Source organism: Pinus tabuliformis, chromosome 4_2 (assembly GCF_031772625.1).
Source record: "Pinus tabuliformis cultivar Carrire ecotype Pingquan chromosome 4_2, CPIR1, whole genome shotgun sequence".
NCBI classification, from domain to species: Eukaryota; Viridiplantae; Streptophyta; class Pinopsida; order Pinales; family Pinaceae; genus Pinus; species Pinus tabuliformis.
The window spans coordinates 603,826,497-603,898,585 of record NC_142304.1 but is presented as its reverse complement, the minus strand read 5'-3'; positions in this window follow the sequence as shown (position 1 = coordinate 603,898,585).

Here is a 72,089-nt window from a genome sequence, read left to right as displayed (position 1 = left end):
AAAAGACCTTACATTTGACAAGCCCTTGACAGATATTAAAAAGATTCTTTGGGCCAACATCACTCAGTCAATAAATGATGTTTGGCCATCAATCCAAATAATTTTTGAACAAATTGATTTAGTAAAGGCAGCCCAAGAAGAGATTCAAAGGACAAGAGCAGAGTTAGGAAAGATGCCTGAGGAAGCCACCAGGCTCATAAATTTTTTGAATACCAAGAATAAGTACCAGCTTGAAGAACTGGGCATTGAAGACAGAACAGGGACAATTCTAGAAGTCAAAAGAGTTTTAACTAAAAGGACTTTGATGCAAAATTTAGAAAGAAGATGCCATGACATGCAGGAAGAAATTAATGCTTTTATGAAGAAATTTGATATTTTGCAGAGTAAAGGGTTGCCTAGTCCTTTAGTTATTAATGACAAATTAATGAGGCATATAGATTATGTGGAGAAATTGAATCAATATGCAGGCAACCAGGCAAGTTCATCAACAAGTGCATCAGCATCAAAATCATTGCCTACAAGAAGAGTTCTCTATGACAGTCTAGAGAACCTATTCTATGTCGAGCATGAAATAAAGCACTTGTTTCCAATTCAGCCTACCTTTTTTAGGTACACCGAAACTGATGAGACCCTAAGGAAACTTCAAAAAACCAGAATACCACAACCAAAATGGTGGGAAGAAATGTTAGAAATTTTGTAAATTATCCTTAGTAAAAGGTAAATTATGGTTATTTACTACCGCCAGTAATGGTAAAGAGGATGAACAGAGATCAAACAGGTTAAAGAGTATCAGAGCAGGTAAAGAGAATCAGTGAAAATAGGGCAGCCAGCATAGAATTTCAAAGAAGGCAGTAACATGCCAAATCATAGGGCCTGCCTCCATCACATTCATAAGAATAGGAACAGCACAACATCATTTTGCCTTTTCTTCTATCTACGATACCATCTATCTCTATTTTTCTTGTAACTTGTTGATAGTCATCCTAGAATATATCTCACTTTGTTATGAGATATTTGTTGTAAGTTTTTTGTATAAATACTCCCTCAATTGGAGTATTGTGTGTGGATTCTTAGACATTGCTGTAAAACTGATTACTTTGGAATAAAGTGTTATTGGACAAATTTTGTATGGCTAGTTGGATGAAGAATTAATGCAAAGGACTTTTCACAGGATTCATGAGTCAAACACCGGATCAATAAGTATTCTATATCTCATGTGTTAATGTTTTCTAGTTTATTATTATCAACTGTGTTCCATATCTGAATAGTAAATGAAGAAGAATAATTCAGAAAGTGCTTAAGTGCAATCTGTTTTCAATCATTTTTATTCTTAATGTTTTCCTCTAAACTAGCATAAGCAGTGAATTCTTAATTGCTCTTGTTTCCTAGTTTACTCATTTTTTATTATTTAGTAAAGAATTCTTAATTGCTCTTTATTGATAATCATCCAATTTCCCTCTCTTAAAATATGTTGAAGGATCCTTAATTTCCCTTCATCCCTTTTGAGTTCATTCCATCTTCTTTAAGTCTCTATTTGTGATTTGAATTTGAAACTACTTGTAAATGGTTTGCAAGGTATTCAATTCAGATATATACATGTTTAAAAGATGTCCATGTCTTGCAGAAAGAAAACAAATGAAATTTTCCACTGTTCATGACCCATTTAAGTATAGCAGATTTATTTCCTTTTATTGTTTAACACACTAAAATGAATTTTTTTTGCAGAATAAATCAACCACAGTTGCAAAAGAAGTTGATAAAGCAATTCACCCCTCCTGGGCTACGTCTGCTATGTCCAAGGCTCCCAAATGGGCCTGTCCTTGTTTTAATTAAATGCTCAAATTGAATATACAGCTGAATAGAAGCATCTACAGGTGGAATAGATGGTAAAAACTGATTTAGCACACTTGAATCCTTCAGGATTGACTACTGGTTCACCTCCAATGGATACCTACAACCCTATACAGTTCTCCCAATACTGGGCCCTAGTGGCTCCTAGAACTTCCACGGCTCCAAAACCTCTACAAATGACCTCAGATGGCTGTAATACCTGCACCAATGGCTTCAGAAGGTCGAAAATACCCAAAATCAAAAAAAAAAATCGTCCAAAACCGCCTTTCCTAGCCAAAGTTATGGCCATTTACTCCCCATTGCTAGTTTCCCTTCAAAAACTCCAGTTAACTTTAGTTGGAGCCAGTTAGGCCCGCCAAATATGGCGGGTCCACCCAAATTTGGCACTCCTGCCAAATTTCTGCCAACTTAACTGCAGTTATAATAAATACATGTGAACGGTTGGCGGTTTTACCTTGGATTTTGTGCCGACGGTTAAGGGTTAAGCCCACGGTTCAAGGGCGGAGGTCACATGGAATGGCGGCTGGCCATTAGGGGCTGGCCGTTAGGGGCTGGCCCCCTTAGGGCCCCGCCCAAACCAAATTTAAACTTTATAAAACATTTCTACCACCCATATAACACATGTAACCCCGGTGACGCGTTGGTAAAGCGTTTGGCTGGTGCGGAGGAGGTTGCGTGTTCAAAACTTGCCAATGCCAAAAAAATTTACAATGTGCCCATAGGATATGATGACGTCATCCTAAGCCACATGGCCGCCTCCAGGCTTGCCACGTGGAAACCTATGATTGGCTGCCCAAAAGGAATATTCCCTGAAATATTTCAAAGAATATTCTGTGGAATATTCTTTTTTTAATTTAATTTTTTTTTTAAAAATTCAAAATTTCAATGTTACTGAGAAATTCTTCTTTTTTCCATAACTTTCTCATACGGCGACCGTTTTTCGAACCATTTGTAGCGCCGAAATCAGGAGGACGAGCACTTTCCAGTCGTTCAACTTTGAACTAGTTCTGAGCATTTTAAATTTTGAGCATTTTACGACACTTAGGACATGAGCACCTGATCACGCCTCCCCATTGGGAAGATTTTGGACCCAAAAAGCCTTCAACTACCTGTTAAAGTGGTGAGGGTACAGCTCCCTCACTCTGTACACTTCCATCCACTTTGCCTTGTTCGGTTTGTTGCCTTTGAAACCAACCCGAACATAATCTACACTGCCCCTCCTTGAAGTGCGTGTCCTTCTGTCAAGGATTGTATCTTCTTTCAGCCCATCTAAGAATTTTGGCGAGAAATCTTCTATAGATGGCAGCTGAACAACACTTTCATGATTAGCAATCAAAGGAGGTTCATACAAACGTAAGTTCTCCACATTGATAATAGAATACATTTGCATGTAGGAAGGCAAATCTAATTGAAAAGCATTATTTCCAACCTTCTTGAGGATTTTGAATGGACCATAATGAATAGGCTTCAACTTTTTACCTTCTCCTTGTATCCTTTCCTTACTAATGTACAACCATACCTCATCCCCTTCTTGAAACTTGTGATCGAATCTATGCTTGTCGTGTCTTTCCCTGTACTTGCCTTGACTCTTCTCAAGCTGTTCTTGAATTTGCTGATGTATTTGCTGAATTATTTCAATGAATGAACAAGCTTTGTCAATATCACTATGTCCCTCAATGGCAACATCTTTCTCAAGAATGAAATCAAGAGGTGATTTTGGCAAGTAACCAAAACAAGCTTCAAACGGTGAGGTGTTTGCGGAAGAGTGCTTGGCACGATTGTAAGCATGTTGTATGTAGTGCAAATGTTCATCCCAAAGCTTGGGATACTTGCTGCAATATCCTCTCAAGAGGTGCACAATGGTTCTGTTCACAACTTCTGTTTGTCCATCTGTTTGCGGATGGAAAGCAGTACTTTTCTTCAACTTTGTGTCCATCATCTCCCATAGGTTGGACCAAAAATTCCCCACAAATCTGGAATCCCTGTCACTAATAATGGAAGTAGGCAAACCAAAGTGAATCCATACATGATGAAAAAATATTTCAGCAATTTGTTCAGCAGTTATAGTTTTCTTACAAGGCATAAGTATACACATTTTGCTGAAACGATCAACTACTACATATAAATAATCATGCTGCGTTCTAGATTTTAACAAACCTCCTACAAAATCCATAGAGATGCTTCCCATGGTCTAGAAGGTACCGGCAAAGGAGTATACAAGCCAAGCTTCCTATTACTAGGCTTGCTTGTAGCACATAATGAACAACCTCTTATGAACCTTGAAACAAAATCTACCATGCGAGGCCAATAACAATACCTTTGTAGATGTGCAATTGTTTTGCTTACACCAAAATGGCCAGCAATAAGAGAAGAATGAGCTTCTCTTATGACATTTATTCTCTCCCCCTGTGGTGTACACAACTTTCCCAAATGAAACAGCAAATTGTTATGCATGTGATAGTCATTTTCCTCTACATGATTCCCTTTGCTCAAGTTAGCATACACATCTTTAAAGTCATCATCAGATGCATATTGTTCTATGTAACTATCATGTACAATGGAATCATTCTTAAGTAAAGTAACAGCACCAATAATAGGCCTTGAAAGCATATCAGCAACCTTATTCAAAGTACCTTTCTTGTACCTTATTACCAAATGGAACTGTTGCAAGAAGCCCATCCATCTGAAGTGTCATGATTGTTGTAACTTGCTTTGTGATTGCAAGTACTGTAAGGGCTGATGGTCGGTATGTATAATAGTTTCTTTGCCCATCAAATAGTGTTTCCACTTTTTGACACTTTGCACCAATGCATACAACTCCTTATCATATGTAGGATAATTTACAACAGCACCATTAAAAGTTTCAGAATGAAAAGCAATAGGCTTACCATGCTGTAGAAGAACTGCACCCATGGCATAATCACTAGCATCGGTTTGTATCTCAAATGGTTGTCTCAAATCTAGTAATGCAAGGACTGGAGCTGAACTAATCTTCTCTTTCAAAGATTCGAAAGCTTTTTTCTACTTGCCTCCCCATTGGAAAGCATGCTTCACACTTGTCACTGCATGCATAGGAGCTGCTATAGAAGAGAAGTTAGAGATGAACTTCCTCCAATATTGAGCTGCACCCAAAAAACTTCTTACCTCTGTTATGGATTTGGGAGTAGGCCACTTTACAATAGCCTCAATCTTAGTAGGATCAATTCTCAAAGCACCTCCTCCTACTATGTGTCCCAAATAAACCAAAGAAGTCTTTCCAAATTCACACTTTGACATTTTAAGAAATAACTGATTCTTCTTCAAAACATCAAGTACTTTGCTAACATGCATGACATGATCTTCTCTAGACTTGCTGAAAATTAAGATGTCATCTAAGTAGACAATGACGAAATCATCAAGAAAAGGACGCAAGACATCATCCATTACCCGCATGAAAGTTGCAGGTGCATTGCACAAACCAAACGGCATCACAAGCCACTCAAAGAGTCCTTGTTTGGTTTTAAAGGTTGTCTTCCAAATGTCACTTTCTGCAATTCTTACTTGATGATATCCACTGTGCAAGACTAGCTTAGTGAAATATCGAGCATCTTTCAGCTGGTCTAGCAAATCATCTATCATTGGGAGTGGGTAACGATTCTTTACCGTTATCTTGTTCAAGGCCCTAAAATCAACACACATACGCCAAGTGCCATCTTTCTTTGGAATCAATACAATCGGTGACCCACATGGCGAAGTACTTGGCCTTATGGAACCCTTGTCCAACAAGTCCTTGATTTGCTTCTTTATTTCAGCATTCTCCATAATAGACATGCGGTACATGCCTATGTTTGGAAGAGGACAATCTGGATGCAAATGGATTTCATGTTGAATCTCCCTCTTAGGAGGCAAACTTGTTGGCTCCTGAAACATCTCATGATATGCATCAACTACATCATACAGTTCTGACTTAAGTTTTGGATCACAATTGTCAAATGACTCATGATTCACATCAACCTTGGGCTTAATCATAAGAAAAACAAAATTCTTACTTGAATTGACCAGCCTTTTTACCTGTCCTGCATTCACCATCGGTATATTTGTCTTCTTGCGATGAGCTCTAACAAAGAACTCCTTGCCATATTTGAAAAGATGATATTTGTTTTCATGGCGATGAAAGATAGCTTTCCTGTCAAACAAGTAAGGAATTCCCAAAACAATTCCCGCTATATCAAAAGGTACCACATCAAGTTCAACTGTGTCAATAAAATGTGCAGTAATTGCAAAGCGCAATGTGCACTTTCTTGAAACTTGTAAATTTGCATCCTTTCAAATCCATCCAAGTGGATATGGCTTTAGATGTGGAACGGTCTCAAGTTTAAGCTACTTAACCAAGTCCTTTGATATAAGGTTTGCTTGTGACCCACTATCAAAAAGTGTGTCAATTTTAGTATGTTTTGAAATCACCCTCACATGAAACAGTTCAATTCTTTCTTCCTCATTAGGAGCTTGTACATGGCAGTTTGAGGTACTAGTGCTGGCTTGAGTTTCAATTTCTTTTCCCTTCAAGTTTTTCAAACCCATGGCTGCAATTTTGGTTTCATCACCTGAATCATCCCCTAAATCCTGTGGTGTAGATATAGTAGCAGTAGTTTTCTGTTTCCCTTTGGATTTGTTAAATTGAGGTCTTTTTTCAGGATGTAATTTCCAACAGTTTTTCTCCTCATGGCCTGGTTTAGAACAGTGTTTACAGATCACTTTCTCACTCTCCTATTTGACAGATGCATTCTTTTTGCCCTTTCCCTTGGAGGTTTTCACTTTGTTCTTCCCCTTGGGGGGCTTGTTTCTACCCTCTTCAAATGTGTTTTTTCCCCTTGCCTCTAAATGTGTAGCTTGGACACAAACCTCGTCCAGGCTAGTAGGGTTAAAAATCAAGATGGTGTGTCTAAGGTAGCTATGCAAGCCACCAATGTATTTCAGCAAGGTTTCCTGGGTCTGTAAATCTACCCCTAACAAGAGAGCTCTTCTCCTAAATTCTTGGGTGTAGTCTTGGACACTCTGACCCTTAAGTTGTCTAAAATTTTGCCAGTTCATAATGGCTTTCTGCATGTGAGCAAGAGGATAAAACTGTTTTTTAATGGCTAACAGAAATTCAGGCCATGTTAAGGTAACCTTACCAAATTTCTTGATCTCCTCTTTAGTCTTGGCCTCCCACCAGACCAATGCTGCTCCATCCATTCTCAAAGAAGCCAACTGAATCTTTGTGGCATCATCATGCATATTCTGGATCCTCAAGTAAACTTCCAACTTCCTAATCCAGTTGTCAAGCTTTTCTGCATTCACTTCACCATTAAACATAGGTAATTCGAATTTTACATCAAGTTTCAAAAAAGGACTTTTTCCGGAGGATCTATGCTTATGCACAGAAGAAGAAGACGAGGATGAAGAGGAAGAAGGTGACGATGGGGGTGGTGGATCACCATTACCTCCATGTCCTTTCTTGGAATGATCATCATCCTTCTTACCTCCTAAAGAGCCCTCTCCTTCATGTGGATGTTTGGACCCTTCTCCAGCCAATTTCTCATTTCTTTCTTGGTACAATATCCTCACCATTTCAGTGAGGTCCAAGAAAGCCTTTCTGAAGACTCTTTCTTCTTCTTTTGGATCCATGTCTGCAGGAATTTCTCCTTCATGTGCAGACATTCTTGAAGCTTCTTCTGAGACTCTTGAGGGTGAAATTGAAGGTGGAGGTGATGGCTCTCTGGCCTTCCTTGACTGAGGATTCTCTTGTTCTCTAGTCAACTGTCCTTCCCCTCTTTTAAGTTTCAACCTAGTAAGCATCAATACTTGCAAGACAGTTAGAAGATCTTTGCACAAAAACAATCAAAAGACAACTACACCATAGATTGACTGAAAGAGCATTTATCTACTTTGCAATTGTATAACAAGAGCATTTCGAAGGCTTCCTGGCTTGTTTCAGGCTCTGTCTATAGTTTATTTGACTGCTTTTGATACAAAGAAACAACAACATAGATCTGATACCAACTTGATCTGAATTTGAAACTACTTGTAAATGGTTTGCAAGGTATTCAATTCAGATATATACATGTTTAAAAGATGTCCATGTCTTGCAGAAAGAAAACAAATGAAATTTTCAACTGTTCATGACCCATTTAAGTATAGCAGATTTATTTCCTTTTACTGTTTAACACACTAAAACAAATTTGTTCTGCAAAATAAATCAACCACAGATGCAAAAGAAGTTGATAAAGTAGTTCACCCCTCCTGGGCTATGTCTGCTGGGTCCAAGGCTCCCAAATGGGCTTGTCCTTGTTTTAATTAAATGCTCAAATTGACTATACAGCTGAATAGAAGCATCTACAGGTGGAATAGATGGTAAAAATGGATTCAGCACACTTGAATCCTTTAGGATTGACTACTGGTTCACCTCCAATGGATACCTGCAACCCTATACAGTTCTCCCAATACTGGGCCCTGGTGGCTCCTAGAACTTCCACGGCTCCAAAACCTCTACAAATGACCTCAAATGGCTATAAGACCTGCACCAATGGCTTCAGAAGGTCGAAAATACCCAAAATCAAAAAAAAAATCGTCCAAAACCGCCTTTCCTAGCCAAAGTTATGGCCATTTACTCCCCACTGCCAGTTGCCCTTGAAAAACTCCAGTTAACTTTAGTTGGAGCCAGTTAGGCCCGCCAAATATGGCGGGTCCGCCCAAATTTGGCGCTCCTGCCAAATTTCCGCCAACTTAACTGCAGTTATAATAAATACATGTGAACGGTTGGCGGTTTTACCTCGGATTTTGTGCCGACGGTTAAGGGTTAAGCCCACGGTTCAAGGGCGGAGGTCACATGGAATGGGGGCTGGCCGTTAGGGGTTGGCCCCCTTAGGGCCCCGCCCAAACCAAATTTAAACTTTATAAAATGTTTCTGCCACCCATATAACACATGTAACCCCGGTGGCGCGTTGGTAAAGCGTTTGGCTGGTGCAGAGGAGGTCGTGTGTTCAAAACTTGCCAATGCCAAAAAATTTTACAATGCGCCCATAGGATATGATGACGTCATCCTAAGCCACGTGGCGGCCTCCAGGCTTGCCACGTGGCAACCTGTGATTGGCTGCCCAAAAGGAATATTCCCTAGAATATTCCAAGGAATATTCTGTGGAATATTCTTTTTTTAATTTAATTTTTTTTTGAAAAATTCAAAATTTCAATGTTACTGAGAAATTCTTCTTTTTGCCATAACTTTCTCATACGGTGACCGTTCTTTGAACCATTTGCGGCACCAGAATCAGGAGGACGAGCACTTTCCAGTCGTTCAACTTTGAACCAGTTCTGAGCATTTTAAATTTTGAGCATTTTACGACACTTAAGACATGAGCACCTGATCAATTTGCTCCCTATTTAGCTATCTTGCCCTGTGAAACCATCCCTTGTTGAGAAACCAAATCCAGTTGAGCTATCCTCTTTGACTCCATTAGCCCAAAGGCCTAAATTATTCAGTCCTACCCCTCTGCTATTGAATTTCACCACCAAACACAACCAAAACCCCTAAACTCTCATAACTAGCCTAATATCTTTCAAAACAAAGCTAAAACTTAAAGAGAGAGCCCTCTCTGGGTACAGATTGGCTAGATTCTGTACCTAAAAGTTGGTTTGTGGTTACCTTGGACCCCTTTCCTCTTCCCAACAACTTCTAGGAAAATCTGAGCGTTAACATAGTGGCGATTCCACTGGGGATCGAATAGTTTGTTTGCTACTATTGTTTATTTTATAAACTACAAATGAAGCCTGAAGTTAGCCAGGTAGCCTTTGAACTGCTCTTGCTTTGCAATTGCATATTAGATGAATGTTGCTTTAGTCTATCTCCGGTCTAGTTTATGGATTGAACATCTGGTTTCTAAACATTCAACCAGTTCCTCTTGTCCAATAAGTCTTTAAGAAAGTTGAAATCCCATATCTAAAAAACTCTTAAAGAAGCTATTGAAGTTCTGTTGTTAATCCCATTTAAAGAAAAAACCAAAAATACCCCTGGAAACCTGGCTTCAGAAAGGACTCGTTACACCAGAGCTAATCCTGATCCAAATCCACCACCTATGTTTGAGAATCCTAATCTGATCCCCAGAATTCTTAGGAGACAAGATAGCCAAGAAAGTTTTGTTAGTTCCAGACCCCCTTTCAGATCAATATCATGTCCTGTTAGGTGGATCTACCTTGAGGATGAACCATTTTATGAGCAATTTGAGACCTCTTTGTTTGTAACATTTTTTGACTCTGAGTTGGTCCACTTGGTTCCAAACCCAGTATTTATTGAAGACTTACAACTTGAAATTGTTAATTCACATCTTGACAGACATTTGCAGAACTCCATACAATTTGATCTTACCTCTGAAGGAACACCCAACCTTTCTATGATCACTACTGCTTCTCCGAGTTCATCACCATTTCCTCACACATCTCAACCTCAAACCACCCCTTCTACTCGTCAATCTATCACTCCAACACCCATCGTTATCCCAACTCCAGCTGTTGTTTCATCACTACTTGCTACAATGGCAAACAGATATACTCCCTTGGTATTACCAGCCAATCTAGGGGCTATGCCCCAAGACTACCAAAGTAAAATCACTCCATTTGATGGTTCTGGTACCTACACTACACAACAACATACCAAAAGAATGACTGATTACTTTGAAATATATGAAATAGATGTTGATGATGTAAGAATGAGAATATTTGTTCAAAGTCTAACTGGAGAAGTTAGAACCTGGTTTAGAGCCCTACCTGCAAACAGTATCAATGACCTAGAAGCTCTCTATAGACAATTCTTAAACAGATGGGAAAAGAAGAAAGATCCTCTCCAAATCTTATCAGAATATGAAAACCTGAAGAGAGGAACACAAGAAACTATGCAAGACTACTGTACTAGATTCAATAATATTTACAATGCTATTCCTCAAAACCTCAGACCTCCTCCCGATTTACCATTAATCAAATTCTCTGATGGATTTGATTCTAACATGGCCTACCAGCTTAGGGAAAGAGCTCCTCGAACTTTAGAAGATATGCAAAGTATAGCTGTCAGTGTTGAAGCCAACCTGATATCTAAACGAGCCAAGGCCAGAAGTGAAAGGAGAATACCATTGAAAGAAGAACCCTCAGCCTTTGAACAGAAACTGGATGCCATTATTAAAGGGATGGATAGGCTAGGAGATAGAGTAGAAACAATTGAAAGGAAAGCCCCTTGGGATGGTCAGCCAACCAATACTGGAAGAAATCCAAATTTCAGGAAAAATCAAAACCAGAACACTGGAAAGACTGGTCTTGACCAAAACATTAGGCCCCCATTCCAGGAAAATTATGTTGAAGCCTCAAATTCTGATGAACCAATAGAAGATACTCAAATAAATTTAATGGGACTCAATAATGAACAACAAGTTTTCTTGACCCAAGAGGATCAGGAGGCTCACATTCTCAAACAATTCCAAACTCAGTCAGGTGAATCATTTGACTTCAGGGAGGGATATGATATGGTCATTTATGAAGTCCACAAGAAATATAATCTAAGGAGCAGAAGAATTGATGTCTGTGAAACCAACAAACAGAAAGCTACAAAACAACCCATCAACGGTAAGACGAATACTACACCTGTACATATTCTTTCTAGATTAGATCCTAATCCTACTAATCCAAATATTGAAGATGTATCCGATAATCAACCTAATAACAGACAACCCTCCACTCCTCCTTCTCCCAAAGGAAATGTGGAAGAACCTCCAGAAGTTGATTTGGAAGCAACTTCAGCTCATAACCCTACTCCTGAGAAGGAGAAAAACAAAAAAAATACAAAAGATAGAGAGAATCCAACTGTCTGAAATAGAAGAGCTCAAACTGAAAAACCTTTTAATCTGGAGACTGAAGTAGGAAAACTAAAAATAGTTGTTCCATTGTCCGAGTTAGCCAAACATAATGTCTACCGAAGCCAAATCAATAGATCACTCAAAATCACTAGAAATGAAGACTCGGTAAATGTTTTTGATGACCAACCTGAATTGATCTTTGGCCCTGAAGTAAATGGAAAACCCTTAGATGGAGGAATCCCTCCTTTCTATGTAAGTTTAAACATACATGACAAAATACTTCATAATGCCATGTTTGATTCTGGGGCATCTCACAACCTAATGCCCAAATCTGTAATGGAAAAATTAGACCTAGATATCACCAGGCCATACAAAGACCTCTTTTCTTTCGATTCAAGTCAGGTGAGATGTTTAGGATTAATAAAAGACTTGTGTGTTTCACTGGTTCAATACCCTGCAAAGACAATCTTAATGGACATAGTAGTAGCAGATATTCCACCAAAGTATGGCATGTTATTGTCCAAATCCTGGGGTGCAAAGCTTCAGGGATCTCTTCAATTGGACATGTCATATGCTACTATCTCAGTTTTCAGCCAACCTAAGAAACTATACAGAGAAACTTTAATGAAATATATGGTAAGCAGTTAGGAGAAACCCCAAAATTTCCCCATCTACTCAGTACACTCTGATATGGATTCATTCATTCTTTACAATGCTGAAATTGATCCCTCCAATGAATTAGAAGTTTTAGCAGCAGAACCAAAAGAAATTAAAAAAGAAAAATCTAGTGTTCAAATCTAGGAAATCTCTAAGAACAATGAAATATCAGACACCCAAGGGAAACCAGAAGAAAGTAAAAAACCAAATCTCACAGTTAAACAAATTCCTAATACTCCTAATACCAACTATGAACATGAAATTCTTTGGCACTTAGAATTTGATGGTTCAATTAACAAATTAGGAGCAGGAGCAGGAGTTTGGGTGTACAATCTTGAAAATGACCATGCTGAAGGCCATGCCTACAGGTTAGACTTTAAGTGCACCAATAATATGGCAGAGTATGAAGCTCTCTTGCTAGGTCTTAAACTTGTCAAAAGATTAGGAGCAATTAGAGTATCTGTCATAGGAGATTTTGATTTAATTATTCAAAAGATCAAAGGGAAGTATCTAACTAACAATCCTAGATTGAGACATTACAGAGGAACAGTTATAGAGATTTTTAATACTTTTTTGGAAACTCAGTGTGCTAAAATCCCAATAAAACACAACTTGCAAGCTCACAGTCTGGCGATGTTTTCCAGCACCTTCAAATTACCATTCGAACCTAATCATCAGTTTATAGCTGAGATTAGACACAGACCAGCTATACCTGACAATTTAAAGAATTGGAAAGTTTTTGATAGTGATGAGCAGATTAATAATTTCTTGACTTTAGATGAAGAATTTTCTAACAGTCACATAGATGTAGATACAATTATTGAATTTGATCAAACAAATGAGGTAGAGACAGACATTTCAGAAGAAAGTACGATTCAAATGCTTCATCCCACAAAGTTCACCAACAAAGAAATGCAAGACCTTAAACAAATGGATATTGATGAGATTATTGAAGGAGAATTAGAAGTCATTGATTTAAAAGATAATCACTTGCCTAAAGGACTAACTCCTCTAGAAGATCTCTTTGATTCTAATGATATTCCAAAGAAACCTAAGATGGAACCACTAAAAGCAGACATTGAAGAATATAACTTAGGAACAGAAGAAAATCCAAAAATGATAAAGTTATCCAAATCTTTGCCTCCTGACCAAAAATTAAAATATGTTGAACTAATGAGAGAATTCCAGGATGTCTTTGCCTGGAGCTATGAAGACTTGAAATCATATGACACCTCTATAATTCAGCATACAATACCTTTGAAAGAAAATCAAAAACCATTCAAACAAAAACTCAGAAGAATTAACCCTGTACTGCTACCATTGATTGAAAAAGAAATTAAACATATGTATGAAGCAGGGATAATTGCCCCTATTAGGTTTTCAGAGTGGGTGTCTAATTTAGTACCTACTAGGAAGAAAACTGGGGAAATTTGTTATGCTCTTAACCTGCAAAGCAATACCCAAGCGAAGAAAAGATACCGAGAACACAAAATATGCGAAGAAAATATACCCAGAACACAGAATAGCAATGATTTTATTATTCAAAGAGAAATGTTCACAGGCCTCTTCGAGGGGGCAACCTCCAATAGAGCAGAGCTCGATTACAAAACAAGACACCATGCTCCTCGCAGGGAGTCTCTATCCTTTATATATGACTCATACATGCAATACCACGAGCCAATATCTTGGGTTTTATTAATACCATCTTTCTAATACTACCGCCTACTTACCATCTATCTAATACTTCCGCCCATTTGCAACTAACTGTGGTCCCGTCATTAATTGCGGGTTAACCACTTACAAATATTAATATGGGCTTTATTGACTCTTGACTATGACATGATCCCAAGACATAAATAAGGGGGTTAGGGTGGGACCCTAACATGCCCTCCCCCTTAAGACTAGCCTTGTCCTCAAGGCTGAAGCTGCGGAAACTGCTGAAGAATAGTGGTTGGTTCCCAAGTTGCATCTTCCGGAGAGGTGTCTTTCCATTTGACGAGGACCTCCTTAATCATGCGGCCGCGCAGGTGCTTATCTCGTGTGTCTAGAACCTATTCAGGTTGAAGCCAGATTGACCCTTCTTCGTCCAATTCAGGTAGACTGGTTTGAACTCGGCAATTGTTCCCAATCACTTTCTTGAGGCACGATACATGGAAAACTGGGTGGATTTTTGCTGTAGGTGGCAAAGCCAACTTGTAAGCCACTTCTCCAATGCGCTGAAGTACTTGGTATGGTCCATAGAATTTTGGGGAGAGCTTTTGACAACCCTTGTCTTTGAGTGATGTTTGCTTATATGGTTGCAGCCTCAAAAAGACCTGATCCCCTTCTTGAAATTGGCGCTCTGAGCGATGTTGGTCAGCCTGTTGCTTCATACGAAACTGAGCTTGATGAAGATTCTCGCGCAGATGGGCAAGCATGGTTGCGCGGTGTTGTAGGAGTTGATCCACGGCTTGTACTTTGGAGCACCCCGTGAGATAAGAAGTAGGGGAAGGCAGAAGTTGTCCATTGACTGCTTCATAGGGAGTCATTTTGGTGGTGGCATGATAGTTGGTGTTATACCACCACTCCGCCAGAGGTAACCACTGTGCCCAAAGGTGTTGCTTTTCTGAAGTGAAACACCTAAGGTAGGTTTCTAGACATTTGTTCACGGCTTCGGTTTGACCATCTGTTTGCGGATGATATGAAGTACTAAGTTTGAGTTGAGTGCCTTGTATTCTGAAGAGCTCTTGCCAAAAATTACTGGTGAAGATTGGGTCACAGTCGGATACAATAGAAGTGGGCATGCCATGCAATTTGAAGATCTGATCCATGAAAGTTTGAGCAACCAAGGTTGGTGTAAATGGGTGGAGTAGGGCACAGAAATGAGCATACTTCGATAGTCGGTCCACAACCACCATGATGAATGACTTGTTCCCAGACTTTGGAAGACCTGTAATGAAATCCATGGAAACCTCTGTCCAAATTGACGCCGGAATGGGCAATGGTTGTAATGTGCCTGGTGTGTTGACGGTTTCCCCTTTGTGGCGTTGACAGACGTCACATTCTGCTACGAAAGTAAGGATGTCCTGTTTCATGCCTGTCCAAAAAAATGATCTTCTGGTGCGAGCATATGTCTTCTGAAAGCCCGAATGTCCTGCAATGGGAGATGAGTGCAATTCTGCCAAAATGCGACTTTTGAGGGTGGATGTTGGCGATATTACGACTCTGTCCTTGTAGCGAAGAATATCATTCTGCCACGAGTAGCCCTTGCTGGAATAAGGATCTACCTGCAATTGAGAAATGAGTTGGGAGAGCCCTGGATGTGAAAACCATTCCCTGTGAGCCTCTTCAATCCAGTCTGGAATGGGGAGGGAAATTGCGAGCAGAGTACTTTCCTCCTCAAATTGGCGTGACAATGCATCTGCTACCCTGTTGTCTTTCCCTTTCTTGTAAATGATCTCATAATCATATCCCAGCATTTTGGCTAACCATTTATTTTGTTGAGGGGAAGATAGGCGTTGCTCTAAAAAATATTTAAGACTGTGATGATCTGTGCGGATTTGGAAACGTCGCCCCAACAAGTAAGGTCTCCAGGTCTTGACTGCATGTAAGATGGCCATCATTTCCTTCTCGTAGGTAGATTGGCCCAGATTCTTCCCACTTAGTTGTTGGCTGGTGAAGGCCAATGGTCGCCCTTCCTGCATTAAGACTGCTCCAATACCTGTTCCCGAAGCATCACATTCAATGACAAATGATTTAGTGAAGTCCGGTAGTGCTAAGACAGGAGTGGAACACATGGCGGTTTTTAGAGCGGTAAATGCCTATTGTGCTTCCTCATTCCAGAAGAAGGAATTTTTCTTTAGGAGTTGCGTTAGGGGCTTCGTTATGCGGCCATAGTTGCGGACAAATTTACGATAATAGCCTGTGAGACCCAAAAATCCTCTCAAGCTTTTCAAGGTCTTAGGTTGAGGCCATTCTTGCATTGCCTGGATCTTTTTGGGGTCCACCTTGACACCTTCGCGCCCCACAATGTGGCCCAAATACTCAACTTCTTCCATGCCAAACGAACACTTAGACATCTTGACAAATAATTTATGTGTTCGGAGCAGTTGCAAGAGTAGATCTACATGCTGAAGATGTGCCGCCCAAGTGCCACTATAGATGAGGATGTCATCGAAGAAGACAAGGACAGATTTTCTGAGATATGGTTTGAGGAGGTGATTCATAAGGCTCTGAAAAGTAGAGGGGGCATTACAAAGACCAAATGGCATGACGAGGAACTCATAATGGCCTTCATGAGTTCTGAAAGCTGTCTTGGGAATGTCGACTTCCTTCATGCGAATTTGGTGATAGCCTGAACGAAGATCCAACTTAGTGAAGAATTGAGCCCCATTGAGTTCGTCCAGCAAATCGTCAACCACTGGGATGGGAAATTTATCTTTGACTGTTAACTTATTGAGGGCCTTGAAGTCGGGACACATCCGCCACTCCACATCTTTCTTGAGGACCATGACCACTGGGGATGAATAAGGACTAATGCTTGGACGAATGACACCTGCTTCCAACAATTCCTTGATGATTTTTTCTATCTCATTCTTTTGCGTGAACGGATATCTGTATGGCCGCACATTTGGGGGTTGGGCCCCTGGAACCAATGTGATGCTATGATCATGTTCCCCTCGCGAGGGTGGAAGCTCATGAGGCTTGTCAAAGACCGTCCGATGTTTATTTAAAATTTGTTGCATCTCAGGATGAACCGGCGGAGACATGGTGTCTACTACCTGGATGGCATTAAATTGAGCTACCACTCCATGATGGCCCTTTTTTAACAATTTTTCCATCCTATGCGAGCTGATGATAGAGGGGGCTCCTGCCTGAAGTCCACGGAGGGTATGTGTGGAGTTGTTCTGCTTAAAACTCATATATAACTCCTAGAAATCCATTGTGATTGGCCCAAGGGTGCGGAGCCATTCAGCACCTAGGACAATGTCGCATCCCCCCATGTGTATGGAAAACATGTGGGTTTTCAACTGATAATCCCCCATTTGAAGTTTGACATTTTCACAGCAGCCTTCACATTTCATTGTGCCCCCATCTGCAATTTGGACCTGGAAGTGAGAGACTGCCCGTACATAACAATGCGCTGCTTCGGCGATTTTTTGATGGATGAAATTATGGGTACTTCCACTATCAATCAAGACTATTACTGGGCGATGTTTAAGAAAACCCCTGATTTTGAGAGTTTGAGGGGAAGAGATTCCTGCCAACGCATTGAGCGAAATAACTGGGTCATCAGATACAATCTCCTTTTGGTTGTCTTCTTCGATCGCCTCCGGTTCCTCAAGAGGTGGATCTTCCTCGGTGGAGCTGTAGTCAGTGGCATCTATTTGAAAAATCTTGGGCTCCTTGCATTTATGCCCAGGGGAATATTTTTCATCACAGTAGTAACATAGTCCTTGCTTCCTTCTCTCGGCCATTTCCTAAGGTGACACCTTTTGGACCTTAAGTGTCTGAGTCGTGGTCTGAGCTTGTGGGGGACGACCTTTAGTGGGGAAATTGGGGCGGCTGTATTGGGCTGTTATGGCACGCTCCACCTTACGGGCTACCTGGCAAGCCTCTGTCCATGTGGGAGGGTGGTGGAGTAGAACTTGAGCTTTGATGGCTTCTTTAAGACCACTGATAAAACATTCCGTGTAGAACTCATCTGAGAGATGGTCAGTGCGGAAGGCCAAGGCTTCAAAAGCGGTGATATATTCATCCACTGTACCCGTCTGTCGAAGCTTAGTGAGACGGCCCAAAAAGGAGTCTCCCTGTTCAAAGCGATCTCGAAGAGCTTTGGCAAATTGGGCCCAACTCGAAAAAGGTGCATTGCGACGTTGATGCCATTCTGCCCATTGCCATCGTTCATTGTCCAAGTACATGGTCCCCACTCCAATCTTTGTCCAGTCATCTTGGAGATGATTCAATTTGAAATACTGTTCCATTTGTGCTAGCCATGCGGACGGGTTAGAACCATCAAATTTCTGTATATCCAACTTGGGAGGTCGTTGACTATCCAACTTAGGAGGTGGTGGATGGGTGTGCCAGACGTGAGGAGAGTGGCTAGACTCACCCTCATGGTGTATATGGTCATTATAGGGTACCTCCAGAGCTGGCTCCTTGCCCTTAGCGAGTGCTTGCCGTACCATGCTCGATAGGTCATCAAGCGAATTTTTGAGCTCGTTCATATCTGTTTCAAGTTTGTCTAGTCTTTCATTGGCCATTGCTTGAGCTCTAGTTTCTACCATACACCAACTTGATGAAAAATTGGGACCGCCCAAAAAAAAATTTCTAAGAAATTGAATGGTACCACCGTGCTCAGCTCGTTGTCCTGATGCTGATGGGTTAGGTCACAAATAAGCACTTCGAAAGATCTCAGACTCGTTTTTTTTTTTTTTTTTTTTTTTTTTTTTTGGAAAACTCCTAACGGAGTTTTACTCCTTCCTGATCAATACTGCAGTGGCCAAATCCTCAAACTGTTAATGCCGCCAAAAGTCCTGCGAAAATCATATCCAGGTACAGGAACCCTTCACAACTACTCCGATTTGGTGGATCTGAGATATCTGAATGGTGGAACAACTGTTGCTGCTGATCTGGAATATCCGATCTGGTGGATCTGAGAGATCTGAACTGCTGCTGCTGATCTGGAATATCCGATCTGGTGGATCTGAGAGATCTGAATGGTGGAACAACTGCTGTTGCTGATCTGGAATAGATGATGTGTGATCCCACGATAGAAAGGGAACTATGGTCTTGGGGAGTCTCAGGTGCTACAGATCGCAATATACATAAGGGTCTGACAGTAGTACTCGACCCAATGTTTCAGGGCTCTAACTAAGGAGGATCGACCGTACCCTTAGCCGTACAACCCGACTACCCTATCGTACGGGTGAGTAATCTCTCCGAGTGCTGTTCTCGGTGTACTGTAGCAACAAGACGGCCGAAGGTTTATCTATGGCGAGGTTTCAAGGGAGCTAGGGGGCTTCCTATATACCCAGAGGGTACGTGGAAGACAGTCTGTGTGCGGTTCTGTCTAATGTGCTACTACTCGAAGGGGTACCCACAGGGGTTACAAGGGAGTCCAACAGACGTGACCACCTCTTGTATTTCCTGCGTGCATGCCTCCCCAAATCCGCAGGTTTATGCGCTTAACGACAGATCCCGTGGTTTAAAGACGCCGGAACACGTCTCTAGCCTAAAAAAAATTTGCTAAAATTTGGAGATCCCACCGAGCCCTGGAAAGTGCTCTGATACCACTTGTTATGCTCTTAACCTGCAAAGCAATACCCAAGCGAAGAAAAGATACCGAGAACACAAAATATGCGAAGAAAATATACCCAGAACACAGAATAGCAATGATTTTATTATTCAGAGAGAAATGTTCACAGGCCTCTTCGAGGGGGCAACCTCCAATAGAGCAGAGCTCGATTACAAAACAAGACACCATGCTCCTCGCAGGGAGTCTCTATCCTTTATATATGACTCATACATGCAATACCATGAGCCAATATCGTGGGTTTTATTAATACCATCTTTCTAATACTACCGCCTATTTACCATCTATCTAATACTTCCGCCCATTTGCAACTAACTGTGGTCCCGTCATTAATTGCGGGTTAACCACTTACAAATATTAATATGGGCTTTATTGACTCTTGACTATGACGTGATCCCAAGACATAAATAAGGGGGTTAGGGTGGGACCCTAACAAAATTAGATTATGTGTTGATTTAAGAAATGTGAATAAGGTTTCTCTAAAGGAAAATTACCCTTTACCTAAGATGGATCATATTTTACAAAGGGTAGTAGGTGCTTCTGGGATTTCACTTTTAGATGGATTCTCAGGGTATAACCAAATTCTGGTTCATCCTGATGACCAAGAAAAAACTGCTTTTACAACACCATGGGGCACATTCATGTACATCAAAATTCCATTTGGACTTAAAAATGCAAGAGCAACCTTCCAAAGAGCAATGGACATAGCATTTGCAAAAGAAATTCATGATTTTCTTGTTATATATCTGGATGACTTAACTGTTTTTTCTAAATTAGATCAACAGCATTTGGACCATCTCAGACAAGTATTCCTAAAATGCAGAAAATATGGTATCTCTTTAAATCCAAAGAAGTCCTTGTTTGGTCTAGAGGAAGGTAAACTCTTGGGCCATATCATTTCCAAAGATGGCATTCGAATTGATCCTACTAGAATAGAAGCTATTCTACAGATACCTCATCCAAGAAATATCAAAGAACTTCAAGATTTCTTAGGAAAGATAAATTTTTTGAGAAGATTCATATCTAATTTAGTTGAACTAATTAGATTGTTTAATGATATGTTAAAAAGGATTCAAGCATTACATGGACAATAGAAGCCAAACAAGGATTTGAAGAAATTAAAATGGCTTTAACTAGAACACCGGCCTTAACCAGTCCACAATTTGATAGAGACTTCAGAATATTTTCATTCGCATCAGACCACACTATAGCAGCTTTTTTATTACAAAAAGATGATCAAGGATGTGAGAAACCCATAGCCTTTTTTAGTAAAGAACTCAGGGATGCATCATTAAAATACAAAATCATGGAGAAACAAGCTTTTGCACTTGTAAAAGCCATTAAAGACTTCAAAGTCTATATATTATACTCTCATGTGATAGCCTATGTACCAAATGCTGTTGTCAAAGACATCTTAACCTAGGATGGAATTGAGGGCAAAAGAGGTAAATGGATTGCTACCATATTAGAATATGATATTGAAATAAAACCTACAAAGCTAATAAAAGGATAGGGATTGGCCAAACTTATGATAGAAACAAATTATCAAGCCCTGGACATAAATGAACTGGATAACGAACAGGAGATGGCGACTCCACAAATCAGCCAGGCCTTCTTAGATTCACCTTGGTATGCTGATGTAATTTATGTATTACTAAACCTGCAGGCTCCTCCAGGGTTATCCAGAACAAAGAAAAGGTTTTTAAAGATGAAAGCTTCAAAGTTTTGTATTTTAGATAATGCTCTTTTTTGGAAAAATCATGAAGGAATTTTATTGAATTGTTTACTAAAAGAAGAAGCTGACAAGGCTCTCCAAGAATTTCATGTAGGAGACTGTGGTGGACACCTTTACTGGAAATCAACTGCAGACAAGATCCTAAGGGTTGGATTCTATTGGCCAACCTTGTTCGCTGATGTAAAGAAATTTTTTACTGCTTGCCATAAATGTCAAATTTTTGAAGGCAAGAGAAAATTGTTACCTTTACCCCTTAAACCAATTTCCACTGAAAAACCCTTCCAACAATGGGGCCTTGACTTCATTGGAGAAATCCATCCTCCCTCTTCTGGCCAACACAAATGGATTCTCACTGCCACAGACTATTTCACCAAATGGATAGAGGCCATCCCCTCCAGACAGGCCAATGACACAGTGATCATAGGATTCTTAGAAACCAACATATTGTCTAGATTTGGCTGTCCTGATAAAATTATAACTGATAATGTTGCTGCCTTCAAATCCAAGAAGATGATAAGTTTCTGTAACAAGTACCACATCACCTTAGGCCATTCCACAGCCTATTACCCTCAAGGGAATGGACTGGCTGAGTCTTCCAACAAGAGCCTCATTAATATCATTAAAAAATTATTGGAGGAGAACAAGAAAAATTGGCACAAGAAACTGACAAATGCACTATGGGCAGACAGACTCACCACCAAAAAATCCATTGGTACTAGTCCTTATGAGTTAGTCTATGGCATGGAGGTTGTATTCCCTTCATCATTAGGAGTTCCTGTAATGAAATTACTTCAAGAAGCTCAGGTGGAACCTAATGATATTCAAAGGAGGATAAACTAGACCATCAATCTACAACAGACCAGAGAGGAAGTGTATCAAAGATCCCAAGTGTTGCAGGAGAAGCTTAAGAAGATATTTGATAAAAGGACCAAGGCAGATGACTTCTACCTTGGAGACAAAGTGTTAAGATGGGATTCCAGGAGAGAGGATAAGGGGAAACATGGGAAGTTTGACTTCCTATGGAAAGGACCTTATATTATCTATGCCTTACAAGGAAACAATACATATTATCTGAAAAACTTGGATGGCACAGAAACAGAGGAAGGACCAGTTAATGGTCGGATGTTGAAACATTACTTTGATCCTACTTATTAATGTATCCTGATTGTTAACATGTACATACTATATCCTTCGTATTGTTACAGTTTTGATTGGATATTGACTTATTGGAGTTGAAGCTCGAAGAGAAGGCCCTAAGCTTCAGAAGTGTCACTATCATACATACAATAAAGCAACGAGCAAAAGAAGATTCCATAGTTCAGTCAAAGTCATTCGAAGGCCATCTGACCTATTGTTCTTGACTTTCCACCAGGAAAAGCCATCCCCAAGTGGAGCCAGTGTTATGCTCCTATACCAATAGGTGTCATATATCATGATTGACTTGATGAGCTATGTAATATGTTCATACCTTTACTTGTTGCAAAGGTTTTCCATATTTTCAAAAAATCAAAAAATTTAAAAAATGTAAAGAGGGTATACCCTAAAAGAAAAATCGAAGGGTGAAAAGAATAAAAAATAGGTCAAAAAAGGAAAGAAAATGAACCCATAAAAAAAAAGACCATGAAAGTATGCAAGTCTAAATGCCACTGCTTTTTACTCTTGTGAAATAAAAAACTGTGTGCAGCTTGTCAACTTATGCCACAATTGATGAATAGTCAAACAGCTTAAACTTGGTTGGTTCATATTTGAATTTCATGTTTTAGAACTAGAAAATAAAATCTAACCAAACTGTTTAATCTTGGCAGATAAATAGATAGGTAGAGTGAATAGAAGGAGCTCAACAATTTAATCTGAGCCCTTGGATGTAATAAGGATAGATTTAGATAGATATCTACATGTAAAAGAAAAGAAAATATTTGATAAGGGTTTGTCAGTCTAAGTGCACCCAAATAAAGAAGAAAAAATGTTAGGTTAAAATAGGTAGGGTAGGTAGATGATGTTGCAGAATTACATGTGATGAATAATGACTCTAAATGTGTTAATTTTTACTTCCATCACAAGTACAAGGTAGACATTACATTGAAAGCATTCCAAGCAAAGAAAGGTCAAATACTTAACTTCCCCCTTCATTTTTCCCTAAATTATTACTAATCTCTCCTAAGTACTAAGGCATTTGCTAAATTAGAGGGGCTCATAGCATTTCTCTGACTTCTGGAGGAACCGGACCCTCGGCCCAATAGTTTGTAAAGCCTAAACCACTTAAAACTAGTCATAAGAACACTCATTCACCTTCATAATTCTTTTCCTAAGTAAAATCCTATTTTACTTAGGAAAATTGCAAATATTTCTCATATAAACCCTTTTCGCCCTAAGCCTAAGTTTAACTACACATGTCAAATGTTTTTATACTTAGTGCTTTCGTTTTATTGTCATATTAACTTTTAACTTAATTGTATAAATCCCTTACAATATTTTCCCCTTTCCCATATTATTTAATAAGTTAAATATTCCCGAAATATTATATATCCCACCCCAGTTGAATACAACCATAAATCTGTGTTTAAAAGAGGATTAATGAGTTAATTTGTAATTCATTAAGAACCTTAAACCCCTGCAGCTCAAAATGGGATTAATTGACCGCCACGGTTAATTAATAACCTCATTAACCAATGTCGCCGCCCCCCAATATGATTAAATTAACTCTTAAATCTAGCGGGCCCACCTTCGTTAAAACTCTGCATATCGCTTCTTGCATCAACCATATGATCAACTCCTCAAGATCTGACGACTAATATCAATATCGCGTGACCCTTTGTGACCGCGCGATAGCGTACGATCATAAAGCAGTTTTCTCCCAACACCTCCGCCACGCGTCAAATGATCTATGGAATCGTTGGCTCAAGGTCCATTACCATCTTTCCCCAAAATCGGTGTGATATGAAACCGTTTACCGCTCTTCCCGCATACGACAATACTGTCATTTCACTCCCTGCTGATGTCACCCATCCCGAAACCAAAAAACCCCACCAACCCTTGACTTTGTAAATAAAACAAAATATGTCATTTTCATTGATTTGTACTGTAAACTTGTGCGCCTATGCAAAAGAACGTCGAAGTCAACAGTTCAAAGTTTTCAGCCGCCAACCTACTCGAAACTTGCAGCCGACGCAACCCAGAGCCTGTTAGCCACAACCAGTACCTGAATTTCACTGTTCATCCCCCGAACACAGGTATTTATCCAAATTCCCAATAAAACCCTGCAAGTTCTCATTTTCCACTGTAATTTGACAGAAAAGACCCAAATTCATTACAATTCAGTCTTTGTTTTCATCATATAAGTTCCCAGACCCTCTGTTTTGCCCATTTTTTATAGAAAATCACTGTTTCCATCTGAATCCACAAGAACCAGACATGGAAACCCCTTTGGCCTTGAATGTTACACCCCTAAATGCTCCCCACAAAGATTTAGACTATCTGCCTTTAGCTGATAGGGACTTCCAAATAAAAGACCTCATCACTGACAAAATCACCTGAGAGTCTTTTGCCAAAGCAGAGATAACTACCTAAATGGCTTTGATATCCTAGGACTATGGGAATCCAACCTTCCTATGTATTTTCTACCCTCAGTTCATGTTTTCCCAGAAATAATTCATCATTGCCATGCCAATTATGACCCTAATCGCCGAGCAGTCATGTCCCCGAGCCAAACCATTCTTTTTCCAATAACTGCCGAGTCAATTAATGAAATGTTACAATTTCATCCCAGTCAAGCCCTGACTCCCCTTTCCATGGGAGATTTACTTGAGAAATCAACTAAATTGTCCCAAGACGAACTCAATCGCCTCTGTCAAACTTTCATGTCACCGAAACATCAGCCTGATGGCCCACCTCCTTACATGCAAACTTTCTTTACAGATATGGGACAACTCATAATCAACATGATATCATCAATAATGGGTTTCAATACTAGTGAATTTGTTGATGAGTTAACCCTAGTAATGTTGTCAATTTTTACTCCTGGACAGCCCCCTGCTGTCAAATATGACTTTGCCTCCTACATTGCTGACAAGATTCATGACCAGTTCATGAGACTGGAAAATGAGAGAGTTTTCAAGTATACCACCTTTATATACCATCTTATGCTCTTTTATCAATCAGACAACTTCCCATTCCTTGTCCTGAAACTTGACACCAGAGGAAATCCAAGGTCTGTAATCTTCTGGTCTGCAGTCTTCCATGATTCCTTTGAAACCCCTTACTCCTATAATGAATTCATTGACCTATTCATTCATCCAGCAACTACTTTATTGACAGGGGTTTCCCCTCCCAGGATTAGTGGTGATATTAGAAAGACCCTTCAACTTTCTAAACAGTATAAAGTGGGAGATTGGTATCTATACCAGAACTTCACCGAATTCAAGATATATGGTTGTGAGCTTGCCCCCTTCAAATTACCAAAGTATGTTCCAATGCGATTGTTTGCATTGGAATACTATAGGCAGATGTGTAATTCAGATTTGATCCATTTTACCAAAGCTAAAAAGAAATCACAGCTCAAGATCAAACATCAAATAGGCCCTTTCGTCTGCAATAGTAGAGAAGTAGGGGAAGCAGTAGAAAGAATTCTAGAAAACTACCTTAGATTACAAAAAAGCTTTGGTTGGGCCCCATATGACCCTCATGGCTTTATCTGTGATAGAAGAATGAAGAATAGGTTGTCCCCCTATATGCATCATAGGATCCCAGAAATTGAACAGTTTGCCAACATGGATGAATGGAGAGAGGGGACCTTAGTAGCTACTAACAGTGAACAGGTGAATATTGAAAATGTAATGAGATATCTTGAAAAGACTCTTGACTTAGATTCTTTTGGGTAGGTACATTATGATAGTTCTTAGAGATCAGCATCAGGAATAAGTAGCTCGACAGCTAGGACCTCTGAAAGGCACTCACAGCAGACCAATACACTAGCCACAGAGACCTCCAAGGGTAAAGAAATAGAGACCAGTACACAGGCTACTGAAAAATCTATAATGTCTAAACAGCCTGAAGCACCCAAAGAGCAGGCAAACATCCAGATTCCTCCAACTCAAGTCAATGTGGTAGAACCACCCATCTTGCAGACTCCTCTAAATGAGGAGAGGACTAAAAAGAGAGACAGGGAATTAGCTACCCCTGCCAGTGGACCCTCTGAACAACCCGGTGCTAAGAGGCACAGGCTGAATCCTCTTTCAGAAGAAGAATTCTATGAAGAAAATACTGATAGCCAAAGAAAAGAAGGTGTTGATAGTCATCAGACTTTCCCGGTAGGAGAAACACCTTCTGGCTCACAAAGACATGAGTTGGAAAGACAGCAGAGTGCAGAGGTGTCATCCTTCAGGCCTCCAGGAAACGAAAATTTAGATATTAAGAAAAAGTTCAAAGAAATCAAAGCCAAAAATGAGCCATTAAGGATCCAAGTTTACAATCAATATTTGAAAATGGCTCCTACAAACCAGAATAGATTGATGTCAGCCTATGACATCAAAGAAGGAAAAATGATTATGAGTTTTTTCAAGCCCAAGGTGCAATAGCCTCAAACAATTGTAGATTACTTCAAAACTAATTTTGAAGTTATGGAAAAAGACATCCATCCCCTGGACCAGATTGAATTGCACAAACAGATAGGAGAGATGGTCTACTCTACACTGACAAGTAAGGCCATGATGGCCCAAAGGCTGGAAAATTCTCTAAACAATACAACTTCCCAACTACAGCTGGAGAAAGCCTCTTCACAGGCTAAAGACAACAGGATTAAAGCATTAGAAGAATTGATCATTGGGTTGGGTCATGATCCTAAAGATGTGAAGGCTACAGAAGCCTTAATTAAAAAGAAGGATGAAGACATCGCCGCTTTGAGAAAGCAACTGAAATTTCCACCTTCACAACACCCACAAACAACTGAGGTTATACAACAAAGAACTGAAGAAGAGCTGATGGATTTAGTTCTAAAACTTAATGAGAAACTAAAGGAGACTGAACAAGAATTAGAGAAATCATTGAAGGATAAGCAGGGAGAGTCGACCTCTCAGCCTCCCAATGTGATTCCAGTAGTTTCCACTACAGTCCCTTCCACCCTTGGAACAGCTCTGGCACCTAATGTTCCAGTGGTCACAGCAGAGGCAGTAACAGCAACAACAACAGCAGGTACAACACAAGCAGGAATTTCAGGTCTTAGCCCAGATGAATTAGTAAAATCAATGGAGGAATTGAAGCTCCAAGTTACAGAGCTGCAAAAGGTAAAAGAACAATTTGCTACCTTGGAGCAAAAGTATGATCTCTCAAAGATAAATGTTGCAGAAAAGACAAGGGAAATTAAAGGATTAGAAAAGAGGGTGAAATCATTAGAAAAAGACCTTACATTTGACAAGCCCTTGATAGATATTAAAAAGATTCTTTGGGCCAACATCACTCAGTCAATAAATGATGTTTGGCCATCAATCCAAATAATTTTTGAACAAATTGATTTAGTAAAGGTAGCCTGAGAAGAGATTCAAAGGACAAGAGTAGAGTTAGGAAAGTTACCTAAGGAAGCCACCAGGCTCATAAATTTTTTGAATACCAAGAATAAGTACCAGCTTGAAGAACTGGGCATTGAAGACAGAACAGGGACAATTCTGGAAGTCAAAAGAGTTTTAACTAAAAGGACTCTGATGCAAAATTTAGAAAGAAGATGCCATGACATGCAGGAAGAAATTAATGCTTTTATGAAGAAATTTGATATTTTGCAGAGTAAAGGGTTGCCTAGTCCTTTAGTTATTAATGACAAATTAATGAGGCATATAGATTATGTGGAGAAATTGAATCAATATGCAGGCAACCAAGCAAGTTCATCAACAAGTGCATCAGCATCAAAAGCATTGCCTACAGGCAGAGTTCTCTATGACAGTCTAGAGAACCTATTCTATGTCGAGCATGAAATAAAGCACTTGTTTCCAATTCAGCCTACCTTTTTCAGGTACACCGAAACTAATGAGACCCTAAGGAAACTTCAAAAAACCAGAATACCACAACCAAAATGGTGGGAAGAAATGTTAGAAATTTTGTAAATTATCCTTAGTAAAAGGTAAATTTTGGTTATTTACTACAGTCAGTAATGGTAAAGAGGATGAACAGAGATCAAACAAGTCAAAGAGTATCAGAGCAGGTAAAGAGTATCAGTGAAAACAGGGCAGCCAGCACAGAATTACAAAGAAGACAGCAACATGCCAAATCATAGGGCCTGCCTCCAGCACATTCATAAGAATAGGAACAGCACAACATCATTTTGCCTTTTCTTCTATCTACGAGACCATCTGTCTCTATTTTTCTTGTAACTTATTGATAGTCATCCTAGAATATATCTCACTTTGTTATGAGATATTTGTTGTAAGTTTTTTGTATAAATACCCCCTCAATTGGAGTATTGTGTGTGGATTCTTAGACATTGTTGTAAAACTAATTACTTTGGAATAAAGTGTTGTTGGACAAATTTTGTATGGCTAGCTGGATGAAGAATTAATGCAAAGTACTTTTCACAGGATTCATGAGTCAAACACCAGATCAATAAGTATTCTATATCTCATGTTTTAATGTTTTCTAGTTTATTATTATCAACTGTGTTCCATATCTGAATAGTAAATGAAGAAGAGTAATTCAGAAAGTGCTTAAGTGCAATCTGTTTTCAATCGTTTTTATTCTTAATGTTTTCCTCTAAACTAGCATAAGCAGTGAATTCTTAATTGCTCATGTTTCCTAGTTTACTCATTTTTTATTATTTAGTAAAGAATTCTTAATTGCTCTTTATTGATAATCATCCAAGTTCCCTCTCTTAAAATATGTTGAAGGATCCTTAATTGCCCTTCATCCCTTTTGAGTCCATTCCATCTTTTTTAAGTCTCTATTTGCTCCTTGTTTAGCTATCTTGCCCTGTGAAACCATCCCTTGTTGAGAAACCAAATCCAGTTGAGCCATCCTCTTTGACTCCATTAGCCCAATGGCCTAAATTATTCAGTCCTACCCCTCTGCTATTGAATTTCACCACCAAACACAATCAAAACCCCTAAACTCTCATAACTAGCCTAATATCTTTCAAAACAAAGCTAAAACTTAAAGAGAGAGTCGTCTCTGGGTACAGATTGGCTAGATTTTGTACCTAAAAGTTGGTTTGTGGTTACCTCGGACCCCTTTCCTCTTCCCAACAACTTCTAGGAAAATCTGAGCGATAACAGATCTGCATAGTTTTTATGCATGTCATGTGCCACCTTCAAATTTTACCTTATGATCTAAATTTTTTGCTCCATCTCTTTCAACATATCAGGCCCAATAAGGACAATGTTCACTGGATCACTCCAACTGAGAGGAGTATTGAAAATCCTCCCATAAAGTGCCACAAACGGGATCATATTTATGGATTCACAGTACCCATTATTGTATGCAAACTCTACAAGAGTAATATAGTCTTCCCACTTCTTGGGTTGATGCATAACATACATCCTCAACATGTCTTCGAGGATTTTCTTTGTCCTCTCTATTTTCCCATCCATCTGTGGATGATAAGCTGTACTAAAGCCCAATTTTGTTCCCCAAGCTTGAAAATAGTTCCTTCCAAAACCTTGAAATGGGCTTAGCATCTCTATCTAAAATGATTTTCTTGGGAACTCCATGCAACCTCACAATCTCCTTTATGAAAATTTGAGCCACCTCACTAACTAAGTTGGTGGATTTGACCGCCAAAAAATGAGCTACCTTGCTTAACTTGTCAATCACCACCATAATTTCATCATGATTCCTTTATATTATTGGCAAACCAATGATGAAATCCATGGGGATCACTTCCCACTTCCATTCCACATCTTCAATGCATGAAGCGAACTTTATGATTCATGATCTAGACTTGTCCTTCTTGCATCAAGACTCCACTCAACCCTTCCTTGAAGGAATATGTACATACCACAAAATCTTTATCCATATCTACAATCCTCAACACTGGTGCATTAGTGAGCAACTGCTTCAACTTCTCAAAGCTTGTTGCACATTTAGTTTTCCACTAGAATTTATTTCCTTTCCTTTCCAAGGATGTAATGGAGTGGCCTATCTTGGAGAAGTTCCTAATAAACCACCTATAGTATCCTACCAAGCCCATGAATGATCTGACCTCATTCACATTCTTCGGTGTTGGCCACTCCATTATGGACTTCATATTTTCTTAATCAACTAATATTCCCTCCTTAGAGACAATGTGCCCCAAATAATGTATTTATGACTAGAAGAAATCAAACTTGTTGAGATTTGCATAAATCTTGTGTTCCCTTCGCAATTGTAGCAATGCATCCAGGTGTTCTTCATGCTCTTCTTCAGTTCTTGAGTACACCAATATGTATTCAATGAATAAAATCATGAATTTGTCCAAGTAAGGATGCAACACACTATTCATTAAGCACATGAACGTGGTAATGGCATTAGTGAGCCCAAAGGGTGCCACCACAAACTCGTAATGTATGTATCTAATCCTGAAAGCAGTTTTATGGATATATTCTTCTTTGATGTGCACTTGATGATACCCAAACCTAAAATTGATCTTGGAGAATATTGTTGCTCTTCTCATCTAATTGAATAAAACATCAATCTGTTGCAACAAATACCAGTTATTTATTGTCACTTTATTTTATTTCCTATATCCAATACAAAGTCATAGTTTCCCATCCTTTTTCTTCACAAATAATATTGGAGATCCCCATAGTGACACACTTGGTCATATGTAACCTTTATCAAGCATATCCTTCAATTGTAGTTTTAACTCAACTAGCTCATGTGTACTCATCTGATATGGTTCCTTGGATGTTGGTACTATTCCAAGCACTAATTTTATAGAGAAATGGACTTCCTTATGAGGAGGTAGCCTCGGGATATCGATTGGAAATATGTCCTCATATTGTTGCAGCATTGAAGCATTGAACACTTCTTTAGCATCTCAATTTCTTCTTTCCCATCATTGTCAATAGCTTCCTTATCGCCGGAAATTTGCACAACAAATAATTTACATCCCTTCAAGCAATTGTGTTTGGCCTACATTCTTGTGATCAACCTCACTGAAATTGGCTTTCGCTTTCCTTGCAAAAAAATTCTTTCTCCAACATCATCTAGGCATTCAATTACTTTTTCAAAACAATCCACTTTTTTTATTGTGGATGTAGAGTCAGTCCATGCCCAATAACATGCTATACACACCCAATGGAAACAAATTTAAATGTTTGTTTTTTGGCATGTCATTGAGCTCAAATGCACATGATTTCACCAAATAATTAATTTTCTTTTTATCCTTTTTTCGTATTGAACCAACCATGGTTTTGTGTGTAATTATTTGGTCAATTTACATTTTTTCCACAAGCTCTAAATTGATATAGTTTTAGTTAGAACTGGGATCAATTAAAATGGAAACAAATTAATTACACAACTTATCTTTCATCTCAATGATGGATGCCTAGTGATTTCCATGTCTATGTAAATTTTGGGCAAGCTTTGTGCTACGTCACCCATTGTATGAGCTTCCTGAGCATTGTAAATCTTTGGCCCTATGTTTTTTTGGTATGGGCAGTCTCTTGTCCAGTATTTTTCACCACAATTCCATCACATTGGTTGCTCTATTATCTCAGCTTTGTGTTGCTATGGTTTTGGCTTATGCACACTACCTTTAGCAACAGGGTTAATTTTCTATTGAAATCAATTTGTGTTGGTTGGGTGCTTACTTTCCTTCTTTTATGTGATTTTCTTGGGCCATTTATTTTTATTTCCAATGTTTCTCTTTGCTTTCCAATTGCCTTTAATTTATGGCCAGCGTTTTTCCTACTCATAGTGGTGTTTTAATTTCTTAATGGCATCATTCAATGTTTAAGGAACCAATTCAAATTGAAATTTCAATGCCATAGGAAGCCCACTGATAAATCTATGGATTTCGGCCTTCTCATCTTTAAGGTATGGCACACGTCTCAGCAATTAAAAGAACTTGGGGACATAATCGTCATTTGTTGCTTGTCCCACCTTGAGCTCATAAAATTATTTTGCTTTGCTATAATAATATCACTCTGATAAATATTGATTTATGAAAATCCTTTCAAATTCACACCAAGTCAACTCATCTTTAGTGATGCCTCTAACATTCTTCAAATCTTCCCACCATATATCTTATTTTCCTTTTAGACTATAGGTGGAAATATTGGCTTTCATTTTTTCAGAATAATCATGGATTCTGAAAAATTTCTTCATACCAAGCAACTAAGCTTCCACATCTTTAGATTTTTTCATGTATCCACCAAATGTGTGTGGCTTGGATTTATTAAATTCCTTGGGCATATAGTCCTCTTCTCTCCTTCTTTGATGATGATGTTAATGAGAGTGATGATGGTGGCTCCTAGTAGTAGAGTTTGAATATCTACCAAAATGATGTGCATAATTGCTATTTCTTCGTTCTTGGGTACTCAATGGTGCATTCTCTCTCGCGGTATCTTCACTCTCTCACCTATACATATTCTTGGAGTTATTACCATCTACCCCATTGTCTTCTTTTCATGCTCCAGAAGGCTTCTCTTGTCTCTATGACTAGTTCCCAGCTGATGATGCCTTTGTCTTTATAAATCTAAGAGGATTTGTAGTATGATTGCATTTATCTCAACTTGCCTCTCCTAAGGTCTTACCAACCTTTCATTATATGCCTTGAAGCTTCTAACCTTAGCCCTTAGGGTCCTTAAGGTGTCCATCCAGTTAAGAGAGTCTTCCCCTCCCCCTTGGCCAACTAATCTTTCTTCTCCATTTGTCTTGGCCTCTTTGTTTCCATGTTGCCACTGATTAGAGCTATATTGCACCATTATAGTCTTCATTCTCTTATATTTCATTGTATTTTGTTGTTTGTGATGTGATTTCATTGACACACAACTATTAGATACATTATAATATAAATAAATAAAAAGAAACCATGCCCATGATATTTCTTTTTGCATATAAGTTATGGCAAGATGGCTAAGTCAAACAACGCATATTAGCACACTAATGTCAGTAAATCAGAAAAATTATTAGCATTAATATATATTCCTACATAGTCAACAAAATATATATGTCAACATAGCTATTAGCTCATCAATGGCAATGAAAACATATCAATTGTTAGTCCATGATGTATAAACAATTCACAAAGTAATCATATCAGTCATGCATGCAATCAAATAATTTAAGCGATATTTTAACACCTAATATTTGTCTTATTAATTTTCTAAAAATCAATATGAGACCCCTTTGCAGGATCATATTGTTACTTGCAGATGATACATCCCATCCAGTCTAACTGTTGAACCTAGATACTCTGATACCACCTATAAACAACCCACCTTACCCTCAATGGAGTGTTCACTTATTTATCAAATCTCTCTTATACAGTTAGAGAAATAGGATAAGATATATATTTTTTTGTCTTTCATTCAAGTTCTCAAGACTTAGAGTAGACATCACCATCGCCTTCATCTCAGTGAGATAAACGTTTCAGGTGATATAAAATTTTGTCCAATTTAAACTCTTAGATATTAAATTATACTCCTTTAAAGTTTTGATTAATTAAAATTAATTTTCCTCATTTCCGCCACATGGCAATCACGTGGCCTCAACGGGGTACCCACAACATGTATTAACCCACTACTATTGGGCATAGGTTCTCATAACATAAGAATACATGCCTACCTAGTATGCCCCATAAGATGCTAATACTCATAATTGTGCATGTTTACTTACTTATACGACAACCAATATATAGCAACTTACTCACTTGCTTGACAACCAATGCATAGCAGCCTCATAACTCCGAATTATACCAAGCCATCCCCTTACATGGATGATATATCATGTAAAACATATGTATACATGTTATATCTACATATAACATGCCTCACCATAAGTATACACCGCAGCTTGTGTATATTATCTAACATGTGATGCATCAAGAGTCACATGTAATTATATGTATATGTTGAACCATAAAACTAACCAAGGCACGTATATGTTATGGGACCCGCCTTTAATATTCACCTCCTATCCAACGATTGTGGTGAAAAGCGATACCCACTCCTTCATGATGTGAGAGGTGAGGGGGCCTTCCGCTATTGCGGTTCCGACTCAAGGTTCCCCTTTGGTGGTCTAATAGTTCTGGTGAGAGCATTTTGATCTGGAGTTGTCTATTTAGGTGGAGGAATTGTCTGGAATTTCAGTGAAAAAAATTCAAAAATCTTGTAGAGGTAGTGTTTGAATAGTGTTTTGAAATTTAACAACTTTAACTTGGATTTACAAAAATCCTTGCCAGATTTTCTTAAAATATGACTGGAATTTCCATAACTTTCCGAGCAATTCCTTCGACTAGTTAGACTACCGCATGCGGCGGCTCACCCCCTCCCTGCTAATGCCACAAGGGGTGGATTCCGGGCAAAGGCTAACCAACCTGCCATGGGGCATTAAATGCCCCGTTACATGCATACTCTATAACAAAATAACACACCGCCCTTATTTTCTATTTATCTAGCCACCCTACGCGTGCGTTATTTTGTTATAGAGTATGAATATAACGGGACATTTAATACCCTATGGCAAACTGATTAACCCTTGCCGTGGATTCAGCTGAAATCACCACCATCTGTTCCTCAAGGTAATCTTCGTTGTTAATCCAAACCCCAAGTGTCAACGCATATGGTGTAATATATATTTATATATAATATATGTATATGTATATTTATATATAAACATACCTCACCATAAACCTTTCCAAGGTGAGTCACGATTATGTGCAAATATATAGTTTATAATCGAATGTCAACTCAATCCTCTAGTTACACCGCAGGTATTCTTTATGGAGTTTGCTGGGAAAACACGGTTCATGTCAGCGAATCTCATATTTTAGTCGTCCTAGCCAGTCCCATCTTTCTATTTTAGTTGTCCTCCTACAAATAAAAACTGACGCAGGGAAGCCAATGGGAAAACGACAACGCGGTTGGCCAATTCCGGCAGTTTAAATGGCTGTGAAGTGCGGGAACAATGACGCGGTTGGAAAATGTCGGCAGTTTAATGGCCTGTGAAGAAAGGGGTTATGTTGCTCCGTTGAACTTGGTCTAACAGCGACTTCTGGTTGTTGTCTGTTTTTCTCAGTGAGGCCACACCTTTCCAGAATAATTCTGAATTTTACCATGCTCGTATTCTCTATGAATGGAATGGGGTTTGGGTGAGGTCGATTCCCCTGGAGAATCACCCCGAGCGGGGCTGAGTGAAACAGATGGAGAAGATGACTATATTGTCAGATTGGCCGAGGGGGTTGGTTACGCTATGTCGGGTGATGATGAAAACGGTCAACAAGTGATCATCTGTGTTCATGCCGCCATGAATTGGGCTTCTTCGAAGCAACGAGCTTTTGTGGACAACAGTAACGAGAAGGTATGTTCATGGTGTTAGTTTTTCTTGCTTTCGATTTTATGCTTGAATGGATTTATGAGGTTTTTGGTTTTCATTGGACTTTGTTTCAATATCAAATGTTGAGGTCGTTGCATTCTACATTAAGCGGTGGGCCGAGGAGGAGTCGTTGTTTGCCTAGGAGGGCTCGAGACTTTCGAGCAACGCTGCGGACCAAGATGCATGGAAATTATTCCATATGGCTGCAGACCAAGTTGTTCGACTCAATATGCTGGTTCCTAAGAACTCTGATCAGTATGAGCCACCGGTGAAGGGCTTCACCGTAGTGCTTCAAGGGGGCAGCTCAATTGCAGTGGAGTCAAAAACATTTCGGACTTTCAGAACGACGGCTCAGCCTTTTCCGGCTTCGACTGCAATTGCAATGGTTTTCACTGCGGCTTTGGAACCCTCGTCCAAGGGCTGGAGAATGAAAAAGTACCACTTACGAGCACATCTTGGCACCTGGAAGATGATCAGTCCAGTGAAAGTGAGTGGAATTACAATCGATGAATTAGCTAAAGTTCAAAATGAAGTCTATGGTCAGAAAACAATCTTTATCGCAAACAGAGTAAAGGGAGAGGAAGAAATGACGGATGGTGTAGTTGCCATTTTGACGCCTGACATGCCTGATGTTTTATCTCATGTGTTGGTGCGGGCAAAGGAATAGCAAGGTGTGCTTTGCAACGTGCCTTGATCCAAACATTCTCGATGACCTTCGAGCAAAGGAAGGAAAAGCATTGTCGATACAGCCTACTTCATCAGACCTAGTCTATAATGAAATCAAGGTTAATGAAGTTTTGGATGACTCAGAAAATCTTTGACAAGGCCATCAAGGGCATCGAGTATCTCACAAAAAAACATTAAAGAAAAAATAAAATTCAATGGAAAATATGCAATCTCAGCTGATGAATTTTCTAATGAACTGGTTGGGGGCTAAATCTCGCAATATTGCTTATTTGAGAGGGAAAGTGCCTTCATGGGTGTGAATTCCTGGGTCAATTGCCTTACAGTTTGGTGTTTTTGATAAGTTTGATAAGTTTCTAGTGTCAATTGCCTTACAGTGTGGTGTTTTTGATAAGTTTGATAAGTTTCTATGAGAAGATACGAAAAAGGGTGTTGCTGAAAAAATAGAAGCTCTAGACAAACTTGTATAGGCCAAGGAGACTTAAGCAAACTCCACAAAATTCGAGAAATTGTTCTGCAAATGAATGGACCCTCCCAATTGGTGGGTGAACTGAAAGATAAGATGCAGAGAGAAAATATGCCTTGGCCTAGTGAGGAGGGTGAAGAGCGATGGCTACAGAATTGGATGGCGATTAAAAGGGTTTGGGCTTCGAAGTGGAATTAAAGAGTGTATTTTAGTACACGAAAGGCAAAAATAGATCATAGTGACCTTTGTATGGCTGTTCTGGTTCAAGAAATAATCAGTGCAGACTATGCATTTGTCATTCATATTATTAACTATCAACTGGAGAGTCATTTGAGATTTATTATCTTATAGGTTATTAACTTATTTTTAGTTTTTTTTATGTTAAAATTATTTTTCTTTAGACAATTTTCTAAATCTTTCTATTTCTTCAATGTACTTTGCACCTTTCGGGCAATTGCTAAATCCCTTCTATTCCTTCGGTGTCTTTGATGTACTTTGTACCTTTCTGGCAATTGCTAAATCCCTTCTATTCCTTCGGTGTACTTTGCACCTTTCTAGCAATTACTAATAATAATTATTGCTTCCACCATGTTGTACCTGACCCTGACCCTGACCCTGACCTCCTCACCTTCTCATCAAGACTAAGGTTGGTCCTGACCCAAAAATTAGTTCCAAGGTGATATTTGCACCACCGTTAGCCCAAATTCCAACTTGATATTCACGAGGATGAGACACGATGAGTTCGGCCCCAACCCAAAGGTCGGACTTACCTGTCTCTGCGACACATCAATTGGTGATGGGGTATGACCCCTTAGCTCTAACATTGAGATATCAATAGCATATGGTGTTGGTATATATTGGACTATCAATGAAATGCACCATGTATTCCACATTGTGATTCGAAGGCCTACAGTTGACATTACCACGCATTGTCAAGTGACATAATTAATCATTTACCATAGAATTCATATCATAGACAGTGGAAAGACTTGGTTACAACTCTATATTCCTTTAACCTATTGAACTGTGATGCATATGATCCTGTAGGTTGTTTATTTGTGCCACCAGATTTTGCACATAATGCATGTTCATATACGAGTTCCAAGGCTATAACAGTATCACCGAAATATGAAATTTAGCCTTGTAGCAACAATGACGTGCCACCATTGCTACAATTGATTTAAATGTGTAATAGCTTACACTCATGCATATTTAACATAGTAATGCATACATATAGGTCTCTAGAATCCTTTATGTTGGCAATGCTAAGAGGTGTGGTATGACTTTATAATTCCTCTCAAGTATCTATGTATATATATTTATTACAATGAAGGAAAAGCGACCAAGTAACACGTTTAAGTGTAGTTATTGACTTAACACAGGAACCTACAGTCCCACCATTACAATTTAGTCTTCTTTATCCATGGAAATTGAGTCTCCTTCCAAGTTCATATTTTAATATAAGTTACATGGCGCAGAGACAATAGTTGTCTCTACCCAAAGTGAGAGTATACATATACATATGTATTCTAGACTCACCTTCGTGGACCTAAATTATGTCAGGGTTAACAATACATATTCCATCTCTAACACAGTGTTATGAACCTGTTGAGTTGAGAATTTAACAATGAGGAATAAACCTTATCTTATATATACATACATATATCACAAGTGCACACTCATGTCTAATCCAGGAACATAGAAACCAAGGCATCAAGCATTTGAGCCAGTCTTATTAACAACAATGAGAGGAATATTGATGCCTGAATTTAGAGAAAGAAAATGTAAGCCTAGAACCTAGGCATATAATGCTTTCAGATTGGAAACGAAATCTACGTGAAATAGACAAGGAAATAGGCCCTGAGAAGGAAATTTTTACCAGCATCACCACACAGAAACATGATTAGTTCTAGTAAGAACTTACAACTATCTCAAAATTATGCCACTATGATTATACCACGAATTCCATATTGGTTATTTCAAAACATAACCAAGACAACTACATATTGCTCCAACACCTTTACAATAATAACAACAACTTATGAGTCAATCCTATAAACAATAAAATCACAAGTTGTGCACCATATTTTAATAACACTATTTCATATCAGAAATGTAGCACATATTCATTATCATGGAAAAATACATGAGGAACAATTATCTTGTAAGTTTTTAGGCAACTAATTATGGGACTTTGACTCTCCACCCAACCGAAGACAACTACATCCAATCCTCGCGTGCAGTAGTTACCCCCGAGCTAGATTCCAGAGACTTAGGAGTCTTTTTCCCAGGGATTTAAACACAAGCACCAGTTGAATCAAGGAATCTAAATATTCTTCCACCTCCACCCACCAACTGAGTTACAAACAATAAAGTTCACAGGGAGTCTAGATACTTCTTGTCTCCATCATTCAGAGTTAAACATTGTGCTTCCACCCAACTTGGGGACTCCAAAACCACACAAAAATAAAACACATAGCAAGAAATCCTTCAGAAATGTTTGAGGAAGAATTCCTCCACCCTAGGCCTCAAGGATTTCTTAGAAACACCATCTCCACCCTCTGGTCAATGGGGACTCGAGAGGCAATTACTGAAAATTATTTCCTCCTGATTTTTTTCCAACTAAAAGTGGGTTATCTATTACTCTATGTTTTTCTTGACTTACCACTTCTTTTCTCTATGTTTTTCTCATTATGGTTGTGTTTCTCTTATTATATTTGACTACTTGTTCTCTGAAGTTCAAAGTTTAGTCGCTCTTTTTCTATGTTCATTGCCTTTATAAATTTGACTTCCCCCTTGTCTTATACCTTTCTCCTTGGAAAATTGAACCACACTCTTACCTCATCCTACATGTCCTAGCCAATGGGAATTGTCTTTTCCTTGGATGATGTCTTGTCCCCCAACTGTCTATTGATATTTTTCTTATTGTTGGGTTTTTCTCCTTTCATATAGTGACTCTTACCAACAGATGCTTGTCAGCCAATTAGGGAATGCTACCTTCCAGCAAATTCTAAGGTTGTTAAATGTTATTTAATTGGTTGTAGTGGGTGGCTAGCACACAACACCATCTGGCAACTCACCCTTTTTCCTTTTTAAAATCTCTTGTCCTATTTTTCTTGTTCACTGTTGTAAAAAGCACAAGTGATAAGAAAATTTGATTTTTCCCCTTTTTCGCAGCTATCAGTTGTTATGTACCAGCTCTACTTTTTTCTGATGTAAGGAACAATTTAAAAATTTTCCCAGCAAGTAACCTCCCCGGTATTTGAAATCTTTTTCCCATAACTCAACCCAATTTTTTTGTAAAAATATTTACATTGCATACATGAGTGCAAAATAATTGGGGCTATCACACAGCTATAGCACTAATCCTTTATTCCTCATGTTTGTATGCGTTAATTATGTCCATCAATTAAATGTTTATGTTGATACCTATTCTTTAACATTTTTTTAAAATACTTCATGGCTCTAATTATATTTTTATGTGGAAATCTGATCCACGTGGAAAAGCATTTGAACAATCATTAGTAAATTATTAACAATTTTGTTTATTTATTTATATAATCAAAATAATAACTTTTATTTTGTTGAAATATGTATTTTGAGCCCCATGTTGATGATGATGTCCTTGATGAGGAATACTTGTGGTCATCCCCCAACCTTGAGGTCACAATTTCAAAATATGTGAAGGAAACGAACAAATAAATGATGGATTTAATTCGTAGTAGGGATCAAAGTTCTACGACTAAGGCTAGTATCTAGGAATTGAGAAAAGATCTTAAGATATATAAGGAAATAACCATATTTTAAAGTGATTTTTATAATGTCATTAGTTCAATTATGAAAGTTTGTTTTTTAACATTTACATTATCTAATAATAATAAAAAAAAAACTTTCTTATGTAGCCTTATTTGGAGACATTTTGTTTCCTGTATCAATCAGTTAATCCTGAGTATGGTGTTGGTACTAGTGGGATTTCCAAGACATGACATGAGCGTTCGTCCAGCAATAACACCCTGCATATATCCGTGAGGCAGTTATTCTTCGATCCACCTTCGAGTGGTCATACTCCTACTAGTGACACTAGATTTTCACCATTACTTGTGACCCGTGAGCACATGCCCCTCAAGCCAGACTTACAACCAGGTTGTGGATTATGTGGTGATAGAGATGACCCTAGTACTAATGAAACTATGGGTTCATTTCCCAAAACGTCACATGTTAAGAGCATGGGGAAAATTATGTTGGTGAATGACAAAGGAATTCCAATAAAAACACAAAAAAATTCCTTGTATTTTTTATGTATTAATTGTTTCATGTTGTCTATCTCAAACATAAGTCATCTATATTATCCTTTTCAAACTAATGATCATATCTTTTTGCATGTAGGTAACCACATGTTTTATAAAAAATTAGACAACAAAGTATTAAATATTTTTGGGCCCACCATATGCGGAAGGTGGAATTGCCAAAATTCCATCCTTAAAAAAGAGCTTATGGACTACCTTGAAGATTTATTCTAGGTAGATACCATCAATAAAACTAAGGTCACCACCACAGTTGGAAAACATTTAAAATATGTACAAGACCAATATAGGGTTTACTTGGGAGATAACCCTAGGTATGAGCGCCCTCCCATGATTCTTGAGATGGAATGAAAGGGCCTCATCAAGGAAGCAGAGTGGAGAAATTGAAAAAAAAAGGGGAAAACACTGCCTAGTGAAGCAAGGTATAAATTATATATTGAATTCAATACTTTTACATTTATTTAGTTTTGAATAAAAATGGGGTATATAACATACTTGAATCTTTTCATAGGTTCCCTGACACTTCAAAGGAAACCCACGCAAGGCTTTAGAAGCATGGGCAACACAAATTGGGTCAAGGCAGCTATTTGACGCTACAGGCACAAATTGTAAGTACCCAAACATCTTAACAATGTTTTTTGTTATATCTCCTTCCAACTTTCTAGTAATTTCACTAACCAATAACAACGATAAATACTCTTATGCAATGCAAGGTGATGAATTTGAAATTGAATCCATGGAGGAAGACCTCCAAATTAGTTTAAAGTTTTGATTTAAAGCCATAGTCAATCACCAAAAAATCATGGGGAAAACCACGACGAACTCCAAGATCCAGTTTGAAGGACAGGATAAATAAAAGTCAACCCACATTAACCTTGCATTACTTATAAAATAAAATCATTTTTATATATTCCATAAATATAATGTGTTGGTTTGATTTAATTAGTATGGGATTAGTATAAATATAAATGATCTGATGACTACTGAGAAGCAGCCCTCTGATAGTGCGTGCCAGCCAGAACATTTTGGTGCTCCCGAGGAACCCCGTGTCAGTGGGGAGAAACCCCATGATAGTGGGTTACAACCCCAAGATATTGCATCGATAGATGAGGCCCATAACAGTAATAGGGTTGTATATTAAGCACATACTTAATAATTTCATTCTTATAAAATATGTACTTCTAATATTTTTTACTTATTCATTTATGATTTTCTACTTATAAATTTTGCAGTTTCAATGGTACATCATGTTGTACAGGAGGATCCATAACCAGAAGAGGACCACAAGGTAGTCATTGCAATGGTATCGACTAGTGCACAAGGTAAATAATTACATTGCAAAGGTATTTTTTATTATTAAAAAACTACTTCAATGATATTCAATAACTGGCCATATAAATTTAATATTTTTTGTAGGTGATGCTCCCCCACAACATCATCGACTTCATGAGAATATCACAACCATGGGTGCAATGCTTCAGAGGACCCAATTACAATCATCATCAGAACAACCCTACCCTGAAGATGAAAAAGGAAAAATGGATGAAAAACTTAAGAATTTTTTAGGTCATAATAAGAAGAGGAAAAAAAAATTGATGATGTACAATGTTATAATGTATTGTATAAGCCAGATCGTTGTATAATATTTTTGATGTATAAAAAGACATATTGATATGTGTTGACGATGTTGGACCCACCAACATGTCAAGGGATCTCCCCAGTAAGAAGTCCCAACTAGACCTCAAACTCTTTGGTGTAGGAATCCCAATAGTGGGTCGTACGGTATCGCCTCGATCCCGGTTGCATGCAAAGGCAAGCAGGATGTCCTTGATGGTAGCAAGGGTGTGACGAACGTAGCAAGCCAAGGAAGGTGCATGAAGGGTTCTAACACATGGAAATGGGGATGATTGCACCCCTTAGAAAGCTATGGAAATACACAGCTTGAAGGGAACACACAAGCAAAGATACGTCATAAGATGGAAGGCAGGAAAACCAACGATCCAAAGTGATGGTTAAGCCAATAGCACATCTCAGTAAGATTCATACATACATATATAGAAAGAGTCCATACATACATGTGTAAGCAAACAGCTACATATATCATTAAAGTAACCAAGATAGCTGAAATACAATAACAACATATACATGAAACATGCTAACTCTGTTATATTAAGAGTGAAAGATCCAATCATACAATGCAACCATGACCAACCACTAGTTCCGACAACAGAATGTTACAGTCACTACCACCTGCTCCTCCAAAGAGATATCCTAGCTTTGCACTGTAGAGAAGCCAAGGCTCATTACAATACACTCCAAGCTTTCTCTAAGATACACCTATAGGAAGCTTGTCTCGCAAAATCTTGTACAATGAGTTATGAGGTTCTATAAATAGCAAAGGGTTGGGTAACCCTTGACATTCCCTTTTGTGACTCTTCACCTACCCTCATGACTCTTGAACTACTACATGACTGTTACATTCAACCATCGAAACTTGGTCTTTCACTTTTACAAGATGTTACATTACAATCTACACATGTACCCATGTGAGACAAAATAGGCTTGAGCAAGCCATGCAAGCTATCACTAAGACTCAGATAGATGTGGGAAGACCAACTCTTCGACATCCTCACAATGATCGACGGTGGCGAACCAATGCCAAGTTTGGTAGTCTGTGATGGTGTCCGCGTGCTGAATGGTGACATCCTGTTGAAAACGAATTCTTGCCTTCGTTGCATCTGGGTACACTGATTTAGCTCCTCTGTCCAACTCGTCTGATAACATGCACATCATAGTCTTGAGTGTGGTTGGGCCAACAACATACTGATGCATAGTGTCTATGTTGATCTCCAAGTGTGTGTTTGTGGCTATGTGCTTCAACTCATCAAAGTACATGTCAAGCTCCAGTCGTACTTGGTTCTTTGTCTCGGTGAGTGTGCCAACGGATGGGATCACATGTGTGTGCATAATGACATCCATGCTCCTGAACACCCATGCATGCGGTCGACAAAATTTCTCACCCTGTTTTCTCTGCGCCAGCCACTGCAATGGGTCTATATCCTGTATGGGTGCAGTTTCATCAATCTGCGCATGTTGCACCCCCTGCTAGATATGTTCCTATTGTGCTTCTTCTCTGCTCTGCGCAGCTCCTATTCTTCCCTGAGTGTCCACTTCAACTCCTACAACTCCTTCTCTATTTTCTCCATCGTTTGTTTGTCTCTTTGCCTATGCATGATCCTCTTGTCGCTTTGTCACCTCTTAACCTCAATCTCCAAATATTCTTTCATTACAAGTGGATCTACTTTGAACTTTCAAATTTGCTCCACCTTCGCGTTGTCAATAACCTTCCTCTTGCCTTTGTTGCAAGAAGGTCTTCTACCCTCTGTTGTTGTTGATGGTGCTTCTCTTTGCAATGCCACAATCATTTTATCTTGTTATCCTTGTCTATGAACAACTTGGTGTCTTCATAGATAGGCAATCTCATGGACACTCGCTCAATTGCATCTCCAGTTGCACTCTCAACGATGTCCTTTGACCTTGCTTGCTGGGAGGCCATTGTACCTGTGCTACTGAGAGGCAGACGAACACCTGTGATACCTAAAGACATAGCAACACTCATGGCAAGAAATCCATCAGTTGAAAACCAAAACAAACTTGAGGACTGACTTGCAACATACCTGCATGATTGATTATGAAGATTGCACAATTTCTACCGGGAGGCTGGAAGACTAACTGCCAAAACTGCGCAAGGCACGATCAAGGTTGTCAAGAGGCTAACTGACTGCTGAAACTACGCAATGCATAGTCTAGCATGGCCTGCTAAGGACTAAAATTGTGCAATACGCAATTTCAACCAGCAGTGACATGCAAACCAACAAACTGCATTGCGCAATTTTGGGGCCTGTAAGGCACTGCCTTCCAGAATTGCACAATGCAAGCCTAGAGGCCAGTGTTGGCCAAATTTGTGCATTTTATGGGAGGAAGGTGGAGCCTTCATTCTCATAAATGTGCATTGCTAGCTAGGAAAGGCAAGGTCTGGGACAAGGCAGCCCAGACCCACTGAAAAACGACTGAAAACATGAGAAGGTTGGAATGCATGGCGAGATTGAGTGTAAACAAGAGTGAATGATCATGCATGCAAACAGTGATAACAGGATTCAGAAAACAGGAAAACAATCATGCGTGTGAAGCAAGTCACCACAACGATGACCGTGAGTGCAGAAATAGTGTCATGTATGCGACAACAGTGAGATGCAATGAAAAATTGAAATAGTGCTTCTATAGGCTAACATGCATCAAAACAACAGCAAGCATTCATTGGAATTAATTGAACAACACTTACACAAAGCAAAATACAAAAAGAAATAGAAACGCAGCACAAGACATGAAAAGTAGACTTACCCTAAAAAAGTTGAGTTGAATGTGCCGAAGACTCCTAGATGCAATGTGGGATGTCAGAGCTGCAAGATCGATGTGAGGAATAAGCTCTATAGCGTCTGGCAAATAAGTTTTGATAAGATCGAGGTTATGACGTGCATGCCATAGATCTAGGAAAAATAGACACTTGGAGGGAAGTTTCTAAAATGATATTTGCATGTAACCTCTAGCTGCTAAAAATAGATCCCTAAAATTAGGGATGCCTTTCACATACTACTTTTTTCTATTTCGGGAAAAAGCAGCCCATGCATGCAAATCAAGATTGCTCAATCCTGGAGGGAGTCGGTCAACCTGAAGGCACATGCAGAAGTCTGCAATCCTGGGAAAGGGATTTATGCAGTTTTTGGGCTAAGCAGGGCTCGTTGTCCCTTAGGCATTCGTAATTTCTGGGGTCAGAAGGTACTGCCTCCCAAAATTTCGTAATTGCTGGGTTGAAGCTCAGTGTTGGGCTGGATAACACAATTTTCTGAGGGAGGGCTGCCTGGCTAGATTGCGCAATTCTGGAGCTCAATAGGCAGCCCGACAGGATTGTGCAACTTTTGGAGGGAAGGTTGGTTCCCCTCCAAAATTATGCAATTTTCAAGGGGAGCATCTCAGCTAGAAAATTACCTAAGTCCAAAATGTCGGCATGCTGGTGGGAGACAAACAAGTTGACATGCACAGGTTGGCAAGCCAATGAAACTCAATTGAAGCCTATGTACTTGACAATGCAAGACATACTAGTAAGGATGGTAGGTAGGGAGGCTCCAAAATGAAGCTAAGGAAAAATTTTGGAGGGTGGTTGTAGCCACTACAACACTTGGCGACACACTGGCAGAACTCCAACTCTCTAAATGGACCTTGTTTTGTGAAAGAAAGTCTAACACCTATGGAATTATTGTTCATTTCTTTGATCATCTTGACTCCCACACCAGCTTGATTGAAAGATGTAGAACCTACCATGCTCTTAGTCGGTCAGCACACATTCCAAGCCAATTCAAAACAATTGTTTCGATTGGGATGATGGGTATATTGGTACACAAGCAATATGATAGTCAGAGTTTTAATTTTCATTTCTGGTGTTACTTCGTTGTCAGCAGACCTGGACAGTACTCCAACGGAGTCATGTAGGAACACAAGCATCACTCCACTATTAGTGAGCCTGGTCAGTACCCCAGTGGAGTTACTTGCATCACCTCTCTGCGCAGAAAGCCTTTCTCTTCTTTCACCTTATTCATTTTCATTTTTTTCAAAAATTTTCACATTTTCATTTTTTCATTTTTTTATTTTATTTTATAATTGTTCATAAAACTTATTCATTTCAAAGGTGGAAGAGGGATCCCAACTTATTGAGAGCAGAAAAGGTTGTTCCTTCAGAGAATTATTTTGTATATACCTCTGACATACTTGTTAAGGTTTTCCCCCTCACCTTACTCTACTTCACTGAGCTGACAAGGGTTAACCCAAAACAACTGACTAGAGTAGGTGATACTAGTTAGCGCGCAAGCATTGTGTTTTCATCAAGGTTCACTTTGAACAACACCTATTTTCCATTGGTGTATCATGGATTGAAGATAACAAGTTTTACATATGGAGACGGGATGATAGATAACGAAGTATTGATAATTGCATAAGTCCTCTTGCACTTTACCCTCGCTTGTTTCAAGAGACGCACATGGTTTCATGCGAAACTAACCTATAAACGTAAACAAGTAAACAAACAACTAAAAGAGTGAAGAGCATAAGAAAAATGTGAAAGCAAAGTGAGTAGGCAAACAAGAAAACAACATAAAAAGCAAGAATCAAACATGCATGCAAGCAAACAAGAAAAGAAGCAAACACTACCCCTACTCCTAAGCTAATAGTGCCTGGGCCTGACCACGTGAAGTGATATTTCCAATGCAGCCACCGGCACATTGGTTGACCCATGTTGGTGAAGGTATGGTTTGCGAATAGCGCAGTTGTGCGAACCAGCAAACATGAAAGATATAAAAATGAAGACAAACACACTCCGAGTTTAAATGCATCCACAGAACATAAATGAGTGTAAGCGCATGACATGCAATCCGTGGACTTACCATGGTGTTGTGCGACACTGCGTGCAGATGTTAAGCATACGCATTCTCTTGACTATGACATGCAAGCAAATGAGAGAAACAAAGACAACTTGTGTCGTGCACGTGTGCTTGTTGTGTAAGATTCCTCCAGTGCATGAGTGATGGGATCATGTAGTTCGAGTGGAGGAAGTGAAATTTATGTGTGGGATTGATCTTCAATGCATACAAATGAGTGATGACTGACTGGAAGCAAAATCAACCTCAGGACAATGAGGGCTTGACATAACCATCAACTCGAGCTGAAGTTCCTTAACAGTCTATGGGGTTTTGACTTCGTCAACAAATAGATCATCATAAACAGGTAGCTTTGAAAAATCAACAACGATATAACCATCATCGTGATAGAATACGAGAGTAAAGAGATCACGACAGCAATGATAAAAAAATTCAATGATTTCGTCGGCATCCTCATGATTAGATAAATCAAATGGAGGGGTGGATGAGAAGCAAGAATGTTCACCCTCTACGTTTACGGAAAAAGAAACTGAAAAATTAAGTGGATTTTCAATGAAGCATGTGTCCTCTCCGCTATCGAATGATGGATTGATATCCCGTGTGTTCTGCGAATGATCAACAAAGAGTGGATTCACTGGTGGATTTACACAAGGAAAATCAGAGATAGCAGAATCACCAAAGATGCTAGGGAAAAGTAGAGGAGTCACGAACAGAAGGAGATCATCCTTCACTGCGGGTTGATGTTCAGGTTCCTAGTCATACTCATCATAAATGACAGGGAAAGTTGGTTGTGCAATACCAACTCCATCGATGGCTTGATCCTCGTTCACAACAGATGTAGAGTCTGGAACAAAAGAACACAAGACAGTGAAATTTGGAGGATCAATGGAACATGAAGACGAAGGTTGTGGTAACAAATGCATGTGACAACCCATGGGATTTGCAACCAAATCTGCACGAAAATTAAGAGAAGTGATGCTAGGAGGATATGACATTTGAACATACGTGTGTGCATGTTCTCCCACATCACTCTGCGGTGGTAGAGTTGTTTGATGACAGGAAGGAGGACAGTCACTTGCGACAACGACTATGTTCATCTGTGATTTCACAACTCCATCACCGAAGTATGTTGAGCATGGTTTGAACTTCAATTTCATCCTGGGATCGACTGATTTGTTAAGATAGTATTCGAATCTGTCCCAAAGATATTGAAACTTCATCTGGCTTTTCAGAGCTTGAAACTGCAATACACGGAAGCACCGCCAAAAATCCATAGGCGATTCTTGTAAAGTCTTCCGTTGTTTCAACATTTTTTTTTCAAGAGGTTCTAGATCCAAATGATGGAAAGTAGATTCAATGAGATCACAAAACTCCTCAAGTGAGTGCATGTTGTCAGGTGGTAGGATGTTGCACCACCGATGTGGGGATTCGCGAAGTGTGCGTGAAAGCAGCAAGCTGGCCTCTTCATCATAGAACTCATTTGCATCATCAATAAATGCATAGAAATCTTGTAAGTACTCAAGCCAGGCCACTTCGCCTTCACCACCATACATGAATTCCGGCAAGAGATTAAAAAAAAACTCTTATGATTTTGATATGTTCAGCATTATAGAAACATTGTGGAGGGATCAGTTTAACATTATCCATGACGGATATGTGAAGATTCAAAACAGGATGTGAGGACTCAGCTTGTCGTCTAGCCCTCCTTCTAACACCAAAATTTTGATGGCGCTGGACCAGCCAACATGTTAAGGGATCTCCCCTATAATAATTCCCAACTAGACCTTAGACCATTTGGTGTAGGAGTCCCAACAGTGGGTCGTATGACCGTTTGGTGTAGGAGTCCCAACAGTGGGTCATACGGTATCGCCTTGACCGCGGTTGCATGTAGAGGAAAGCAGGATGTCCTTGTTGGTAGCAAGGGTGTGACCAATGCAGCAAGCCAAGGAAGGTGCATGAAGGATTCTAATACACGGAAAGGGGGATGAGTGTGCCTCTTAGAAATATATGGAAACACACAGCTTGAAATGGAACACACGAGAAAAGATACATCACAAGCTGGAAGGCAAGGAAACCAACGATCCAAAGTGATGGTTAAACCAACTGCATATCTCAGTAAGATTCATACATACATATATAGAAAGATTCCATACATACATGCGTAAGCAAACAGCTACATATATCATTAGAGTAACCAAGATAGCTGAAATACAATAACAACATATGCATGAAATGTGCTAGCTCTGTTATATTAAGAGTGAAAGATCCAATCATACAATGCAACCATGACGAACCACTAGTTCCAATAATGGAACGTTACAGTCACTGTCCCCTACTTCTCCAAAGATATATACTAGCTCTACATTGTGGAGAAGCTAAGGCTCATTACAATACACTCCAAGCTTTCTCTAAGATACACCTATAGGAATCTTGGCTCCCAAAAGCTTGTATGATGAGTTATGAGGTTCTATAAATAGCAAAGGGTGGGGTAACCCTTGACATTCCCCTTTGTGACTCTTCACCTACCCTCATGACTCTTCAACTACTACATGACTGTTATATTCGACCATCGACACTTGGTATTTCACTTTTACAAGATGTTACATTACAATCTGCACATGTACCTATGTGAGACAAAATAGGCTTGAGCAAGCCATGCAAGCTATCACTAAGACTCAGACAGCTATTGGAATACCAACTCTTCGACATCCTCATGATGCAGAGAGCAGTCTTTCGGATTAATCACATAGTAATGTTTGGGTCGACATTTCGAACAACTAATGTGGTTCATCCTCAAGACAAGGTGAGAAACCATACGATCTGAGAGAATAAATAGTAGGGATGCATCAAGGTTCAGGGTAAGCCATTCAAAGACTAACCATTGGTAAAATAAAATAATTAAGTTAGAAAATAACTATTATGTGATAATTAAATATTTAATATTGAAATTGTAAATTATTTATCAAATTAAATAATAGTATAATCTAAGATTAACTAATTGGTATAATATCGTAAGTTAGGGTTGAGTTATTCAAGGTAAGTTAGGTAGAAGACTAGCTGTTATCTTTAATAGATTAGTTAATAATAATATTAAATTAATAATTAATATATTCGTCAATTTAAATTAATAATATTTTCTAAGCTTAATTTATGTTTAACCTATTTAATAAAACTTGCCGTTATAATCAATTAGTTAATAATATATATAATAATATTTGGTTGAGATTAGTTATTAGGTAAGGAATTAGTTTGTAATAGAAAACTAATTAATTTAAAAAGCCAAATAACAATATTATTTATTTAATAACTAATGATATATCTATGAATGATTTAATTATGTAGTATTAGAAATTAGGGTGGAAAAAAAAAACTAGCCGCTAATAAAATGTAGTCAAAGCTATCATGAATCAATAATTTATATAGTTATTATGTAAAAAAAATGAATAATTTATATAATTATGAAATGAATTAATTAACAAAGTTTATAAAACTAAGACATGAAATAATTCCATAAGGTACTATTAGATGGGGGGAAATAATAAAAGAAAATTTAGATCAACCAACAATGCTGGGACAGATTCAAGAAAAGATTAAAGGAGTCAATCAAAGGAAAGAGGATAGAAAACCTTCCTTAAAAAGGAGGAAAGAGAAAATCGGGAAAAGGGGAAAGATGGGGTGAAGGAAATCTCATTAGGGCAAAAAAGATAAGGCTGAGGAAAGGGCGGCGGATTTATGAAGTGAGAGTTGGAATCCAGCTCCTACTTAATTTATAGCCATCATCCCTATTGAGTTTTTTGGCATGCCTCTCAATCTCAATCGCTTCCCTTAGCTTCCTGTGGTGGAAGTGATCAATGTTGGAATGTGGCAACAAGAATATTCCAATTTAATTTGTGCTTGAATTAAATTGTGAATTAAAATCAAATTTAGTGTTAGCAGCTACTTGGAAATAATTAATTAAGTTATTTTGACTTAATTAGTTGGAGAAATCAAGTTAGAAGTCTTTCTAAATTCATGCAAGAGTTATCCCTAAAATTTAGGAGATAAGATTGAGTTATATTTGAGTTGTAATTAGTTAACTCAGTTTACTGAGTTAAGTCCAGTTAAATTAGTTCCAAACTGTTTGAGGAACAAATGATGAGTTAACAATCAGTTGATGCATGCAAGCACTCAACTAGTGTACTCTAGTTACCTGAAGATTCCCTCATCAAAAACTCATGCATGTCTATTCTGAGAAAGACCCAGTTGAGATTAAAGTCAAGGACAATGTACTATCAGTTGCATGTGTTTTCCTAAAAAGAAAACTCATGCATGCAGAAGGATTAATTCCTTGAGGATATCACAGTTCTAACAGTGTTCGAGAGTAGTGTTCCACTTGGTGAAGTGAGAATCATGCCAGAGGAACAGCGCAAGGAAATAGGAGCTTGGAGTGCAGAGAGGAAGTCTTGAGAGAAGCCAAGATTGCCTATGAGCATCTGTGAGGATTGTACTGAGAGCTGGCTAGCTGTGAGAGCTAAGGCTTTCTATAATCTCTATGTATTTCCACCTTGTATGATAATACAGATAGTGGGGTTTTTAGCTGAGGCTTCCCCCGAAGTATTTTCATGTGTATTGTGCATTGATTCTTCTTCTTCTGGTTATATGTGTTCAGCTCGATCTTTAAGCTTCCACAAAGCAAACTTTGATAGTATAAGTAGGTTATAGTATTCTACTTTGATTTATATTGCATTATCGGGTTAACCTACAGTCAGATTTTCTACATAGGTCTCAGAGGAGCGAGATTTGTAGAGAATTTACAAAATTTCTACAAGGTATCAAAGCCAGGTTTATCGGAGTTGTGAACAGTATACTGAGAAGATAATTCAAAGTTTGAAGTTCAGGGTTGCAGGTGCAAATCGAATTCTTATCATACTTCAAGGTTGGCTAATGGCATTTTATGGCTTGAGACTCGAGTATGCCTTGGAAGGAAGCTCGAATTACATAGCATGGAAAGATAGAATGGAGGCTGTATTAGAAGACAACGGCTTAAAGGATTTCATTGATCGAGAAATCCCAAAGCCAGCTTCAACTAATGCACAAGAGTTGGCTGAGTGGAAGAAGTGTGTGGTGAACATGAGATGGATCATCCTTGAGAGAGTTCGAGACCATATTGTCTCGAGTCTCCATGGGAAGGATACTCCATTTTCAATGTGGAAGACATTGAAGGACCTCTACCAGAACATTAGCGACTAGAGGAAATTGGCGCTCAAGGATAAGCTTCGAAGAATCAAGATGGAGAAGGGCAATACTATTTCCACATATCGGAACAAGCTCACCACCTGCAAAGATGAGCTTGGCAGTGTGGGAATAACTACTGTCGATGATGATATGGTGAGCCTCGCTCTCCTTGGCCTTCCAAAGAGTTGGAATAGCTACCAGGACTCTGTGAATGGAAGGGAGAAAATGCTAGATTAGGAACGACTGTGGTCGGTTCTGATGTAGGAGGAGATCAGGAGGAGCACACAAGATGGTTCTTCATCCAAGGATGATGATGAAGAAAATCTGGCCTTAGCAAGTAAGGCAAGGAAAGTGAAGGGGAAGGTTTCCCATTCCAAATCGAATTCTTCTCATAGAGCGAAGAAGGGTGACAAGTCTAAAGTGAGATGCTTTAATTGTCACGAGATGAGACATTATGTGACTAATTGCCCATCAAAGAAGTCCAGGAAGGGTTCCTTGGAAGGATCAGAAGGTGAGGCATTAGCCTCTCAATTCGAAATGGACTTTACCCTCATCACATGCATGGTGTCATCGATGATGGGTTGTGTCTGGTATCTTGAAAGTGGAGCCTCATTCCACATGACCAGTGATAAAAGTTTATTGAGTACCTTGGAGGAGAAAGACCTCAAGATGCGCATAGAGATGGGTGACGATGGAAAGTATAGTGTTTCAGGAGTGGGCAAGATTACTTTTCAGAGGGAGCATGGACCTCCTATCACCTTGACAGATGTGATGTATGTGCCTGGGCTGAAGAAGAACTTGGTATCGGTCGTGATCTTGGAGGACAAAGGTTACAATGTTGTCTTCAGTAAAGGAAAGGTGTTCCTAAGACACATAGCCATGGGTCAAACCAAGAGGATAGGGATTTGAGTGAAGAATTTTTATAAACTAGAGGTAGATGATTGTGTAGCATTGAGTACGAAAGCAGAATTGGTGCAAAGCCAAGACATTGGCGAGTTGTGGCATAGGCGGTTGGGCCATTTGCATCATGGGGCTTTGAAGATAATGCAGCAGATATCTACAGGACTTCCCAAAGGTAAACTTGAGCAAGTTGACACATGCAAATGTTGTACCTTAGGAAAGTACACCAAGTCTTCCTTTCATGATCAAGATAGTCGAGCAAAGGCTATCTTAGAGCGAGTCCATACTGATGTGTGGACCATTCTCGATGGAATCCACAGTGAAGCAAAGTATTATGTGATTTTTATTGATGATTATTCTCGTAAATGCTGGATTTATTTCATGCAGAAGAAGGACCAAACCTTCACAAATTTTTGTGAGTTCAAAGCTTTGGTCGAGAAAGATTCAGGGAAAAAGATCAAGGCCTTGAGAAGTGACAACGGTGGAGAATATGTCTCTCAAGAGTTTAAGGACTTCTGTGCAGCAGAAGGAATTAAACGGGAGTTGATGGCACCTCATAACCCACAGCAGAATGGGTTGGCCAAGAGGAAGAACATAACTTTTGTAGGGGCAGCACGGGCAATGCTGCATGACCAAGGCCTACCACTTCACTTATGGGCTGAGGCATGCAACACAGTGGTCTATTTGTAGAATAGAAGCCCGCATCTAATACTTGGGATGAAGACACCAGAGGAAGATTTCTCTTGTAAGAGACCAGATGTGGGTCACTTTAGGATCTTTGGCTCATCGGTATATTGCCATGTGACAAAGGATGCACGAAAGAAGCTTGAGCCAACAATAGAGTTTGGGATACTTGTGGGGTACATTGATACACCTCACAGCTATCGGTTGTACTTGCCTACCAGTCGAAGGATAGTGGTTTGAAGAGATCTCAAGTTTAATGAGCAGAAGGCCATGTGAGTTTCCCTTGAGAGGGAGCTCCAACTACAAGTTGTGGAGTAACTATTGGTTCCCAAGGAGGAGGAGCCTCATATTGATGTAGAGCAGACACATGCAGAGTTTCCAGGAGTGGAGACATCCACTCAAGCAGAGTCTTCCAAAGATGGACAGAAGCGCACAAGAGAAGCTAATAGATTGTTGGAGGATGCGAGAGAGAATGTGGGAGCACCATTTTCTCAGCGCAGACAGAGGAGGTCACCTGAGAGGTACACTAGATACATGGCCCTTGTTGGGGAATGTGTTGAGACTGAGCCATCTTCCTTTGAGGAAGCAGTGTAGCAGCCGATTTTGGTTGATGCTATGGTGGAGGAGTATGACTCCATAGTTCGTAACAGTGTTTGGGATGTGGTTCCGAGACCAGAGAACAAGTCAATTATGAGTTCCTGTTGGCTTTACAAGGTAAAACAAGCTGCTGATGATGGGAGGATCATGTTGCTGCAGTATATTTCGACAGAGGAGCAAGATGTTGACATTTTGACAAAGGCATTGTCAAAGTGTAAATTTGAGTTCCATAGAGACAGGATTGGGGTGGCAGATAATCCCTTTCTTGTTGAGAGGGAGTGTTGAAATGTGGCAACAAGAATATTCCAATTTGATTTTTCCTTGAAATAAATTGTGAATTAAAATCAAATTTAGTCTTAACAGCTACTTGGAAATAATTAATTAAGTTATTTTGACTTAATTAGTTGGAGAAATTCAAGTTAGAAGTCTTTCTGAAGTCATGTAAGAGTTATCCCTAAAATTTGGGAGATAAGATTGAGTTATATTTGAGTTGTAATTAGTTAACTCAGTTTACTGAGTTAAGTCCAGTTAAATTAGTTCCAAAATGTTTGAGGAACTAATGGTGAGTTAACAATCAGTTGATGCATGCATGCACTCAACTAGTGTACTCCAATAAACTAAAGATTCCCTCATTAGAAACTCATGCATGTCTATTCTAAGAAAGACCCAGTTGAGATTAAAGTCAAGAACAGTGTACTATCAGTTGCAAGTGTTTTCCTATAAAGAAAAATCATGCATGCGAAAGGATTAATTCCTTGAGGATTGCACAGTTCTGACAGTGTGTGAGAGTAGTGTTCCACTTGGTGAAGTGAGAATCATCCCAGAGGAACAGCACAAGGAAATAGGAGCTTGGATGGCAGAGAGGAAGGCTTGAGAGAAACCAGGATTGCCTGTGAGCATCTGTGAGGATTTTACTGAGAGTTGGTTAGTTGTGAGAGCTAAGGCTTTGTATAATCTCTAGGTATTTCCACCTTGTATGATAGTACAGATAGTGGGGTTTTTCACTGATACTTTCCCTGAAGTATTTTCATGTGTATTGTGCATTGATTCTTCTTCTTTTGGTTATGTGTTCAGCTTGATATTTAAGCTTCCGCAAAGAAAATTTTGATAGTAGAAGTAGGTTATAGTATTCTACTTTGATTTGTATTGCATTATCTGGTTAACCTACAATCAGATTTTCTACATAGGTCTCAGAGGAGTGAGATTTGTCAAGAATTTGCAGAATTTCTACAATCAATCTTAGCAATGACCTTGGATTCCTCAATGCAGACATGATGTTTTCATTTCTCAGCATGTTCTGCAAGAGGGGAGGTGTGAGAGCGATTGTGTCTAATGTCAGGGGCATGTTCATTGATCCTTTGCTTAATAGATCTTCCTGTTTCTCCAATGTAGGGGATACCACAGGAGCAGGGAACGAGGTAGACCCCCTTTGAGTCCTTAGGGTCAATGGGGTCCTTAACCGATCTAAGAGAATTTTTAATGGTGTTGAAAGGCTTGAAGGAGGAAGAAATATTAGTGGTCTTAAGGATATGGGTTATCTTGTTTGTGGTCCCTTGTATGTACGGGAGATAAACCTTAGGAATAGGATCAGCAAGAGCGGGTTTAACCTTGGGCTCTTTTCTAGCCTTGTGAAAGGCCTTGAGGCAAGGGGTCTGCTATACCCATTGTTTTCAAAAACCTCAAGAAGATGAGCCTTATCCTGATCAAGGTGGTCAACATCATATATTTTTAGAGAACGGTTGGTGAGAGTGTTGAGAACCCCGAATTTCTGAGTTGGGAAATGATGAGAGTTGGCGGGGAGGTATTGTTCTGTGTGAGTCTTCTTTCAAGTGGCCCCCCTGTCCCCACATTGCTCCGACACCATAATTGCCTACTATCCTGCCACCAGATTAACCCCCCAACCTCGCTTCTACCCAATACATTACTACCACCTGGCATTTCTGCCACCTCGGCATTAGATCGTTAAGCAATTAATTTTTACCCGTTCTCGCGACAACGGACTTGCTCCTCCAACTGCTAAATTACAACAGTAAATCACTTTTGCCTATATTTACCCTAAAAACCTGTTATGCAGTTTCCTTTCTTGTTTCAAGGTGCGAATTGTATTGGAGTTGTTATAGTGCTTCACCTGTACACCAGAACCTATTGCAACACCAAGTCAGCGAAACCTGCCACAGCTATAGCGATCCAAAACAGCACAGTGACCTGTATATCCATCCAATTACCAGTCCACATTTGGCCACCAGTCTCCAAACTTTTTCCGAGGTAATTGGAAAACTTCAATTTTTCCTCTTTCTGTTCATCATGGCCCCCAAAGGAAACTCTAAAAAAAACTGAGGAAAACCGCATGTTACCCCCAGTCATAGACCTGGACCATCAACCTCTGCTGGACCAAGAGTACAAAATTGTTGAAACTAGTTGTGAATTCGATTTATATTAACTTTGCCACTAGTTAAAGAAAATATTCTTAGACCATAGTGATGACCTGAGTCTCTAGGACTCTCTTCTACCCCAATTCGTCTTCCCTCGGACACACCATTTCCCTGAATTTGTCTCTTGGTGTCAGTTTAGTATATTCCTAGTCAAAGGGAAATTGTGGCCCAAAATGGAGACATTATGTTCACCATAACCCCTAAGTCAATCAACGAAATGCTGCAAATCCAAAATAGTGACTCTCTAAGCCCATTTTTAGTAGATTCCCTCATGGAAGTCTACAAGAAACTTACCTTTCCACAGAGAGCTAGAATTTTTGAAATTTTCCTACCAAAAGATGTTTAGTTACCAAAAAAGAATCCACCTTACCCATATTCTATGTTTCCAGACATGACCAAGAAGATTATTTCATTAGTATCATGTCTTTTAGGCTATCAATCCAATCAGTGGGTTGATGAGCCCATCCTAGGTTTTCTATCAGTTTTTTCCACAGGAGAGAAACCTTCTATCATTTTCAACTATAGTCAGTTCCTAACAGATACAATTCATGATCAATTTCTGAAATTATCAATAGAGGGAGTGTTTAAATATGCATCTATATTAGTTTATCTTTTTTTATTTCACTAGGACGAGAGATTCCAGATTTCATTTCAAAAATTAGATGAGCAAGGCAATGCTCAATCAGTAATTCATTAGTCTTCCTTGATGAGGAAGCATTCCAATGAGTTCAACTTCAGCGACTTTCTAGATCGGTTTCTATATACATTTTCATACTTATTGAATAGTGATGTGGAGCCTAGGATAGGACCAGAAATATAGTGAATTCTGCACCTCAGTGAGCAGGCTAAGATAGGAGATTGGTACTCGTACCAAAACTATACCGAGATCAGAGTTTATGGGTGTGAATTTCCACCATAAAGGCTACCAAAATTTGTTCCCATGAGGATCTTTTCATTATAATACATAAGACAGATGATGAATATGGATGATCTCCATTTTTTTGCAGCAAAGAAGAAGTCTCAGTTTAATATCAACACACATGTTGGACCTTTTATATGTAACATCAGGGCAGCAGGTAAGGAGGAAGATTTTCTTCTTAAGAAAATGAATTTCAAGTTGAGTTTCACCTAGTCATATGACCCCTTTAGCATCATTTCCAAACTGAGAGTTGAGAAGAAAACCACTCCCTATACTCACACTCCTAGACCAGAGATAGAGAAATTTATGAATCAAAGTCAGTGGGAGGAGAATACTCTACAGTGAGCAAAAGAGCAAGTGATATCCACAACTACCTCACAGACTCTAGTACCTCATTAGAAACAGGACAAGGGACCAAGGGAAGATTTTTCCCCTTTAGTGATAGAGATTGGAGCCAAAGAGTTTCATATATACAAGAAGCAGAAGACTAGTCATATACCAATTTTTTTGCAGGAGGATGATGAGCAGTCCACCATAGTCCTAACAGTCCCTCATGCTTCCACAAGGAAAGAAGACATCCTCACAAGATCTCCATATTCCTCAGCTTCCCAAGATCCCCCAGATACAATCCAAACAATAGAGTTGGTTTAGGACCAAGCAGAACCAAAATCTTTGCCAAATTCAAAGAAATCAAGAAGAAAAATGAACTGCTCAAAGCCACCACATACACTCAATTCTAGAAGCAAATAGCCTCTTCACGGCACAGGATTCTTTCAGCCTTTGACACAAAAAAGGGAAAAATGCAAATTTCATTCCTTCAAGCGCAAGTCCCATTTCCAAAAACTCTCGCTGATTACAATAATTCTATATTTTCCTTTGATGCCCAAAAAATTCACCCTATTGACCAAATATATATGAATAAACAAACTGGTGAAATGCTATACTCCACTCTGACCAATACTGCCATGACAACATCCAAATTGTAGGCCTCAGTCAGCAACATACAATCTCAGTTAAAACTTGAAAATATTTCATCTCTGGCTAAAGATACAAATATTAAATCATTAGAAGACCTTGTAATCAAACTGGGGTATGATCCCAACAATGTGAAAGAAGCAGAAGAGATTGTAAAAAGGAAGAATGTTGATATTGCAGCACTCAAGAAGCAGCTCAAGCTTCCCTCTACAGAAGACCCATAGACTAAGGAAGTTGGGGAGCTTGAGAAAGAAAAAGAGGACATGTTCAAAATTATAATTGAACAAAATGGTCAAATTAAGGACATGGAGGTTGAAATGGAAAGACTACTAAAGGAAAAGGAGCAGACTTCACAACTAGCAATAGTTCCATTGGCAACAATCCATATTTTAGTTGTGGCCAAAGCAGGAGCATCTACATCAACAACAACAGAAGCACAGACCATAGATTCCTCAAATGAGCTGGTTAAAGCTATGGAAGATTTGTCCATTAGAGGGTAGGAAATTGAAAAATTAAAGGCCCAACTTAAAACCTTACAGGAGCAAAAATTGAACACAGATAATTCATATATAGCAGAGCTACAGAAATATCACAGGCTAACCCAAAAGATTCAGCAGCTGGAAAATGAGTCTATAATGGCTCAAACACTGGCACAGGCCAAAGAAAGTATATGGATTGAAATCAATGAGGCCATCATAGAAATTTGGCCTTCAATTGAAATAATCTTTGAACAGGAAGACTTAATACAGAGATCAAAGGGGTTAATTGAAGAAGTCATAAACAACTTGGGACAGAGGCCAAGGGAAGCTAATACTTTAATTAAAATTTTGAATTCAAATACCAAGGATGAGTTAGCATAATTTGAAATTGCGGATAGAACAGAGAATATTTCAGAAATCAGGAGAGTCCTTATTAAAAGGAATTTGTTAGTACAGTTGGAAAACAAGTACTAGCATTTGGAGACTAGCATCCAGAAGTTCCATAGGAAATTCAACGTATTACATTTAAAATGAATACCAGGACTAAAGGGGATTGGAGACAAGTTAGTACCACTAACATATTACCAACAAAAATTGTACTCAATAGCCCTAGAAAAATAAAAAATTTCTACTATCAAAGGCACAATCACAGGAAAAGCTTTCATGGAGGCTTTAAAATTCTATCTTCTTATCAGAGCTGAAGTCAAGCATTTATTTTTGGTCAAACCAACTTTCCATAAATATACTAAGGTAGATGAAACTTATAGAAAGCTGGTTAAAATGCCCATTTGAGATGAACATAAATGCGACAATCTGTGTCAACTCTTGGAGTAAAAAGAAGTTTTATCTTCAGTAACTGAGCAACAATTTTCCAGACCCAGTCATCAACAGCAACCCTCGAAGATAGTGCCAGCAGATTCAACAGTTTAAAGTTATCTATATTTTTGTTCTATTTTTACAAACAGTTTAGGATATTTTGTAAAAGATCTTGAGGTTTTCACTCAAGATATTTTTTGATAATTTTGTATAAGTACTTGATAAATCGAAGTACAAATGTTGGAACTTGGATGAAGAAAGCATGTTATTGATGTAAAGTTGTTCACTAAGTTGAAAGTGATCATTTCTTTAATACATAAATATGTTCCAGGATTCTTGTGTCAGGTGAACTGGTGATGTTTTTCTTTTGTAAACTTGTTGTATCTTTGTTTTCCATATGTTATTCTGATCTATATTGTTTAAAGAAAATGAAAGATTGAATTTGTTTAATTACACTCTGTCTTGGTTTATAAGCAATATCTATGTTTTCAAACTAAAATTAAATATAGAATTCTTAATTTCTCTATGTTTAATCAAACCTTAATCTTTTCCTCTCTATCACTCCATCAAGCCACAAAGATCCAATAGCCTACCTACCTTGCCCTATTACATATATTCTGATATTTCTGCATCTGATCACCCTAAGGCCTTTGACTCCATTTTCCCAATGGCCTTTCTCTGCAATTTCAACCAAACAATTCAAAAGACCAAATTTTAAACCTTACATCTAGCCTAAAATCCTAAAGCAACAAAGCTAAATCTAACAGAGAGATCCCTCTCTGAGTTTAGAAGGGCTAGCTTCTAAACTTAAAAGTGGTTTTGTGGTTACCTCTGTAATTCCTTTACAGCCTGAGAAACTACGGAGTGCTAAAAAGTAGTAGAAAAATTATATTAATTTCTACATGGCATTTGAGCATAAATCACACTAGAAACCACTCAATGGATATTCTCCTTCACATATTTTGGTTTGTATATTGAGTGAAGAATTTTTTCTTCGGTGCAGGAAAATATCTTTCAATGGATTGAGATTGGAGTATGCCCTGGAGAGAACCTCGAATTTCATATCTTGGAAGGATAGTATGGAAGCAATTCTTGATGATAATGGAGTGTTTGAGTACACCAAAACTGACATTCCAAAACTAGTAGTATCAGTTTCACATCAGTTAGCCCAATGGAAGAAGAATATCGCAAGAGCCGGGAGGATCATCCTAGAGGGTATGAGAGATCACATAGTCTCAAAGTTACATGGCAAGGAAACTCCATTTTCAATGTGGAAGACCCTCACTAAGTTATTCAAAAATAGTAGTGATGCTAGAAAACTTGGCTTGATGAACAAAATGAGGATTGAAGACAAAAGGTATGATTTAGTCTTCAACAATGGGAATACCTACCTTAAGTATTTTTCTTCATGTTAGGTCAAGAAGATTGGTGTCAGGATCGAGAGCATCTAAAAATTAGAGGAAGATGCATGTGCAGCCTTGAGGTGTAAGATAGATATTATAGATGTGGTGGTTGAGTGAGAGAAGGATAGAGCTCTCAAGATGGCACCTTCTAGTTCAAAGGGAGTAATTGTAGCCATAGCTCTAGAAGTGAGGTGGGGCAATGTAGAGCCCTATTCACAAAGTTGTAAATATTTGGGTAGGGTCCATACAAGAGTAGTAGCAGTTGCAGTATGTTAGCACTCTATAAATCCCTTAAGGCTGAGGAAATGGATCCCAGAGGTAACCACAAACCACTTGTAGGTTAAGGTCTAGTCCACCTAACCTTGGAGAGGTCTCTCTCATTGGATCAACTATCAATCTAAGAAGACTGATAGTATTTTCATTTTAGATTGGTTATTAAGCTCAAAGGTAGATGACATAGGATTTGATGGAAATGTTGGAAGTTTGGACCACTAAAGTATAGGATTATAACATATTGGGGCATGCATGAGCCATCTAGATAATAGAGGCAAGGTAGGTGCACACTCCAAGTCAACTATCGGTTGTAGTATAGCAAAGAATTAAGAAAACACAAAAATATTCATTCAAACGTAATAAATCATATGGTTATGAATTTTTTTACAAAACTAATGGCAAAATATTTATAAGAAACATGACAGAGCAATAAAGAATTCTATCATGTATAAGATCCACTATTATCCTGAGCATCTAAGGATGAATTCAAGACAATAGTTTCATAAATGAATATTAATTTAACACAAAGGAAAACATAGACTTAAGACCACACACCACAGGAATCTCTGAAAATGATAACACAATCTCACCCTGAGATTTTATTAAAAATAAGTTTACAGTGGTCTTCTTCCTCTCAACCATTCTCCAGCATCCCTGTTACATTGAATATTTAGCCTTTAAATATTATTTCGACCAAATATCAGATACATTGTATTTCATCCACTAAGTGATCAATAGGTGAATTTGGTCGTTTCTAATAGAAACAAAAAGATTCAGGTTAATTATAGAAAATATTTTTAATCCTTATATGTTCAGCCTGAACATTAGCAATCTCACCAAACCTGCTTTATACAGTTGTCCATTTTCCTTTGAAAATCTCAATTTTCCTACTATGATGCTAAAAATCCTACTAAAAAGCCTCTTGATGCCTTATCGAGTCACTTCTGATCAGTCCAAACCATAAAAACATGGCGGATTATCATGATTTTGGAAAGGATGTGAACGCCTTTGCCTCAGCTCCTTTATGTGTTTCTTAATCTCGTGACCAGAGGCAAGACCAAGGCTTATTATATCAGAGCTTTTCTAATTGGCAATTCCCAATCAAAGGTGTAACTTTGGTGCACAACACTTCAACTATGTTGATTTCTAATCATTGATCACCTTCTGTGCTAAGCCCCTAGTCATGTGTCTCTTCACGTGACCACGTTTTATCGCCCTTATCAGATCCCCTCTCCCGACGATCTCTAATCAGTAGTTTCATTCGATGGACACATTACATTTTGTCGATTGCGATCATCGATCACCTTTTGAGTGTGGCCCTTGGTCTTTTGACTCTTCATGTGCCCACATTCATCCCTCTTATTAGAGCCCCTCTCCTAGAGGTTTTCAACTAGAGGTTTCACTTTGATGCACAACAAGCCTCAACCTTCGATCGTCGATATGTGATTCCTAACATCATCACTGCCACGTTTCAACCTGTGAGTGGTGACAAGTGTCACCCATTCTTTTCCCCTTCTGACCCTTGAAAATGTCGAATCCACCTACCACATTTCCATGGTATGGCCACGTCATTTTTGACATCATCCTCCACGTGAACCTTATCGGAACCAATTGCTGACTGCCACATGTAGCTAATTGGATCCAGACTTTGTTTTCTGCATTATTAGATCCAATCTCTTGCTGACACACATCCCTTTGGGAGGAGAGACAAAATTCCCAAACTTTCTTTGGTTTTGCAAGCGATTCCTTTGTTAATTTTTTTTCAGCCCTCCTGGCACTTTAACACTATAGGCCCATTCCCGACGCTTTTATCACATATCGCAAGTTTTAAAGGTTGTCACCCCTGTGACCTGTGAACATCGATTGTCGACACCACTAATATGTCAATTGTCAACATCGCCCTTTGCTCCGATATGTGATATGTGATGAGCTTTGAACCTCCAACTGCGGGATATGAGATTTGGAAACTTCGATCGTTGATTTGCGATATCGATCATCGCTAATCGGCGATTTTCTCTTACCTACATTGTTTTCCCCTTCTGAACCTCCAATATGTGGGATTTGGGACCCTCCTTAGGCATTTTCCTTTATTTTATGGGTTTTTAATAGTAAACTTCAATCTACTCTGACTTTTGACTTTAGAGTCCATTTGGTGAGCTCCACATAGCATCGGAAATATAATTTTGAGCTCCATATGATGATTTCACCTACAAGATCATCTGAGTCAAACATTACAAAATATATATATATATATATAATAAAAATAAAATAAAATAAATAAAAAATAAAAATAAAAATAAATAAATAAATAAAAATTAAAAATTAAAAAAATAATAATAATAAATAAAATAAAATAGATAAATAAATAAATATATAAAATATAAATATAAATAAATAAATAATTAATTAATTAATTAATTAAATCAAAAATTAAAAATTAAAAAAAATAAATAAATAAACAAAACAAAAAATTGAGCTCCATATGATGATTTCACCTACAAGATCATCTGAGTCAAACATTATAGAAAAAAAAAACAAAAACAAAAGAAAAAGAAAAAAATTGAGCTCCATATGATGATTTCACCTACAAGATCATCTGAGTTAAACATTACAGAAAACAAAAAACAAAAAACAAAAAACAAGAAAAACCAACTTTGGACTGGTTTTTTACCACAGGACTTCAAGGACTGAATGACATTTTTGACAAGTAAATATTTAGGCTATGACACCTAGTGATTCATTGGTTAAATTGACCAAAATGAATAGTGAGAGACCAATACCACTGATTCCTATTATAGGACTCTAACATCAGCTCCAATGGGGATGGAAGCCTCCCAGTGAGGTGCCAAGAACAAAAATAAGACTAGTGGCCTAACCATTGTGAAATGGAGTCAAAACTACAAATCGACTAACTACAAACTGACTGACAAACTTACATAACTGTAAACTTTAAAAGAAATAAGAAAATTTGACAACACATCACTGAAGTCTTAGGGCCTTCTCCTCGGGCTTCAAACCTCAATGAGATTTGTTTGTTGTTGTTGATAATATATACACTAGGTGATCTCCTCCTCCCAATGTAACCAATCAAGCAAATGGCTACTTGACTGAGTTTTTCTCATAGTTCCCATGAGCAGGAAGAAGAAGGAAAAGAGTGGAAACCCAAAATTCAACTAATCTTGAAAACCAACATTATTAAAGAGTGCAAGCTCCCATAACTCCTGCAACATACTGGCCATGGGATAATAAAACTCTTCTTTTGCAGGCTCCAAGAGACCAGCAAAAGAATCCTTAAAAACATAACTAGTTACCTCCACTTGAGCACTTTGTTCATCAATTTTTCTCTCTTCAACTGAGGCAACCAGATCCACAACAGTAATATGCACATCTATAGGATCCAGGACAACTTTCTCTTCTTTAGCAAATTCTTCAATTTTTGAACCTGGAGGCAGATCTTCAAGTGCAAGAGGCTCTAAAATAACCCCTTCTCTTTCAATGCTCTCCTCTTCTTGATCTGGCTCAGTCTACTGAATTTCTTCATTAATCTTTGTCTAATCAGATTCATCTTCAACTGCAAAAATTCTTACCTATTGGGAATCTTCGAGAATTTCTAGGTAATAGACCTCGTTTGTTTCTTCCTGAGGAAAAGACAACTCAAGCAAGGCTTCTTCCATTTCATCTATCATTACATCATGATCATAGATTCAATTCCCATGAGCTGAAACAGATCATCTAATTTTCCACAAAATCTTTCTATCAACACTATAGAAGGATATGCCTATTTAAAATTTGTACAAAATGCTTAATAGAAATCCATCAGAGAACATATACTTGTAGCTGGAAAACCTTCATGCCATGATCTGTATTTATCCTCTAAGGTTTCCATGAACATTTTCATCAATGAATCCTCATGAAAATGAAATTCAAGTCTACATACATGCATGTGGAATTTAATTAAATGCAGAGCAACATATTCTCCCTTTCCATCTTTGAATATTGGGAGATACGTTGACCAATTAACAAGAGGCATAGGATTCAGAAAACCAGGAATACAAGATCTATCCATAGGAGCATACCCGGTATTCGTTCTTGCAGAACCCATTTTGAAAACAATCACTAGTAATTCTGCAAATTACTCACCTTTAACTAATGAATACATTGTGAACGTTGATCTTCTGGATCCTTTGAATTTAGGAGTCACTAGGTGAATGATTCAGCATTTCTATGTTTAACAATTGTCCACCATCAACAATCAAATCTATAACTTTTATAATCTTTCCCCGAGAATATTAACTTTAATTTGTTCCCCGACAACGGCACCAGAATGTTAGCACTGAGTAAGTCCCTTAAGGCTGAGGAAATGTATCTCAGAGGTAACCACAAACCACTTGTATTTTAAGGTCCAGACCCCCTAACCTTAGAGAGGGCTCTCTTGCTGGATCAACTATCAATCTAAGAAGATTAATAGATTTTCATTTTAGACTGGTTATTAAGCTCAAAGGTAGATGATATAGGATTTGATGGAAATTTTGGAAGTGAGGGCCACTGAGGTATAGGATTATACTAAATCAGGGCATTCATGAGCCATCTACATAACGGAGGCAAGGTAGGTGCACACTCCAATTCAACTGTCAATTGTAGTATAACGAAGAATGAATGAAACACAAAAATATTCAATCAAACATAACAGATCATATGGTTATGAATTTTGTTACAAAACTAATGGCCAAATATTTATAAGAAACATGACAGAGCAATAAAGAATTATATTATGTATAAGATCCACTATTATCTTGAGCATCTAAGGATGAATTTAAGAAAATAATTTATAAATGAATATTAATTTGACACAAAGGAAAACACGGACTTAAGAACACAAACCACAGGAATCTTTGAAAATGATAACACAATATCAGCTTGAGATTTTATTAAAAATAAGTTTACAGTCGTCTTCTTCCTCACAACCATTCTCCATCATCCCTGTTACATTGAATATTTATCCTTTAAATACTATTTCAGCCAAAGACTAGATACATTGTATTTCATCCACTAAGTGATCAAAAGGTGCATTTGATCGTTTCTAATAGAAACAACAAGATTCGGGTTAATTGTAGAAAATATTTTTAATCCTTTTCTTCCCGGCCTTAACAGCAACAATCTCATGAAACCTGCTTTATACAGTTGTCCATATTCCTTTGAAAATCTAGATTTGTCTGCTATGATGCCAAAAATCTTGCTAAAAACCCTCCTAATGCCTTATCGAGTCACTTCCAATCAGTCCAGACGCTAAAAACGTGGCAGATTATCATGACTATGGAAAGGATGTGAACGCCTTTACCTCAGCGCCTTTATGCATTTCTTAATTTTGTGACCAAAAGCAAGACCAAGAATTATTATATCAGAGCTTTTCTAATCGATGATTCCCAATTGGAGGTGTAACTTTGGTGCACAATGCTTCAGCTTCGCCGATTTCCGATCTTCAGTCACCTTCTGTGCTAAGCCCCTAGTCCAGTGTCTCTTCACATGATCACGTTCCAGCCCCCTTATCGGAGCCCCTCTCCTGGTGATCTCTAATCAGTTGTTTCATTCGATGCACACATTACATTTCACCAATTACAATCATCGATCACCTTTTGCATGTGGTCCTTGGTCCTATGACTCTTCATGTACCCACGTTCAGTCTTCTTATTGGATCCCCTCTCTCAGAGGTTTGTAATCGAAGGTTTAACTTTGATGCACAACAAGCCTCAGCCTCCGATCGTCAATATTTGATTGTTGATGTCATCATTGCCACATCACCACCATGTCACTGCCACATGTCAGCATGTGAGTGGTGACATATGTCACCCATTTTTGGCCCCCTCTGACCCTTGAAAATGTCGAATCCACCAGCCACGTGTCCATAGTACGGCCACGTCATTATTGACATCATCCTCCACGTGGCCCTTATCAAAATCAATCGTAGACTGCCACGTGTAGCTAATCGGATCCAGTCTCTGTTTGCCACATGTCCTTTATCAGATCCAATCTCTTGCTAACACACATCCCTTTGGGAGGAGAGAGAAAAGGCCCAAACTTTCTTTGGTTTTGCAAGCGATTCCTTTGTTAATTTTTTCAGCCCTCCCAGCACTTTAACACTATAGGCAAATTCCCTGCACTTTTATTGCATATCACAAGTTTTAAATGTTGTCACCTCTACAAACTGTGAACGTCGATTTCTGACCCCGTCGATAGGTTGATTTTCGACATTGCTCTATGCTCCGATATGCGATATGTGATGAGATATGGACCTCCAAACTACGGGGTGTGGGATTTGGGATATCGGATCATTGATTTGCGATATCGGCGATTGATAATCGGCAATTTGCTCTGACGTGTGTTGTTTTTCCCTTCCAAACCTCCGATATGTGGGATTTGGGACCCTCCTTAGGCATTTTCCTTTATTTTGTGGGTTTTGAAGAGTAAACTTCAATTTGCTCTAACTTTTGACTCTGGGGTCCATTTGGGGAGCTCCACATACCATTGGAAAGATAATTTTGAGCTCCATCTAATGATTTCACCTACAAGATCATCTGAGCCAAACATTACAAATAAAAATCCCTCCCAACTTTGGATTGGTTTTCTATCACCGGACTTCAAGCACTGAATGGGATCTTTGACAAGTAAATATTTAGGCTATGATACCTAGTGATTCATAGGCTAAATTAACCAAAATTAATAGTGAGATATCAACAGCATTGATTCCTATTATAGGACTCTGACACAATATACACTTTGCATGGATCATTACCCTTATTACAGGGGCCCATAGTATTCAATAGCAAAAGGATCAATGTTGGTTGATGTAGTTATCTCTTGAACGATAGTGTAGAGGCTAGTAGCATTCAGAGACTCGGGAGACTATTGTAACGTAGATGTTGGGAGAAAGATCCCCCAAGGGCAGTTTTGGGGCCAAAATCCCATGTTTGAGTTAAATTTTGTAATAAAATGGTAAAGTATCTGCATTTTGTGGTCACAGAGCGCGAAGATGTAATGTGTCATAACAGGTAGTCCACCCTTAGTTTTGTAAATTAAAGTCGACTGTAAGAGTTCTACCCATGGTCCACGGACCATGGGATTGTATAAAAAGAGCTAAGCGCTAAGTAGTTTGAAGAGATATACAATGACAGACAATGTAAGAGAGTCGTAGCTCTAAACTAAGAAGTCTAAGTCTTGGGTTGTAGCGCAGGTAGAGGCTTTGCAGCTAAGTGCACAGAGGCCTAGGGTAGAAGTCTGCAGCTGAGTGCACAGACCCCTGCAGCTGTGTGCACAGGGCAGACAGAGTTTGTAAACACTTGAAAGATATCAATAAAGAGAAATATTCAACAATTCCTGTGTCTTTGTTCTGTTATTGCATCTTGATATGTTATGTATGAATTTCCTTTATTATGTTGATGTGATGCGTGAATGAATGCAATTATATTGAATAATTCAACGCAATTACAATTATTTGTGTACGTTGAGTTAACTATAATTATTTGATAAGATAAGCAAGTCACTTAGATTAATTGGGGAATCTGCACGGCACGCTTCCATAGTAGCACGAAAGTACCTGAGCAGCAGGCTAGGGCTGCACGAAGGTCAATCGTACCCTTTCGTAGAGGTATTGAAGGCTAGAATAGAGGGCTAGTCTTGAAAGCCCTAGAGAAAAGCAACCTGTGTGAAGGCAAGGATAGAGGTAATCAAATGAAATCACAACCATCTCAGGGTGCGGAAACTTGGTTCCAGCATCCCCCCATACTGCTTCGGGTGAGACTTCGGTCCGCGCTCTGCGAGCTGATGCCGAATGGGCCAGTAGTGTAGGGATTTGTTTGGCTAATTAACGTTGAATGTGGGTCAGGCCCCCTCAAGCCAACAAATGGTTCTGTTGTATCACTAGAATCCAACTAAGAAGGAGATCCGAGACTGGTTGGATAGAAAGATCCACAAATTCATGGTGCAGGAGAACAAAAACCCATGACTTAAAAAGGAATAGTGGTTGGACAGATACCTATACACAGAGATCCACAAGATATTTTTTTTCTGCTTCCTAATTGAGCTATACGAGTGGATCATGAAGCTAGCAGATAGCCAAGGAAGGAGGAAACTTGACAGTCCTATTGTGTGGACCCCGGAGCTAATATAGAAATTGGAAGCATCTAAGGAAAAGATCGTTTGTGGTGTCAATCACTGGCTTGATCATGTCATAGGAGGATTTGTGACTGAATTCAATGTCGACACCTCAGTCAGCTACAGTGAGGCAGAGCAGCGCTTTTTCAAAGGACCGCAAGGTAAGTACGTGAAATCTTTAAATACCTGGATTAAAATGTTATTGTGCGAAAAACGGGTTATGTAGCTACCTTGTTGTTCGGAACTACGCAAAGCAGAAAACCTTACAGGAATGAAGGAAAAAAGGGTCCGGAGTATAGTCCATTGATTTCACCTCCGCGAGGTGACAAGGAAGAGATAGTGAAGGTTTATCCACAAAGTGTTATTTAGTTAATAAGACAAGGATTCCCATGAATACCACCTCCACCCACACCACCTCCGACTTCACCACCATCGCCTCCAACTTCACCCGTCCCACCTCCACCTCCACCATAGTTCAATATGGCAAATACAATGAAGCCGCTTTTGTTCAAAGGCTTGGGAAATGAGGACCTGGACCAATTCTAGTTCATTGTGAGGGTTGTATGGGAAGCTCAAGGTGTTACAGATGATCATATAAATAAGGTGACACTGGTTAGTGCTCTGCAAGATTGCGCGCTAACCTGGTATATTAAGTACTCTAAGGATAACCCGAATGCTGGAGTGGCAGACATCTAGGCAGCATGGAACAGAGAATTCAGTAGGCCTAAACCTAAGGCACAGTCGATTGTGGGATTCAAAGAAATCACGATGCAACCAGGCGAGACACCTCGGGAACTAGATCAGAGGTTGAAGTGTACAATCCACGAAGCCAACATGAATTTGACAGATGGAAAGCATCGCGAGTGGTTTGTGGCTTCGCTACTGCCACACTTAAGGGGTGTGTTGTCACAACAAAAAATAGCAACTCAGGCGGAGGCCTTGGAGATTTCCATGAGACTAAATGAAACCCCAATGCAATATCCAAACTTGGGGGATCAACAGATCCATGTGCAACTAAATAACCTGTGCCTTGAGATGAAAAGTCTGAAGCAGGAGAGGATGGTTCGACCAAAGGTGCGCGAGGAAGTATGGTGCTTGAAATGCAAAATTCAAGGCCATGACAAAGACCATTGCCTGGTCTTTGCGAACTATATTGCGGGAGGAGGACCGATGCCTTTACGGCCAGAAGCTCAAGCAGGACTGAGCACGGGCCCTGTATTATGGTGCGATGTATGTTAGGTAGTAGGAGAACATGCCACGGATAACTATCATTTGCTGCAAAAGTTTATACAGGAGCTGCAACAGCGGTTCTGCAACTTTTGTAGGTCGGTAGGGCATGATGAGCGTAATTGCAGGAGTTATGAATTAATGATGGATAGAACTCCCGCCTATAGGGTTCAGACCAAAACGCGACCCCCTGACC